This window comes from Salvelinus namaycush, chromosome 8 (assembly GCF_016432855.1).
Source record: "Salvelinus namaycush isolate Seneca chromosome 8, SaNama_1.0, whole genome shotgun sequence".
Classification (NCBI taxonomy): Eukaryota; Metazoa; Chordata; class Actinopteri; order Salmoniformes; family Salmonidae; genus Salvelinus; species Salvelinus namaycush.
In genome coordinates, this window is record NC_052314.1 from 52,119,746 (window position 1) to 52,191,834 (window position 72,089).

The 72,089-nt window shown below is 42.0% G+C and overlaps 1 protein-coding gene across 1 annotated transcript; it reads left to right on the forward strand.

Moving 5' to 3' along the window:
* Positions 1 to 17,136: 17,136 nt before the first annotated feature.
* On the forward strand, positions 17,137 to 48,268 carry LOC120052181. The gene is made up of 6 exons (XM_038999014.1): positions 17,137 to 17,255; positions 17,764 to 17,831; positions 21,888 to 22,220; positions 23,399 to 23,691; positions 36,209 to 36,311; positions 47,904 to 48,268. The coding sequence occupies exons 1-6, from the start codon at positions 17,137 to 17,139 to the stop codon at positions 48,266 to 48,268; spliced, it is 1,281 nt and encodes a 426-aa protein (XP_038854942.1).
* The last annotated feature ends 23,821 nt before the right edge of the window (positions 48,269 to 72,089 follow it).

Genomic DNA, 72,089 nt, shown 5'->3' on the forward strand with positions numbered 1-72,089 from the left:
TGTCAGCAAACTTAATGATGGTGTTGGAGTCGTACTTCGCCATACAGTCATGGGTGAACATAGTACAGGAGGGGACTGAGCACGCACCCCTGAGGGGCTCCAGTGTTGAGGATCAGCATGGCAGATATGTTGTTACCTACCCTTACCACCCGGGGGGTGGCCCATCAGGAAGTCCAGGATCCAGTTGCAGAGGAAGGTGTTTTGTCCCAGGGTCCTTAGCATAGTGATGAGCTTTGAAGGCACTATGGTGTTGAACGCTGCGCTGTAGTGAATGAATAGCATTCTCATGTAGGTGTTCCTTTTGTCCAGGTGTGGAGTGCAATAGAGATTGCATCATCTGTGCATCTGTTGGGAAGATATGCAAATTGGAGTGGGTCAAGGGTTTCTGGGATAATGGTCACACCCCAAGCCGGTTTAGAGGGTACCAAACTAGGAGGCCCACGGCAGTCCAAGCACACACAGGTTCCACCGGCTCCAAAAAGCTGCACAATTAATTGAATTCAGATATCCATATCACAAGAGATCCATATGGCATGCAATATTTTGAAACGCCACCCGGCCGTGTATTGCGTCCTTTTTTCTTACTCCGTTTTTTTCCCCCTCTTCGCGGCTGCTTTTCACACACAACAAGCCCGGCCCCGTCACTCAACCAGCATAATTCCTCCTCGCTGTAAGATTTACTATAAGTTTGCATGCTGTTCTGTTAGGTCAAATTCAGTCAACAGATTGTTCCAAAGAAGAATGATGCTGCTTTCCACTTTGCTTCTTAATATAAATCATCATACTTCTATTATTCCAACAGTTCACCCAAGTGTTTTGATATATATTGAAAGTCAAATTGCAATTGTAAAATTTGATTAAAAAAATCGCAATATGATTTTTTGCCTATATCGTGCAGCCCTAGTTACAGAAGCCACCTTTTCCCCCAAGAAACCTGAACTGTCAGAGCCTCATGAGGCCTGAACTGTCAGAGCCACATGTAGGGAACCAGAACCTGCTGCAACTTGGCTCGGCACACTGACACGCTGTCACTGCAGCCCAATTCCATAGACCACATGGTTTCAAAAACAATACTCACTTGCGAGTCTAAAATGTCAGAATCTCAAGTCCAAAACATTAGAACACCTGTCGTGACTTGGTAAAACGCACACGGGCGCTGCATAGCGTCGACTAGAGTCGATGAACCATGGCAGCCTGAGGCTCAAACACAGGAAATCAGCAATAACCTGAAAACTGTATACTTGCACACTGCCACGGCAGCCAAAGGCTCAAATCCACAGGAAACTGAGGTAACCCTGATAATGTGCACTTTAAGTGCTGCCACACCCCAAGGCAGCACAAGGCTCAAACTCACAAGGAACTGTGGTAACCCGGATAGATGCATAACCTGTACGCTGCCTAACACCCACTCCCGGACCCAGCCATAAGAACACTGAGCAACACTGGGAGCAGTTAAATCCAAGCGATAAAACCTCACAAAGGTATGTGTGGAACCCCAATTCACTGCATCACAGATATTACCAATCACCATCCCCCTGAACAATGGCCAAGAAGCTGCCACACCCATATGGAGGAGATGAGAAAGGGAATAGTTTGAAAGCTGGGACCTGTAAGACATAGGCAAAACAATGGGAGCAAACGCTGCATTAGGATGTAACATCACTTTGGAGTCGCCAGGTGCAAACTACAAACAGGAAGGTTGTACTGAGAGCGTGTGGAGATCCCGAACACGCTTGGCCGACACCAAGGCCATGAGCAGGGCAGTCTTGTAGGAAAGGCTCTTCAGATCCACAGAGTCCAATAAGTGCCATAGGCTTAGACACTGGTCTGAGCTGATGCACGCCTTTCAGGAACTGCACACAAGAGGATAAAACCCCGGGGTAGAGCCATCAATCCCTACATGACACGCCAAGATGGCTGCCATATAAAGCTTCAATGTGGTAAAAGAAAGGCCCTACACAAAAAGTTATTGCAAGAACATCAAAATGTCCACCAAAGAGTTCTGAAAAGGAGAAACTCAACCACAGAGGGGCGCAGTCTCCACTCCGTAGAGATATATGTGAAGATATGTCGCCCTGAGCAACAGGAAATGCACAATGCTCCTTAAGAACAGATAACGTGCCAGGTTTAGGAGAGAGAGGGGTGAGAGAGGGGCGGCAGGTAGCCTAGTGGTTAGAGCGTTGGGCCAGTAACCGAAAGGTTGCTAGATCGAATCCCTGAGCTGACAAGGTACAAATCTGACGTTCTGCCCCTGAACAAGGCAGTTCACTGTTCCTAGGCCGTCATTGAAAATCAGAATTTGTTCTTAACTGACTTGCCAAGTTAAATAAAGGTAAAATAAAAGAGACCCCCCCCCCCTGCCTGTTGATGTACGCCACCACTGTCCTGTTGTCAGACCTTACCAACACATACTGACCCTCCAACATCTGAAGAAAATGCCTCAGTGCTATCAAAACTGTCTGTAGCTCTAGGGAATTAATATGCAGCATTCTTTGCGCTGTTTACCAAATCCCTTTTCTGAGTAGCGCACACACGGCGCTCCCCATCCCAGTATGGATTCTCCCGTCATGATCACCCTGTGGTCACTACCCGGCCCATGAGAAACCCGCCGCCATGTTCTTGTTCAAGTCTTGCAGCAAATCGATATGATACATCTGTAGCATTTTGCCCACAATCAACAACCGGGCCACGACACCCGCAGCCTGGTACACTTATTTTTTTATAAACATTTTTCCCCCACCTTTTTTAACCAGGTAGGCTAGTTGAGAACAAGTACTCATTTACAACTGCGACCTGGCCGAGATAAAGCAAAGCAGTGCGAGACAAACAACAACACAGAGTTACACATGGAATAAACAAGCGTACAGTCATTAACACAATAGAAAAAAGAAAGTCTAAATACAGTGTGTGCAAATGGCGTGAGGTAAGACAATAAATAGGCCATAGTAGCAAGTAATTACAATTTAGCAAAATTAACACTGGAGTGATAGATGTGCAGATGATGATGTGCAAGTAGAAATACTGGTGTGCAAAAGAGCAGAAAGGTACATTAAAACAATATGGGGATGAGGTAGGTAGATTGGATGGGCTATTTACAGATGGGCTATGTACAGCTGCAGCGATCGGTTAGCTGCTCGGATAGCTGATGTTTAAAGTTAGTGAGGGAAATATAAGTCTCCAGCTTCAGCAATTTTTGCAATTCATTCCAGTCATTGGCAGCAGAGAACTAGAAGGAAAGGCGGCCAAAGGACGTGTTGGCTTATGGGGATGACCAGTGAGATATGCCTGCTGGAGCGCGTGCTACGGGTGGGTGTTGTTATCGTGACCAGTGAGCTGAGACAAGGCGGGGCTTTACCTAGCAAAGACTTATAGATGACCTGGAGCCAGTGGGTCTGGCGACGAATATGTAGCGAGGGCCAGCTGATTAGAACATACAGGTCGCAGTGGTGGGTGGTATATTGGGCTTTGGTGACAAAACGGATGGCACTGTGATAGACTGCATCCAGTTTGCTGAGTAGAGTGTTGGAGGCTATTTTGTAAATGACATCGCCGAAGTCGAGGATCGGTAGGATAGTCAGTTTTACTACGGTATGTTTGGCCGCATGAGTGAAGGAGGCTTTGTTGCGTAATAGATAGCTGATTCTAGATTTAATTTTGGATTGGAGATGTTTAATGAGTCTGGAAGGAGAGTTTACAGTCTAGCCAGACACCTAGGTATTTGTAGTTGTCCACATATTCTAAGTCAGAACCATCCAGAGTAGTGATGCTAGTCGGGCGGGCAGGTGCGGGCAGCGAACGGTTGACAATCATGCATTTAGTTTTTCTAGCGTTTATGAGCAGTTGGAGGCCACAGAAGGAGTGTTGTATGGCATTGAAGCTCGTTTGGAGGTTTGTTAGCACAGTGTCCAAAGAAGGGACAGATGTATACAGAATGGTGTCATCTGCGTAGAGGTGGATCAGGGAATCACCCGCAGCAAGAGCGACATCGTTGATATATACAGAGAAAAGAGTCGGCCCGAGAATTGAACCCTGTGGTACACCCATAGAAACTGCCAGAGGTCCGGACAACAGGCCCTCCAATTTGACACACTGAACTCTGTCTGATAAGCAGTTGGTGAACCAGGCGAGGCAGCCATTTGAGAAACCAAGGCTGTTGAGTCTGCCGATAAGAATACAATGATTGACAGAGTCGAAAGCCTTGGTCAGGTCGATGAAGATGGCTGCACAGTACAATCTTTTATCGATGGCGGTTATGATATCGTTTAGTACCTTGAGCGTGGCTGAGGTGCACCCCTGACCAGCTTGGAAACCGGATTGCATAGCGGAGAAGGTATGGTGGGATTCGAAATGGTCAGTGATCTGTTTATTAACTTGGCTTTCGAAGACATTAGAAAGGCAGGGCAGGATGGATATAGGTCTGTAACAGTTTGGGTCTAGAGTGTCACCCCCGTTGATGAGGGGGACGACCGCGCCCGCTATCCAATCTTTAGGGATCTCGGACGATACGAAAGAGAGGTTAAACAGACCGGTAATAGGGGTTGCAACAATGGCGGAGGATCATTTTAGAAATAGAGGGTCCAGATTGTCTAGCCCAGCTGATTTGTACGGATCCAGGTCTTGCAGCTCTTTCTGAACATCTGCTATCTGGATTTGGGTGAAGGAGAAGCTGGAGAGGCTTAGGCAAGTAGCTTCGGGGGGTGCGGAGCTGTTGGCCGGGGTTGGGGTAGCTAGGAGGAAAGCATGGCCGGCCATAGAGAAATGCTTATTGAAATTCTCGATTATCGTGGATTTATCGGTGGTGACAGTGTTACCTAGCCTCAGTGCAGTGGGCAGCTGGGAGGAGGTTCTCTTGTTCTCGATGGACTTTACAGTGTCCCAAAAGTTTTTGGAGTTAGAGCTACAGGATGCAAATTTCTGTTTGAAAAAGCTAGCCTTTGCTTTTCTGACTGACTGCGTGTATTGGTTCCTGACTTACCTGAACAGTTGCATATCGCGTGGACTATTCGATGCTATTGCAGTCCGCCATAGGATGTTTTTGTGCTGGTCGAGGGCAGTCAGGTCTGTAGTGAACCATAGGCTATATCTGTTCTTAGTTCTACATTTTTTGAAAGGGGCATGCTTATTTAAGATGGTGAGGAAATTACTTTAAAAAACGACCAGGCATCCTCGACTGACGGGATGAGGTCAATATCCTTCCAGGATACCAGGGCCAGGTCGATTAGAAATGCCTGCTCGCAGAAGTGTTTTAGGGAGCTTTTGACATTGATGAGGGGTGGTCGTTTGACCGCGGACCCATGGCGGATGCAGGCAATGAGGCAGTGATCGCTGAGATCCTGATTGAAAACAGCAACACTTTGTCCAGCTGATCCTCTGAGAACCGGCATTGTTTATTCGGAAGCATCGCGCTAGGATTAGCCCCCTTGTTAGTAACTTGCCAGCTTTCCATCCATCAGCGGTGTGCAAATGAGCCCAGCCTCCTCTATACCCCCTACAGGGCTCCTGAGTGGCACAGCAGTCTAAGGCACTGCATCTCAGTCCCTGGATTGAATCCAGGCTGTATCACATCTGGCCGTGATTGGGAGTCCCATAGGGCGGCACACAATTTCACCAGCCTGACCAAAAGAGGGGTATCCCAGGTCGCCTTTAGCTCATCGGCAAAATCTTTAAACATTGGTTAGCAACGCTTCACCACTGCAGGGACAGGAGCTAAATACCTTCCCCCAAAGCTGGTGGAACTCTGCTGCGGCGGAGAAGACCAATAGTTCCCTCTCCCCCACAGAATAGAAAGCCAGGGCTTTAGGCTGCCCTGGACTGAGTTAATCCTATTCACACTCTGAAAATCCTCCAGAGCCAACCATGGATAGTTTATCATCCCGGAATCAGTGCTCTAAACACTGCCAGAGAAATCGGCTCTGCTCTCAGACAACCCCATTCCCGAGGTTGCTTCACCGGAAGACCCTTTGCCAGCAGCCCCAATCTCTTTCACAAAGTCAGCCCAACGCTCAATGGAAGTTGATCGCTGCCGGAGGCAATGGTCACACAAACTGGCACGAGCCAAAGCCTCCTGTGTGTGTTTCTACTCCAGGCAAACAGGACAGCACTCCTGAGTATCTTTCATTTGCATTGTGAAACTACATGCCCTAGGGTATGGCCGGAGGTTCAAACTCGGCTGGTTAGCCTTTGTGAACTTACACTTACCACCATCTTACTCAAGCAAGGAAGCACTGGCTACACAAGCAGAGCAGAAAGTAGTGGGTTTTTAGCAAACACAAATCCTTCCCAAGCAAGGAAGCATTAGCTACACAAGCAGAGCAGAAAATAGTTGGCATTTAGCAAACACAAAAATCGATACCAAGACACAAAACTTGCAACATCTAGGGGCACGAGTACTCTCAACCCACTAACATAGACCTAAGTCAGAGCCGAATTTTGTAGTCTTTGTGTGAATGAACATTTTGTAAATTCCTTGACACATTCTTCCTTCGGGTGATCTGAAGAGCAAAGAATTGAAGAAATGAATGCGTGCCCCGGTATTAGCACCAGGAAGACAGGGCTTTCGAGTGCGGGCTCAGCATCCATGAGCTGTTGGGCCTGATTTCTTCAGGTAAATATGATTGGTCGTTAACTCCGCATAGTATGTTATACCGAGTGACCGACTGAAAGAGAACAGATAGAAAATATGTAGAAATGATAATGGACCTATATATTTTAAAATAACTGTCCTTTTTCTGGACCGCAAACAGCTTTTGAAGAACAAATCAGTCAGGAAAAGTATTATCAGCTAGCGTTTTCATTCTGATTCATTCACCTAAAAGAGCCGGCTCCGAACTGCCCTTCGTTCAGCAACCATGATTGTGTTTAAATAGACATGGGCGGGTGCCTCAGACATGGCCTCCAAATCACCAAGTCCGCCCTGCCCTCACACACACCACCACCCTTGCACTCACACAACAACACCCATGCTCTCTCTCAGCCGCCGTCTCTACCTCCTCTGTAAATATTTGTGTAATAAAATGCCATAGACAGGCCTATGCTCAGATAAGATAAACAAGAGGATGTCTCTATAACAGCAGTGGAAAGAGAAATGAATCTGCTGATAGGCAAGCAACCGGTAGCCTACCCCATGATGGCTAGTCTACTCCATTACCGTCCAAGATCTTTATATTTTATGTCCAGAGGTGAATGGGCTCTGGCAGCCAAAACATTCTGCGAGTATTTTCAGTTACAACACTTTTCTGGCTTCCCTCTTCTGTTACACACAGGTGTTCTGAGATGCTGGATAGCTCTTTCTGTTCCATAAACAATCACACACAGAGTTGGTGTAATATGGAAATATGGCCGTGGGATCCTTTTAGCTTTTGAAAATTATTTCTCTGTGATTTGAAAGTAAAGTTTCAAAGGTTTCCAAAACCGTATTGCAACCGAGGATTATTAAAGTTTACACAGAGCGGTGTCGGGACTGCTGTATAATTGTAACACCTGATTCTTGTTAGGCCTATCTGAAAACACATCAATCTTGAATTCTTACATTGACAACACATGCATTGATCTTGAAATATTGATGGCTATTCAGAGAGTAGGCTAAGCTGTCTTCGAATAAGCCATCCCTTCGCTACAAATATATTGCAGTGCAGTAGGAATGTATATATTGCAGTTACTACAAACCTACTGCAAAACAACATCCATCGTGACGTATTTAATTATGCCGTACATCATCTTCATGCAATCTTGTTCCGGTACTGGACAACGAGCTCAGGGAGAGTTTCACAACACACAAGACAAAATATAGCTTAGTCTCATCAGGGGTTTTATTTATTTTTGGAGATTGAAAAATATGACCTTTTCATTCAATACAGTAGAAACATATTGTTTCAGTTGATAATAAAACATGTTTAGTTTAGTTACTTTTTCACCAACTTGTTTATGTAACTTTCTAGCAAGTCAAGCTAGCTTACAGAGCATCTAACTAGCTAGCTAAAAGCTACGCTATACTCTAGCTAGCGACCTGTTTATAATGATCATCAAAAACAAACGTCATTACCTTTACAATAAAGTAAAATGGGAGGTAACAGTCATAAAAATTGTACTCACTTATAGGAATGGGTAATTGTTTACAAGTTGCTAGCTATCCCATAAACCCATTGTCGAAAACTACATATTTTCATCTTCTTCTGTGGTTTGGTAACTTCCTGTTCTTTGATGGACTCTGGCCGGACTGAAGAAGACGCATGGTTTCGATCCTTCAACCACAACGGATCCTTCAACCACAAGGGGGCATTGCATTTCCACTCCGCTGTGAATGTCAAATGAATGACATCCTGTGCAATGTAACGGAGTGCTTATGGTTAATGTGAATGAATCCTAATAATGAAAATGGCCAATTTAGGTGCAATCAATTAGATTCTTTTCTCAGAGATAAAATTATATATATTTTTTTAAATCTAGGAATGCTAATATTATCTGTTTCTAACTACAGAAATGATTTCAGAACAATCTGAGATGGTGGGTGTCATGGCTTGCTGAAATGACAAGGAATGAACCAATAGATAAACAGAATGTAAACTGCCTGAAGGCCCAAAAAACAAGATCAGGCTAGGTATTGTGTACATTTACAATGAAGGTTACTGAATGTTAATGTTTATTGTGAGAGAATGAAAGACAAAACAACGCAGTACAGAAGAAAATGGAATAAATACGTCCAGAACTGCAGTGTGAAAACAATTGAGAAAAAAAATGCCTTTGTAGAAATTTAAATGGAGTAAAGAACAGTATATTTGAAAGTTATCCAGCATTCTGCAGCTACCATCAGAGTTGCATGTCTCTTTCTATGACCGCGGTGTGGTCATTTTATTTACATATGATCAGAAGCATAGCTGATAGGAATGTGTTTTACAGAATATAGGCCTACACAGACGACTTCTGATCTTCTGTATAACACAGTTCTATCTGCAAGGTTCTTTGAATAAGCCCCTGACGTTAGTCTCATAACACCAACAAATGGAGAGAGAGTGTGGGAGACTTGTGGTTACTAAATTAAGACTACAAATATGCATATATCAAAATGAACATGTCAACCCACATGGATTCCATCAACCCCTTCATCATCCCCAGAGTATAGTGTGTGCATGCATATGCATGTGTGCATGTGCGATTGCATTGCATGCTGTGTGGAAATGAGCTTCCTTCTCACCATAGCGTGTGGTTATCACTTCTCTGTCTGTTCTCTCTGTAGTCAGTAGCCTATATGGGTCAGTCACTCTCATTCTCACTTGCTTATAGGAGAGATGTGGTACCTTCCTCAAGCACTGTACAGCTTCTCTTACGCAATACAGCTCACACCACAAACCATGCTCTCAATCTCCATTACCCCCACTCCTCATTTCTTTTTCAGGTCTGCATGTGACTGTCTCAGACTTTAAGAGTAGTAGGTCACAGTGTATTTTCACCTCCATCTTGGTTTTGCTGTGCCTTTATCACACTAGGTTTAACTGTAGCTAACCTCACCTGATAAAACATCCCTCTGTTCTCTGTCAAAGGAGAATATAATAAAACATGCATGCAAAGTCAAATAAGACTGTGTCACTACAGGAATACTGTTTGCACAATAATGTTGATATTTTACTAATACTGTCTTATATGGCATTTATTATCTTGCTGTCTTGGGTTAGCAGAGAGCACACCATATTGGATCAATAAAAAAGCATTAGCCATACAATTCCAAAGTTCTTTATGTGTTGCCTGGCTCCATGTGGTAATGATGGGCAGGGCTTGATCGTAATTTGAAAGTGTGAGTGAGGGGTGTTTGGCATGCACTAACGGGCAGAGAGATGTGTTAAGTTTTCAAACTATCTTCCATTTGCTGTGAAATAGACAACAACAAGCTCAACAACAGCATCTTAAAAAAAATATTGAACCTTTATTTAACTAGGCAAGTCAGTTAAGAACAAATTCTTATTTACAATGATGGCCTACCCCGGCCGAACCCGGACGACGCTGGGCCAATTGTGCATTGTGATACAGCCCAGGTTCAAACCCAGGTCTGTAGTGACGTCTCTAACACCGCGATGCAGCGCCTTTGACCGCTGCGCCACTCTGTCCCCTAATTGAAACATTACCTGCAACAGCCTTATTCTAAAATGTATTCAATCGTTTTTTCCCCCTCATCAATCTCGACACATAATGATAAAACAAAAAAAATGTAATATCATATTTACATAAGTATTCAGACCCTTTACTCAGTACTTTATTGAAGTTCCTTTGTCAGCGATTACAGCCTTGAGTCTTCTTGGGTATGATGCTTCAAGCTTGGCACACTTGTGTTTGGGGAATTTCTCCCATTCTTCTCTGCAGATCCTCTCAAGTTCTGTCAGGTTGGATGGGGAGTGTCGCTGCACAGCTATTTACAGGTCTCTCTAGAGATGTTCAATCTAGTTCAAGTCCAGGCTATGGCTGGGTCACTCAAGGACATTCAGTCCCGAAGCCACTCCTGCGTTGTCTTGGCTGTGTGCTTAGGTTCTTTGTCCTGTAGGAAGGTGAACCTTCGCCCCAGTCTGAGGTCCTGAGCGCTTTAGAGCAGGTTTTCATCAAGGATCTCTCTGTACTTAACTCCGTTCATCTTTCCCTCGATCCTGACTAGTCTCCCAGTCCCTGCCTCTGAAAAACATCCCCACAGCATGATGCTGCCAGGTTTCCTCCAGATGTGATGCTTGGCATTCAGGCCAAAGAGATCAATCTTGGTTTCATCAGACCAGATAATCTTTTTTCTCATGGTCTGCAAGTCCTTTAGGTGCCTTTTGGCAAACTCCAAGTCGGCTGTCATGTGCATTTTACTGATGAGTGGCTTCCGTCTTGCCACTCTACCATAAAGGTCTGATTGGTAGAGTGCTGGGGAGATGGTTGTCCTTCTGGAAGGTTCTGCCAGAGTGACCACCGGGCTCTTGGTCACCTCCCTGACCAATGTCCTTCTCCCCCAATCGCTCAATTTGGCCGGCGGGCAAGCTCTAGGAAGAGTCTTAGCGGTTCCAAACTTCTTCCATTTAAGAATGATGGAGGCCATGGTGTTCTTGGGGACCTTCAATGCTGCATACATTTTTTGGTACCCTTCCCCAGATCTGTGCCTCGACACAATCCTGTCGTCTCTGAGCTCTAAGAAAAAAATATATATTTTTAGACTAAGGCTGTAACATAACAAAATGTGGAAAAAGTCAAGGGATCTGAATACTTTACGATTGCACTGTAAAAACACCCTAATGATTGGTTGACAATAGAGCCTCCCACAATGCAGGAGATGGCTGCAGGATGAAGTTGGTGAAGAGCAACTGCAGAAACTTGCAGTCGACTGCAGTCAAAACTCCATGACATTTGATCACATGATTTTTGTAAAGTTCATGCAGTTGACATGTCGCAAGTCGGACAATTGTTATCCCCAGAATGCAACACACTTTGAAAGGCGCTGACCATCGCTGTTCACCGACTTGACAAAAATGATCAGATCGAAAGCGCCCATTGAGAGACGCACGACGCTACACCTAGCTGTCATACAGAGTATCTGAGCATGTGCACGGGTGCGCTTCACGCTGCTATAAAGTGGTAGCTACGGGACCGAAACAGCAGAGAAATTTAGCCTTGGCTTCATTGCTCCAGGGCCCGGTTTCCCGATAGTGAAGGAACTTCGGCTTACAAGTGTTTTAACAATGCATATTTCCTACAAAACACCACGCAGAGAGAATGTTCACTAAGTGCTTGGTTGATGCAAGTGTAGACACTGATAGGATCGAAAGAAAGGGAACACTGCTCTTGGATCAGATTTCTCCTTTCAAAACTTACCTTAACATTTGAATTATTTCACAATACTGACGACTGATCAGCTCCTAGAAAATATTATCACCTATACCTGCATATATGGAGGTGGCTTATTCTAATGCTTACCGTATAATAATGCACTAAGAGGACATAACGAATCGCCACACTTGGGTTGTAAATGTCTGAATTTAATTGATACACTGTAAGCTGATCATTTTAGCAGGTGATACTGTAGCACTTACAGTAACAAGTCACATAGAAAAGTTGATATTGTGCAATGATGTTACGGCTCTCGTTTGTGGTAGGAAGAGTGGACCAAGACACAGCGTGGAAAGTGTTCATGATTATTTATTCAAAAACACGAAAGTCAAAAAATGAAAGCGAACAGTTCTGTCAGGCAAAAAAAACACTAGAAAGAAAACAAGATCCCACAAAACCCAAAAGGAAAATGACAACTTATGTATGATCCCCAATCAGAGACAACGATAGACAGCTGCCTCTGATTGGGAAACACACACGGCAAAAAAAAATGAAATAGATAACATAGAATGCCCACCCAAATCACACCCAGACCTAACCAAATAGAGAAATAAAAAGGCTCTAAGGTCAGGGCATGACAGTATCCCCCCCAAAGGTGCGGACTCCGGCCGCAAAACCTAACTCTATAGGGGAGGGTCCGGGTGGGCATCTATCCTCGGTGGCGGCTCTGGTTCGGGACATAGCCCCCGCTCTGCACGCTGATCCCTCTGCTTCCTTGGAACCGGACCGTGGATCGTCGCCGGAGGCTCCGGACCGCCGATTGCCGCCGGAGACTCCGGACCGCGGACCGCCGCCGGAGACTCCGGACCGCCGCTGCAGACTCAGGACCGGGGACCGCCGCTGCAGACTCAGGACCGGGGACCGCCGCTGCAGACTCAGGACCGGGGACCGTCGCTGCAGACTCAGGACCGGGGACCGTCGCTGATGGCTCCGGACCGGGGACCATCGCTGATGGCTCCGGACCGGGGACCGTCGCTGATGGCTCCGGACCGGGGACCGTCGCTGATGGCTCCGGACCGGGGACCGTCGCTGATGGCTCCGGACCGGGGACCGTCACTGGAGGCTTCGTGCCATGGATTATCACTGCAGGCTCCGGGCTATGGATCATCACTGGAGGCTTCGTGCCATGGATCATTACTGGAGGCTCCGGGCCATGGATCAACACTGGAGGCTTCGTGCCATGGATTATCACTGGAGGCTTCGTGCCATGGATCATCACTGGAGGCTCCGGGCCATGGATCATCACTGGAGGCTTCGTACGTGGAGCCGGAACAGGTCTCACCGGACTGAGGAGACGTACTGGAAGCCTGGTACGTGGAGCTGCCACAACGCGTCCTGGCTGGATACCCACTTTAGCTCGGTGAGTGTGGAGAGCTGGCACAGGACGCACTGGGCTAAGAAGGCGCACTGGAGGCATGGTGCGTATAGCCGGCGCAGGATATACTGGGCCGTGGAGGCACACTGGAGGTCTGGAGCGTAGAGCTGGCACAACGCGTCCTGGCTGAATACCCCGTAGCACGGCAAGTGCGGGGAGCTGGCACAGGCCGCACTGGGTTGTGCTGGCGAACTGGGGATACCGTGCGTAGAGCTGCCGCAGGATATCCTGGGCCGAAGAGACGCACCGGAGACCAGGAGCGCTGAGCCGGCACAATCCGTCCTGGCTGAATGCCCATTCTAGCACGGCAACTGCGGGGAGCTTGCACAGAGCGCACCGGGCTTTGGATGCGCACTGAAGGCACGGTGCGCAGAACCGGAAAACGTGGCACCTGAACCGTGACCAACTCCTCATTGTATTTACAGGGAGTTGGTTCTCGTTCAACCCTTAGTTCCATTCGTTCCGCTCGCTCCGCTCGCCAACCCATGTGCCCCTCCCCCCAAGAAAATTCAGGCTGCCTCTCTTGCTTCCGTCCTTGCCGTGACTCCTGGTATCGTCGCCGTTCCTCCCTCGCTGTCAGACACTAATGTAGTTTTCCAACCACAAACCTCAACTCAACGTGGCAGGTTGCCATTGTTTATAAATACCTTTTTTTGTGGGGGGGCGGACTGGCACCGCGGTCTAAGGCGTCACTACAGACCCGGGTTCGATCCCGACTGATCGGGATTCCCTTAAGGCGGCGTACAATTGTCCCAGTGTTATCCGTTTAGGGGAGGGTTTGGCTGGAGTAGGTCGACATTGTAAATAAGAATTTGTTCTTAACTGACTTGCCTAGTTAAATAAAGGTTAAATAATAAAATAAAAGGTTTTCTTTAAAATCTAACCCATATCACACACCCACAAGCTAAAAGCATAATATAACATGTGTTCATTACTTATTGAGATAGAGCCTCAAATATCACATGTACTGTATCCACTGTACACAAATTGGCAATTGGTTCCTGTTTCAGTCATGTCTTTGGCCACATTCACATGGGTGAAATACAGTGCAAATAAAGTATTTAGAACCATTTACTTTTTCCACATTTTGTTACATTACAGCCTAATTCTAAAATGGATTAAATCATTTTTCCCCTCATCAATATACACACATACCCCATAATGACAAAGCAAAAACAGGTTCAGACATTTTTGCAAGTGTATTATAAATTTTAAAAAGTAAATATCACATGTACATAAGTATTCAGACCCTTTACTCAGTACTTTGTTGAAGCACCTTTGGTAGCGATTACAGCCTTGAGTCTTCTTGGGTATGATGCTACAAGCTTGGCACACCTGTATTTGGAGGGTTTCTCCCATTCTTCTCTGCAGATTCTCTCAAGTTCTGTCAGGTTTGATGGGGAGCCACTGCACAGCTATTTTAAGATCTCTTCAGAGATGTTAAATCAGGTTCAAGTCCGGCTCTGGCTGGGCCACTCAAGGACACTTTATTGGAACCATAGTAGGAGCGTCGTTAGACATGGTGCGCCTCGCTACACCTAGTTCTCAGGGGAGAACTGCAAGCGAAACATACAGTCTCCTGTTCTTGCGGTGTAGGCACGGTCTCCGAAACCGAAAGCAAGTCACAAGGACAACAAATCCTCAGCGCCACAATACTGGTAGCACCCAGGTTGGTACACTGTCACAAGTAATAAAAACAAGGGCACAACCCAAACGATGGCACAAGCGACACCTAGCGGGGGGACAGCAGAGCACCCTGATGGAGGCTAGCTTGCTTGCTGCTCCAAGCTATTGAATAGATGCCGTAATCCTATACTTCTGCGCTTATACACTCTAACATTGAGCTCTTACCAAGCGAGAGCCCTTCATGGAACGCGCCGAGAAAAGGAAGGGGAAGTAGTGCAGCGGCTGCTATTGAAACGGGTCATCCACAGCACAACAGTACATAACTCAGCCCGCCTAAAAGATTATTGGAAATACAGCGGCTGTGAAGAGACCTCTAAAGTCCCAGCAATAGAGAACTAGAAAATGACAACGCTTCAATATTTGGGAATATCAGTACGTTTCATCATCGGTAAGTAGGCTATTCCTGTAGAAGTTGTACTTTGTGTTGGTTACTGTTGTAATATATAGGCATGCCTTCTCATAATGTATAGGCTAGTTACTACTGTTATTCATTTATACATTTAATTCGTTGTCAATCTATTGTTTAGCCTATAGTCCTTGTCCTTTTTAAACACCATTCCCCACGAATAAAGTCGCACAAAAAGTATACAGCTCTGGTATCAAAAACTGCCATTTCCTCGGAAAGAGGTTGTGGGTGAGAACATTGCTGTTAGTCTGGTTCAGTCTCTCATCTCTACCGTACCACGACAGAGTCACATCTCTCACACAACACACCACCGAACAGCTCTCACTGCCAGGGGGAAATCGACAGTTATGATACCAGATGACACCGAGGACAAGGAGTGGAATGTAATACCTGAACAGGCTAACCAAACATGGGCTATCAGCAAATTGTAAAATGCATTCCAAAAATAATTGGTGTCAAATTTCAATGTAGACTAAATTATTCATATAGCCTATGCCTATGACTTATCATCGGATAAGATCAAAATGTGTATATTTGTATTATGCATTATGGACTTTTTTTTAAATTTAGAAGCAACCGCGACACATGGAGATGAACATGTAGACTATCTTGTGCTGACTGACTACCTCAAATGATAATAATTTAACAGAGAGCGCTTTTGCCCCATGTACTCTATAGCCATCTCTTTTCTTTCGTTTTGTATGCACTATTTAGCCTACTAACTTAGGACCAAGGTAAAAACAGTTTCAGGTTGGATATTCGCCAGATATTCGGCTTTCAAACCTCAATAGCTTTCAAACCACTTAGGACACAGACTCCAAATAACTGTCATGATGTTGGAAAATTTGTGCACAACATTGCACAGGTCTTATTTTCACGATTTTGACATTAATTCACTTTCCAAAGCTAATAAACATGTGGAAATGTGAGCAGCATTCCGTATTCTGAGTTGAATTAGTTAGGGAGCGCAAACAAAGTACAAACTTTTTTTACATTCTAATTTCAATAGCTCCTTGGTCATGTGACCTACTGACCTCAAACACAGTTCAGAATGTACATTCAGTGGACCTACACATTGCACACCCTTTAGTTTGTCCATTTTCATCTCACACTTTGTTACATGAATTTTGTACATTTTCTAATTTCAATACCTCCTTGGTCATGTGACCTACTGGACTCAACCAAGATTTGGAATGTCCATTGACTATCCTATATTGCACACCCTTTAGTTTGTACATTTTCATCTCACACGATTTTACATTAATTTGCCTGTTCTGCCCCGCTGAAAGACAGTGTCACTCACACACCTATTCACTTGGGCCTTCTCCCTGGAGCCTTCCTGACCTCCGTCTATGAGTGGTTTAGCACCAGAATCCTCACAAACATGCTGTGCGCATCAGGAGAGGGGCGGCAACTCATCCGGCCGCACCCCAACCCTGTCACGAATGGCTCTACTCAACTGCCAAAAGAGGCAGGCTATCCCGGGCCAACCAAAGATCCATGGCGCTACGATATTGTTACATTTGGGGGGGATTCTGACTTAGAGGCGTTCAGTCATAGTTCCACAGATGGTAGCTTCGCACTATTGGATCCTCAGCCAAGCACATATGTACTTGGGTGATTTGAGTGTGAACGCGACAGGTGGATACGCTCCTTTGAATTTCATCAAAGTTGACATTCAGTGATCTGTGCCCGGTGGGAACCTAGGCTTCTTCCGTCCGTTTTATGGGTCCACAGCAAATCAATTGGCATGGATGGTACTACCCACATCAGATGTAGGCCTCCCTCCCCAGACAAGCTGGAGATGCCTCTCCCCAATTCATAGGGCATGAGCCAGATCCATGCAATGCCCTATCACTGCGGGGCCAATGGGTTTAGTCTCCGCCTCGAGTCTAGTGAGCGTAGAGGAGACCTCGCCACCTACAATGTGTGGTGTCCCACACTCAGGTAAGCCTAAGGCCTGGTAGTGTCAGCAAATGGTAAGGCACATGCCATCTCCACTACATGCTCCAATGAGCGTAGAGGAGAGCTCCCACATAGAATGTATAGAGTCCCGCAGGCGGACCTGAGGCGGACCTGAGACCTGGCAGTGTCCATAACCACTAAGCACATTCCATCTCTATTTAGTGCTCCACTGTTAGCGGGTCCTGCCGAAGCCAGCGTTCGATTCAAACTTTCGAAATTTAAGTAAGCTAAGTATACGGGGGACGCGTGTTTAAACGTTTCACCACATCTGCTCTGTGATCAGACTGATGCCAGTAGTACACTTTCATCAGCATCTCCCAGGTCTTAACTCCCCCCTCCTAGCTAAAGCCAGGGATGTGTTCAAGCCATCATTCTTTGATTGGCTTCCTGTCAAGGTCAGGATTCACTTACAAGAGCACCACAGCAAATCATTGAGTCTGGTGGAACCGCCCTCACATATTCATGCTTGACCGAAATCCCCATATTCCAGGACCGACTGCCGACTGCCGCCTTCCGTTAACGATCAACAGCCGTCACCATCTGCAGGACTCTCTTTGCGTACGGACTAGTACCGAGGTAACTCCCGTTTGGTTTACATCGTTAGTGACACCTGAAAACAGGTGACATACAGGGAGGGATTGGAAGAGCCCTGCTAGAAGGTTACCTCGTTATCTCCCTTACCCCACCTGTACTAACATGCTAGAGACAGTTTGTCTCCTAGCCATTGGCCAGACTCCCTCAAAACAGGTGACACACAGAGTAGAGAATGGAAGAGCCCTCCATGGGCTATGGTACTATATATCCGGAAGTTATGGATCTGACTTTGCCATCTTCCCTTAACTACATTGTTCTAACATGCCAGAGGCTGTTCACCTTGGAGACCTGCTGTGGATATGGGTACGGCCCGGCACGAGATTTACACACTCTCCCCCGGATTTTCAAAGGCCAGCGAGAGCTCACCGGACGCTGCCGAAACCGCAACGCTTTCCAAGGCTTGGGCCCCTTTCTCGGGACGAACCCATTCTAGGGCTCCCTGCCCTTCACAAAGAAAAGAGAACTCTCCCCGGGGCTCCCGCCAGCTTCTCCTGGATCAGTCATGTTACCGCACCGGATGCCTCGCGGCGCCCATCTCTGCCAGTCCGTGGACATTCTGAACCTTGGTTGAGTCCAGTAGGTCACATGACCAAGGAGCGCTGATAATTAAAAACAGAAATAAATGAATGTAAAACCGCGTGAGATGAAAATGGACAAACTAAAGGGTGTGCAATATAGAAGGATAGTCAGTGGACATTCTGAACCTTGGTTGAGTCCAGTAGGTCACATGACCAAGGAGCTACTGAAATTCAAATGTTTGAAAAACATTAAATTCATGTAAAATTGTGTGAGATGAAAATGGACAAACAAAAGGGTGTGCAATATATAAGGCTAGTCAGTGGATATTCTGAAAGTAGTTTGAGGGTTGTACAGTCGTGGCCAAAGTTTTGAGAATGACACAAATAGTAATTTTCACAAAGTCTGCTGCCTCAGTTTGTATGATGGCAATTCGCATAAACTCCAGAATGTTATGAAGAGTGATCAGATGAATTGCAATTAATTGCAAAGTCCCTCTTTGCCATGCAAATGAACTGAATCCCCAAAAAACATTTCCACTGCATTTCAGCCCTGCCACAAAAGGACCAGCTGACATCATGTCAGTGATTCTCTCGTTAACACAGGTGTGAGTGTTGACGAGGAAAAGGCTGGAGATCACTCTGTCATGCTGATTGAGTTCGAATAACAGACTAGAAGCTTCAAAAGGAATTGGAATCATTGTTCTTCCTCTGTCAACAATGGTTACCTGCAAGGAAACACGTGCCGTCATCATTGTTTGGCACAAAAAGGGCTTCACAGGCAAGGATATTGCTGCCAGTAAGATTGCACCTAAATCAACCATTTATCGGATCGTCAAGAACTTCAAGGAGAGCGGTTAAATTGTTGTGAAGAAGGCTTCAGGGCGCCCAAAAAGTCCACCAAGCACCAGGACCATCTCCTAAAGTTGATTCAGCTGCGGGATCGGGGCACCACCAGTACAGAGCTTGCTCAGGAATGGCAGCAGGCAAGTGTGAGTGCATCTGCACACACAGTGAGGCAAAGACTTTTGGAGGATGGCCTGGTGTCAAGAAGGGCAGCAAAGAAGCCACTTCTCTCCAGGAAAATCATCAGGGACAGACTGATATTCTCAAATCAAAGTTTATTTGTCACGTGCGCTGAAAACAACAGGTATAGATAGACCTTTCAGTGAAATGCTTACTTACAGGCTCTAACCAATAGTGCAAAAAAAGTATTACGTGAACAATAGGTAGGTAAAGAGATAAAACAACAGTAAAAAGACAGGCTATATACAGTAGCGAGGCTATAAAAGTAGCGAGGCTACATACAGACACCGGTTAGTCAGGCTGATTGAGGTAGTATGTACATGTAGATATGGTTAAAGTGACTATGCATATATGATTAACAGAGAGTAGCAGTAGCGTAAAAGAGGGGTTGGCGGGTGGTGGGTGGGACACAATGCAGATAGCCCGGTTAGCCAATGTGGGGGAGCACTATTTGGTCGGCCCAATTGAGGTAGTATGTACATGAATGTATAGTTAAAGTGACTATGCATATATGATAAACAGAGAGTAGCAGCAGCGTAAAAAGAGGGGTTTGAAGGGGGGCACACAATGCAAATAGTCCGGGTAGCCATTTGATTACCTGTTCAGGAGTCTTATGGCTTGGGGGTAAAAACTGTTGAGAAGCCTTTTTGTCCTAGACTTGGCAGTCCGGTACCGCTTTCCATGCGGTAGTGGAGAGAACAGTCTATGACTGGGGTGGCTGGGGTCTTTGACAATTGTGATGTAGTGGGCCGTACGCACTACCCTCTGTAGTGCCTTGCGGTCAGAGGCCGAGCAATTGCTACAACAGGCAGTGATGCAACCAGTCAGGATGGTCTCGAGGTTGCAGCTGTAGAACCTTTTGAGGATCTCAGGACCCATGCCAAATCTTTTTAGTTTCCTGAGGGGTAATAGGCTTGGTCGTGCCCTCTTCACAACTGTCTTGGTGTGTTTGGACCATTCTAGTTTGTTGTTGATGTGGACACCAAGGAACTTGAAGCTCTCAACCTGCTCCACTACAGCCCCATCGATGAGAATGGGGGCGTGCTCGGTCCTCCTTTTCCTGTAGTCCACAATAATCTCCTTTGTCTTGCTTACGTTGAGGGATAGGTTGTTGTTCTGGCACCACCCGGCCAGATCCCTGACTTCCTCCCTATAGGCTGTCTCGTCAATGCCGATGATCAGGCCTACCACTGTTGTGTCGTCTGCAAACTTAATGATGGTGTTGTAGTCATGCCTGGCCATGCAGTCGTGGGTGAACAGGGAGTACAGGAGGGGACTGAGCACGCACCCCTGGGGAGCTCCAGTGTTGAGGATCAGCGTGGCAGATGTGTTTCTACCTACCCTCACCACCTGGGGGCGGCCCGTCAGGAAGTCCAGGCTTAAGAGTGTTTTTATTGATGCTCCTAGAAAGATATTATCACTTATGGCTACAAATATTGAGGCGGCTTATTCTAATGCACATCATCTAATATTTTGAGACAAATTACAGACAACCTACAAGTATCAAAATATAACTCAATTGATTGAACATGAAATGCATTTGAATATTATTCTCCCACTATATTTATATTTTAATGCAGTCATCTCGGTTTTAATTTGAAGCATATTTTTATACATCGCTGGTTTGCAAAGACAGTGGCTTTATTTGTAGTCGACTTTGAAGTTATCAGCGTTAGATTACGAGCGTTTTCAAGTGCAATATTAATAAAGATTGCTTTGGGAAACAGCTCGGAGATTTAAAGATGTTCTTATGAAGGTTCTATAAATGAAATGTTTTGGGCTTTTGGGAAACCGGGACCAGGTTGTGGCAATTGACCCACAACTACAGTTTACTTTGTGCATCTACGTCATCTCGCTGAGTCTACCATTGAACCTAACCATCACCTTATTATGCATTATGCCGATTTCAAAACTACAGGGAACTCGGAACTCAGTGCGTTTAACACAACTAGGAACTCGGAAGAACACAAGCTCCTACAGGGAAAAATCGTTTTGATTTGTTCCAACTCGGAATTCCAACTCGGGCCTCTTTCTAGACCTCCGACTTTCCTACCTGAAGTTCATGATTTTTTTTCATTTATATTTAAAACATACAAAATACTTGCAGTGAAGCCGCTCAACAACTACATCACATGTCATGATTTTCCCAGTTGTCTTGAACGCACCATTACCGCCCCACAGCTGCATGAAGTGACGTTCCCCAAAACACTAAAACATAAATGGCTCCTAGCCTCCCACAAAGAGGGAACTTTCTGTCCCTAACACTAAAACAAATAACAATAAAAATGAAAATACATGTTTTTATAAAACTTAAACTAAATAAAAACAAATAAAGTGGATCTGAAAACAAACTTAAGCTGAACTGAATTTCAAATTGAAAATTCAAACAAAACAATAATAACCTTGACACACACACAGAAACAGTATGATTTGTGCCCTTTGTCTTTGTTACTGAACAACTCATATTCATTGATTCCAGATCTGTCAGGGGCTGTGAAGGCTGAAGTGAATATATTGACACGGAGAGAGAGGCAGTCTGTCACTCTACACACTGGACTAACTGGACTACAGGCTGATAAGATATTTTGGTTCTTTGGTCCAGTCATTCCAAACACCTCAATAGTTGAGAGTCAGGTCATCAGAGGAGAGAACATCACAGAATTCAAAGGAAGATTCCCAGACAGACTGCAGCTGGACAGACAAACTGGATCTCTCACCATCAGAAATCTCACCCTCAGCAACTCTGGAGTTTATCAGATAGACATTTTTAATACACACAAAACCTCTCAGAGATTCTATCGAACTGTCTATGGTGAGTGTTGGTTTTATATATAACAGTGTTTCAAGTGGGACACAATGCCCAAGAGTATTGTAAAACAGAAGCCTACAGTAAAAGGTATTGATGTAGTATACTGTATACCATTTCTGCCCCAAGCAACATTACACAATATCAACTGTTCTATGTGACTTGTTACTGTAACTGCTACATTATCATCAGCTTACAGTGTATCAATTATGATATTTACAACCCAATTGTAGCGATTGTTATGAATAGGCCTAACCGATATTGAGAATTGAAACCGTTTATGATAATCACATGTATGTTATTGTAATAGTGGGGTTAGTCATGTTATCTGATGTCTTGTCTATTGATCACCTGTCAAATAAAATAAACCATGTTCAGAGTTTGTGGTCGAACGCAGACAATTGGATTGTGCGCGCAAAACCTCTTGTTGCTCGGTAGCCTAAAATGCTCTGTATAATCATGTATTTAGCCTAGGCCTACTTATCGAAATTTACAACTGCAATGTGATCATATATAACAATTAAAACGTGAAAGTATATCAAAACGAATATTTAACGATTATCCTGGTTTATTGTGCATTTACTGGTACGAGTTTTCACTGTCAAACAGTGGGTGCGTTCAAGCTCATAGTTTATTCAGTGTAGCCTACGGGTATAATGGAAGTAGCTTATGCCAGAGGAGGCAGGAGCTATATGATATTTCTTTTGGGGGGGGGGGGGGGGGGGTCATCCTGTTTGTTATTTTTGTTTGTATGTAGTGTTCAGTCGCCGGCATAATTCTTCACTTTCTAAATTAAAAGTCTCACTCTGGTAAGAAAAAACAGATCCACATTGTTGCCTCCTCACTGTAAAATCCTACCACTGTGTTAACGTCACACCAAGTATTGCATTGTGACGTGCAAATACTTTGAATTTGAATGCAAATTGAAAGGGTGATTTGGTGCAGTGAACAAGTGACTGTTTGTTGCACTCAGTCAATTGAGAATGTGCTCAGTTTTGAAATGAGCAGTTTTGATCTGTTTAGATTTGTGCTTAGAGTTGTGAAAATTTACCACATACTTGTGAAAATTGCACCAAAGTGCTCACCACACTTTTGTTACTAGTGAGAGTTGTCCTCCTACCCAGAAGACCAATATTAATGACATGAATCTGTGTTAAATCATTGTTTTAATTTTAAAATCCCAGCTCTAGTACCACTTCCTCAAGTCAGAAAAATCCCTGGTGATTTTCTGGACAGTTCATCAGGCAAGGGGAGCTGTTCAGTGGTGTGTTCTGTGGAGAACCGGAGAGACATGACCCTGTCCTGGTACAGAGGAGAGAAGAGACTCAACCAGACCAGCAGCCCTGACCTCTCCACCAACCTGGCTCTCCCTCTGGAGATAAAGCTACAGGACAAAGATATCTACAGCTGTGTGGCTGCCAACCCAGTCAGCAACCAGACAACCAAACTCAACATTGAAACGCTCTGCCTTCAATTTGTAGGTATGTCATTAATGGTAATGTGCAACATTTTCTTTGTTATTGGACTGGTTCATTTGTTTACTTGGAACCCCATTCACTGCTATTCTTCCAGCACTGAGGGTTAGACACCATATAAAACAATAATATTATATTATACTAATACCGTAATAAATATTAGTATTTACTACGGTATTAGAAGCCTCCAACTGGACTCGCCACATCATTTCAATGTGGACATTTGGGTAATATTTGGTTGAGACATTGTTCAATGAGATTTCCACCTTTAGTCACCCACTCAAAAAGACAGAAGTTGGATGAATTCCGAATATGTTCTATGCTTTCAACTATCTAAAAGCACAACCAAATTCCAATGGAAAAACAATGTCAGATTTTTGGTTAAGTTGTCATCTAAATGTGTTCTCATCGCGCTTTCAACCTTAAAACTGCAACCAAGTCAAAATCGGAATACAATGTCAGATATGTTATATTTATACAACAACTAAATGTATTATCACTGTGCTTCATCTAATAGCACAACCAATTGACCTAGAATGCAGTTTAGATTACATGATTACTATTACTATGATCTGTGGTTTAAAAATGCTTCTGTGAAAACACCGTGCTCCTCACTTCACTGCGATTCCAACACAATCTCCTGTTGCGAGATTGTGTTGCATTTTGCAACACAATCTCACGTTCAATGCTCACATTCAATTCGTGGATATATGTACATAAGCAAATTTCGTGCGTTTTTGTGTGGCTTAATTCGTGAGAAAAGACACGAATTTATGTGATACTTAATTCGTGCGAAAAGACACAAATTTAACCAGTAGGCTACTACACACAAGCCTTTGCAACAACCATAGACGCGATAGACTATTGTTCTTCTGTATGCCTAATTCAACGTTAAGAATATACATAAATGGTGTCTTTGTTTAACCCTGTTTTAAAAGGTGTAGTTGTATGCTTATATGTAGTGTTTTAAACTTGCTGAACCGAATTTGTGAGAAAAGACACATTTACATGTGAATTAGTGTGTGGGGAAAATTGCTTAATTAATGCCAATGCTGTTTTCTATGCATGATTTCGCTTAATACTTTGGGATACTGGTGCACTTGTAATCAGAAAGGCTTTTTGTCATGTAGGCAACCATACACGATTTTCTTCATAACACATTTCATATTTTGTGGAGCCTAAATTACACAATTTTCTTCATAATGCATGTATTACATGTTAAACAGGTTAATGTAAAATAATGAATTATGCTGGCTTACACTTATGGCACTTCCAAGGCCTTTCCATTGTGATTATTACGGACATGTCAATCATGTTATATACTTAGGCAGCTGTAACGCGTTCAACCAGTTAGCAAGTCAGAAATATCAGTTTCCTAGTACCGACTAGCACTTGAATGCTGTATTGTGCTGGCTTCACATTTTCATGGGAAAATGGAAATGTGTAACTCCGACATGATTGTGTTCAAGTGCTTTTGAAGTCGGAATAATTCTTAAACCAATAAGATTGACAACATCATTTTCTCATTTCCCACTTGTAATTCCTATTTGGGGGTTCATTCAAGTGAAACTTCCCAGTCGAAACCAGGAATTTCCGAGAACTCCGATAGCACCTGAACGAGGCATTGGTGTGTGTAATAGACAACAGTAGGGTCCTGGTCGCGGCGTGTCCAGCTCTCATACCCATTCACGACCACCGCGGAGTGAGTCAGTAGCCCACTATGTGTCCATGCAGTCGACTAGTATAATTATTGTTTGTGAAGTAAGTACGGTGATTATTATTAAGGTTCTGGTCGTCTGAGATACCAACAGGCTATACAACAAACAATATAACTATAGAATTAAGAAACCAAGGGAAATAAAGTAATAATTAAATACATGCAAAAATAACAAACAATTGTTTGGTTGCTTTAAACTAAGTCATGTCTACACAATAATATTTTTCAAGGAGCGGTTCCAATGTTTAGTCTACATCCAATGTGTAGCCTACATGCATAGCCTACATTTGTCTTTAGATTTATTTTATGGGTGACTTTTCCATTAAATACGTTTCTTTCAATCTACCACTCCACTCTTCCGTAGTATGAATTTCCTCATTTAGCCAATGGTTTTTGAAACATTTATTTCTTGTAGACAAGAGGATATTCAACAGGTAGGCATTTTGAAACCGTTCAGAGATTACTCCAAGTAATGGCACTCTTTTGGGTTCTTTGCCAGGGAACATTTAAATACATTATCAATGGTAAATACTGTTTTCTATGCTTAATTTCACTTAATATTTGTGGGTGATGTTGGGCTCATTGCAGTCAGAAAACATATGTTGGCCGATCAAAACCCTTGCGGGTGATGTTGCTTCCTCTCCCCAAGTCGTACGAGAAAAGAACGGAAAACTGACCCAAGATCAGTCCTCTACAGGCAACTTCAACCCAATGTAATGCGGAGCACGTTCCAGCTCGTCAACACAATCGGCTGCAGGGGAGTTTACTTTCTGCGTTGTTCGGTTTATTTATGAATAGAAAATTAAATGAATCTAACAAACGCATTTCCAGGCAGTTAGAATGTATATTCTTATTCTGTGCAGAATCTGTGTATGTTGACCTACAACACAAATGCGCATCATGACTTCAACAAAGAAGGCAACTTGGAACGTACCCGATCCTCCCATGCGATCACCCTCTTTCCTGGTAAGTGAAGTATGCAATAAAACAATGTAATTGTAATCGCTAGTATGTAATGTTTTGGAGATTGATTTATAGCTTTTTAGACATTTCTCAAACCAGTATGCATTTTCACTGATCTGTCAAGGTTTTCAATTAAAATCTCAGCTATAGGCCTACTCAACAGTTTCAGCTAGCTAGAGCTACGCTACAGTCTATGGAGTTTCATGGTGGGCGCAGGGTTTTGTCCTGGGCAACATCTACACACCTGATTAAACTAGCTTTACTGGTTAATTACTTTAATCCACATGTGTCCAACTCCTACCATGGGAGGTCCGAGTGTCTGCAGGTTTTTGCTCCACCCTTGGTTGGTAAATGAAGGTCACAAATTACTAAGGAACTCCCCTCACCTGGTTAGGTTTTAATTGAAATCAAAAACCAAAAACCCGCAGACACTCGGCACTGTGGAATGAGTTTGACGCCCCTGCCTAATAGAGCTAGTGTCACGAATCCCACCGAAGATGGTCCCTGATTAGTATCACCTGTTTATTGTTTGGGTTTTGTTTTGGGCTATTTAAATGAATTTAATAAATTCATAAAAAATCCTACAATGTGATTTTCTGGATTTTTTTTCTCATTTTGTCTGTCATAGTTGTAGTGTACATATGATGAAAATTACAGGCCTCTCATCTTTTTAAGTGAGAGAACTTGCACAATTGGTGGCTGACTAAATACTTTTTTGCCCCACTGTATATATGTGTCTTAAAATAAATAAGTATTATTTTGAAAGAATATCTGTCAAAGAATTAGCATACAAGGTGGGACCAGTAAATCTGTTCACAGTGCACAGATAAGACTGTGTAGACTAATTTCTAAAAAATAATGTATGTATGTTTGATGTATAATTATTGTCATTATTAATGTAGAGGAGTTAGTTCAGGCAAGCAACATTTCAACACGTTCTTTTCACATATTCTGTGTAGAAGTTCATTTATAAACTGGGTTGTTCCAGCCCTGAACGCGGATTGTCTGAAAGCCTTGGTTTATCAGACCGTATACCATGGGTATGACAAAACATGTATTTTTACTGCTTTAATTACATTGGTAACCAGTTTATAATAGCAATAAGGCACCTCTGGGGTTTGTGATATATGGCCAATATACCACGGCTAAGGGCTGTGTCCAGTCACTCCGCATTGCGCCATGCAGAGAACAGCCCTTAGCAAAGTGGTGAGGATAGGAGAGCCATATATTTTATAGTACACTAGATCACAGCTAACAAGGACCAGAGCAATATAGCTGAGGGAAATAAATCATTATGTCCACTAGATGACAGCAAAGGGACCTCTCACAACTCTACAGGAATGGTGAAATATGTATATCTTCATTTAAACCAGGATACTTAACTTAGTGGCCTGTAGTATGTAAATCCCCAAACTTTCACTTCGGTTTAGCTGTTTTAAACCTCTACAGGATCGGTGGGTCCCCCGTGGGACGGTTGAGCTAACATAGGCTAATGTGATTAGCATGAGGTTGTAAGTAACAAGAACATTTCCCAGGACAGACATATCTGATATTGGCAGAAAGCTTAAATTCTTGTTAATCTAACTGCACTGTCCAATTTACAGGAGCTATTACAGTGAAAGAATGCCATGCTATTGTATGTTTCAAGTTATGAACTTGAAATTGTATTAATAAACCAATTAGGCACATTTGGGCAGTCTTGATACAACATTTTGAACAGAAATGCAATGGTTCATTGGATCATTCTAAAACTTTGCACATACACTGCTGCCATCTACTAGCCAAAATCTAAATTGTGTCTTGGCTGGAATAATACATTATGGCCTTTCTCTTGCATTTCAAAGATGATGGTACCGTCCCCTTTTCTAATTGAGGACGGAACATGATCAGTACGTATAGCTTGTTTGAAGGCTGGGTTGCAATGGTGTAAGGACTTGTAGTGCCTTGCCATGGGGTAGTCTTCGTTGCCTACCCATATGGCGTACTTGTGTTCCGCTAAGCAGTCTTGAAGGCGTCTCTATGTCTGTATAGAATACCTTGCACTGTGGACATTCCAATCTGTCGATGAGTGGTTTTACAGTTAATTAAATGCTTGTCTTGATACTCCGTTTTGTGTCAACAAAATACTTTTTCTGTGCAATATTTCTGCAATGGTTGCATTTAAAAGAGCCCTTGGGTTTGTGGTCTAGCCGAGTCTTTTTAGAGCCACCAGGAAGGTAGCTGTGGACTAATATGTCATTTAGGGTAGGACATCTCTTAAAGCTTATGACTGGTGGCTCTGGGAAGACTTTGCATAGTAGTGTATCACTTTGGATGATGCATACATTGTGTGAAAGAATAATAAAGTCAGTATTTTTGTATTACCCACAATCCTCTAAAACAAGATAAGAAATGCAAGGTGATTAAAACCAAATACTTCTAATGAGTTCAATCACTACATTTTCTCTCTCTTTGGTTATTTTTCTGAAATAGTCTTACATTTTGAGCAACACATTAATTTGGATTTATTCTTACATTTTTTTAAAGAAAATTAAATGAACAAATTATTTAAATGACTTGCATACATTTGTATATATGTATATACATATATTTCTTTGATGCTGCCTTTTATATATACTAAAACCCCCAAAAGTTTCAGTATAAAAACACCAATATTGAGGTTGAGTGTTTCAGAGCACTTAATTTCTATGTATTAAAACACTTTAAAGCACTTTACATTCAAACATTCAGACACCCTCCAAACACCAGATATCAGCTTACTGCCTGCCCTCAAGGATATTTACAGCACCTGGTATCACAGGAGCAACAAGAAGATTATCAAGGATCTCCTCCCCCTGAGACGCCCTCATCGAGTGGGGTTACGGCCAGGGTTCAGCCAATATTGACGGCGACTCTGGAGCAAATATGGTTAATTGCCTTGCTATATTTTTACTTTTCGCTTACTGGCCCAATGCTCCAAACCACCTGACGCCCCAATATTACAGTATAGCTCTGTTGGAACTGGAAACGTTTCACTGCACCTGTAATAACATCTGCAAAATATGTGTGTGCTACCAATAATATTTGATTAGATTAGATTTTTGACTAGGTGCACTACTTTCTATGGTTTCATTACACAACCATGCTGTTTTGGGACTTTCTACTTTTACAGATTAGTTTCACACAGCAGCCGTCCCTAATCTTTGCTAAGACTCCCCCGTGGGGAGGAGACAAATAAAACACTTACCATGTTCTCAAAAGGTCAAATTCTATACAATTAACACTACTTTATTTGGCATTAGCCCTACTCTGAATCACACATTTAATACTTTCAATTAATTTAGTTTGAACAGGTTTTTGGTGCTTGTCACCTTGGCCGTGTGGTTGATGATATCAGTCAGAGATGGTGTATTTCTCCCTGCCCCCGTTTTCTATCATCTGTGTTTCTCTGCAGCCCCACCACATCCTGTCTAGCTTAGAGACAGAGACCTTAACTACATGTCTCCATAAAGACAAATAAACATCATTGATCATACCCCTTCTTTCTTAAAATGATCTTATGAGCATTTACTCCAATTAAGATGCTATTGATGAGCTTGTGGTGTTGTACTTCATGAACACATCTCAAACACTAAGACCCCATCTCTCTTACCCTCCTGCCCATGCATGGCAACCACACTTTCCAGTTCTGGCTAATCCTGGCAAATCATAATTACCACACCATTCAGGCACTTTAAAATGTTTTCCAATGGCTAATACATTATTTAATATCTGACTCTCTCTCGTTCTTGTGTCTAGTGTCTCCATCTCAAGTGTATTTCTCTCTCTCAATGTATGTCTGTCTCTCTTTCTCTATCTCTCTCTCCTCTGAAAGTGAGAGGGGCCATATAATGTTAAAATGTCAGCATGCAGCTAGAAATTCTATTCAGTATACATGGTAAAATCATTGCGTCATTTAACAGAAACTTTTATCCAAAGTCATGTGTTCATACATTTTACGTACGGGTGGTCTCGGGAATCAAACCCACTACCCTGGGGTTGCAAGCGCCACACTGTACCAATGAGCTATGGAAGACTATGCTCCCCCGAGTACTAACAGAGGGACACTTTGATAACAGGTCAGAGTTGGAAGCCGTCCTATTGCCTCTGACCACAGAACAACAGGCGTCATTATCTGTTCTGTTCATTTCCCTTTCTGTTCAGTTTAAACTGTTGAGGTTAAAGGTTAGGCACAGGAGTGCTTAATTTGACTAGCTACCTAGCACAGATCTGACTTGCACAGAATTATTGGCCGATATAAGTTTTTGGGAATTATTGTGAAACTGAATGTGGTTATCTTACCTATTTTAGTTAAATACACATATTGTAAGTCACTTGATAAAAGTCTCCTGCTAAATGTGGGTGCAGGAGACTGAGAGCATGGTTTGTGGTGACAGCTTTCTTACTTGAGAAAAGCTGTGCGGAGATAGAGGAAGGTACCACATCTCCCCTATAAGGAGAATGAAAGCGAATGACCCATATAGGCTACTGACAACAGAGAGAACAAATAAGCGATAACCACACGCTAACATAGATGGCAATAGAAAAGCGTACATGCACACACACGCACGCTAACACACGTTTACAGACAATATGGGGGTGTTGTGGGGGTTGATGGAATCCATGTAAGTTGACACGTTCATTTTGATACATGTATTTGTGTAGTTTTACTTGAGCTAAAGCAACCACAAGGCTCCCACTCTCTCTCCGTTTGTGGGTGTTGTTTTGAGACTAACATCAGGGCCTTATTCAAAGAACCGTGCAGAGTGATGTACAGAAGAGGTGTCTGTACAGTAAGTTCTATACAACACATTTCTATCAGGACCACACCATGCTCATAGAAAGAGACATGCTACTCTGATCTGATAGAGGCAACAAGTGTAATAACTTTCTAATACAGTATTGAAAAGATGTAGCAGCTGCACCTTTTATAGCATTTTCTTTTGAACTGCATTTATTAGTCTTGACACATGAACTACCATTTACCATTCTCTCTAACGGACATTAACACTCAGTAACATCCATTGTAAATGTACCTAATACTCCTTCAGTAACCTTCATTGTATGTACATAATACCCCGGCCTGATACCCTGGTCTTCAGGCAGTTTCCTTTCTATCTAATGCATCACATTTCATAGGCTGATTGAAAATATGATGCAGTAGATAAGCAGCAGGTGATGGCGTTATCAATCTGTCATCTAGAGCAGGTTTACCAACCTCGGGTGCACGTTTAGTTTTTTGCCCTAGCACTACACAGCTGATTCAAGTCACCATCTCATCATCAAGCTCTGTTGAAGTTTTCCGGGGGGAGCCCCAGGACTGAGCTTGCGAAACCCTGATCTAGAGATACACCCGAAAATCCTGTTCAAGTGTCAAAACACCTTGATATTCTATTCAATGTAAACACATGAGATCAACTAACAATCAACCACAACAAGTATGACAATTGGATACTTTTTCCATCACTGCTTTATGAAAGCAAATATCTTTACATTTTATTACACATTTTGGGATTTACTTTTCTTTTCATCAGTTAATCCTACTGTATGGCAAGTCATGCTACAATGCTACTTTTACTGTACTGCAACACACACCAGGTTAACTTATGAAGGGAATGAGAGAGTCAGACACCGGTACAGTTATATGCAAATATGATGTTGATGATACATTCAGCACTGTATGTCTGATTGTGCCAGAGTAAATTTTTAGTTTAAATGTTAAAGCAGTTATCTGTAAGGTCCCTCAGTCGAGCAGTGAATTTTAAACACAGATTCAAACACAAAGACCAGGGAGGTTTTACAATGCCTCACAAAGAAGACCACCTATTGGTAGATGGGTAAAAATATAAAAGACAAACATTGAATACATCCCTTTGAGCATGGTGAAGTTATTAATTGCACTTTTGATGGGGTATCAATACACCCAGTCACTACAAAGATATAGACGTCCTTCCTAACTCAGTTGCTGGAGAGGAAGGAAACTGCTCAGGGTTTTCACCATGAGGCCAATAGTGACTTTAAAACAGTTACAGAGTTTAATGGCTGTGATAGGAGAAAATGGAGGATGGATCAACAACATTGCAGTTGTCCACAATACTAACCTAAATGACAGAGTGAAAAGAAGGAAGCCAGTAGAGAATACAAATATTCCAAAACATGAATCCTGTTTGCAATAAGGCACTAAAGTAAATCTGCAAAAAATGTGACGAAAAAATTTACTTTATTTCCTGAATACAAAGCATTATTTTTGGTGCAAATCCAACACAACACATCACTGTGTACCACTATTCATATTTTCAAGAATGTTTGTGGCTACATCGGCAAGGACTTGGGAGTTTATTAGGATACAAATTAACGGAATAGAGCTAAGAACAGGCAAAATCCAAGAGGAAAATCTGGTTCAGTCTGATTTCCAAAACACTGGGAGACAAATTCACCTTTTAGCAAGACAATAACCTAAAACAAAAGGACAAATTTACACGGGTGTTGCTTACCAAGAAGACATTGAATGTTCCTGAGTGGCCTAGCTACAATTTGGACTTAAAATCTATGGCAAGACTTGAAAAAGGCTGTCTAGCAATGATCAACAACTAACTTGACAAAGCTTAGAGAATAAGAATGTGCAAATATTGTACAATCCAGGTGTGCAAAGCTCTTATAGACTTACCTAGAAAGACACAGCTGTAATCACTGCCAAAGATGCATCTACAAACTATTGACTCGGGGTATGAATACTTGTGTAAATGAGATATTTCTGTATTTAATTTCAATAAATGTGAAAACATTTCTAAAAACATATCTTTACTTTGTCATTATGGGGTATTGTGTGTAGATGGGTGAGGAAAAAACATCTATTTAATCCATTTTTAATTTCATTCGTAACACAACAAAATGTCAAATAAGTCAATTGTTATGAATACTTTCTGAAGGTACTAAGTGTACAAAATATTAGGAACATCTTCCTAATATTAAGTTGCACCCACTTTTGCACTCAGAACAGCCTCAATTCGCCAGGGCATGGACTCTACAAGTTGTCGAAAGTGTTCCACAGGGATGCTGACCCACGTTGACTCCAATGCTTCCCACAGTTGTGTCAAGTGGACTGGATGTCTTTTCGGCGGTATTCCATTCTGGATACACACTGGGAAACTGTTGAGAGTGAAAAACCTAGCTACATAGCAGTTCTTGTCAAACTCAAACCGGTGCATCTGGAACCTACTGCCATACACTGTTCAAGGGACACTTAAAAATGTTGTCATATCCATTCACCCTGTGAATGCACAGTCTCAATTGTCTCAAGGCTTAAAAATATTTCTTTAACCTGTCTCCTCCCCTTCATTTACACTGATTGAAGTGAATTTAACAGGTGGCTGAGACATCAATAAGGGATTGTAGCTTTCACCTGGATTTACATGGTCAGTCTATGTCATGGAAAGAGCAGGTTTTCCTAATGTTTTGTACACTCAGTGTATATACCTCACATAATAGAACATAGAAGGCTACCTTACAAGATAATGCAAACGGCAAACCATTCACAGTGGAATTCTCAATTTTCTACACTAGAAGGTGCTCTTTAATCTACAAGAATGTGCTCTACTACACCTGCTCCGATGCTTGTCGGATGTAGCAAGGCTTGCAAACTTTTACGGACTACAAAGGGAAACCCAGCCACGAGCTGCCCAGTGACACAAGCCTATCAGATGAGCTTAATGACTTATACGGCACACTTCGAGGCAAGCAACACTGAAGCAGCCATGAGAGCACCATCTGTTCTGGACGAGTGTGTGATCACACTTGCTGTAGCCGATTTGAGCAAGACTTTTAAACAGGTCAACATTCACAAGCCCGCAGTGCCAGATGGATTACCAGGACGTGTACTGCCAGCATACACTGACCAACTGGCAAATGTCTTCACTGACATTTTCAACCTGTCCTTGGCCAAGTCTGTATTACCTACATGTTTCTAGCAGACCACCATAGTCCCTGTGCCCAAGAAAACCAAGGGATCCTGCCAAAATGACCAACCTGTAGCATTCACGTCTGTAGCCATGAACTGATTTGAAAGGCTGGTCATGGCTCACGTCAACAACATCATCCCAGAAACCATAGACCCACTCCAATTTGCATACCCCCCAACAGATCCACAGATGACGCAATCTCTATTGCACTCAACACTGCCCTTTCCCACCTGGACAAAACTAACCCCTACGTGAGAATGCTGTTCATTGACTACAACTTAGCGTTCAACGCCATAGTGCCCTCAAAGCTCATCACTAACCTAAGGACCCTGGGACTAAACACCTCCCTCTGCAACTGGATCCTGGACTTCCTGACAGGCCGCCCCCAGGTGGTAAGGGTAGGCAACAACACATATGCCACGCTGATCCTCAACACGGGGGCTCCTCAGGGGTGCGTGCTTAGTCCCCTCCCGTACTCCCTGTTCACCCTTGAGTGCGTGGCCAAGCACCGCACCACTCCAACACCATCATTAAGTTTGCCGATGACACAACAGTGATAAGCCTGATCACCGACAACAATGAGACAGCCTATATGGAGGAGGTCAGAGACCTGGAAGTGTGGTGCCAGGTCAACAACCTCTCCCTCAACATGACCAAGACAAAGGAGATGATCGTGGACTACAGGAAAAGGAGGGCCTGACCACTCCTCCATTCTCATCGACGGGGCTGTAGTTGAGCAGGTTGAGACCTTCAAGTTCTTTGGTGTCCACATCACCAACAAACTATCATGGTCCAAACACACCAAGAGAGTCATGACAATGCCTTTTCCCCCTCAGGAGACTGAAAAGATTTGGCATGGGACCTCAGATCCTCAAAATGTTCTACAGCTGCACCGTCGAGAGCATCCTGACTGGTTGCATCATCGCCTGGAATGGCAACTGCTCAGCCTCAGATCGCAAGGTGCTACAGAGGGTAGTGCGTACGGCCCAGTACATCACTGGGGCCAAGCTTCCTGCCATCCAGGACCTCTAACACAGGCGGTGTCAGGGGAAGGAAAAATAATAATAATTGCTAAAAAAAAAAAACTGAAAATTGCCAAAGACTCCACCCACCCTGTTCTCTCTGTTACCACACAGCAAGCGGTACCGGAGAACCAAGACTAGATCCAACAGCCTTCTTAACAATTTCTACCTCCAAGCCATAAGACTGCTGAACATGTACATATGACCTTAATTACCTCAACTAACCTGTACCACCGCACATATACCGATGCCCCCTGTATATAGCCTCGTGATTGATATTTTATTGTGCTCTTTTATTTTTTTATTTCGTTTATTTAGTAAATATTTTTCTTAACTCTTATTTTTCTTAAACCTGCATTGTTGGTTAAGGGCTTGTAAGTAAGAATTTCACGGTAAGGTGACAAATAAGATTTGATTTGATTTAACAACCTACACCCTGGTTCATCACTACACAACAAGTCTATTAACTGCTCCCCCTATCTCAGGAGGGATGGGTTCTATAATGTAATGAGCTCAGAGTTGATGGCCTCCATCTCCTCGGGGTGTTGTGACGTTGAAGTGTGAATACCGACAGTGTTTGCAACTACACCACTGTAGATGGGAGAGACAGGCTGGTGATGAGATCAGGGGTGTAATCATTAGTCCAAACAGTTGCAACTAAAACAACAGGTTCTATTGGACAAATTCAGGTACGTCCCTCCCTGTTACCTTTGCTTCCGTTTAAGAAAGGTTTTTACAACAGAATCAGCGTAATGAATACACACCAGAGGGCTGCTGGTCTGGTTGAGTCTATTCTCTCCTCTGTACCAAGACAAGGTCACATCTGTCCGGTTATTCACAGATCACACAACTGAACAGCTGGAGCTTTAGAGAAATGAACCATTTGTTGAGATGGAGAAGTCTTGCCAGACTGATGTTCATTCTGCTATATTTTGTCATTGAAGGTATGTTTCTTTTGTTGTTACTGATTTGCTGCACTAACTAAAAGTGTATGTGGGAGATGATAGATAAGTAGCCTAATTATTGTTATATTTGTTGTTCAATGTTTTAATTAATAACTTTGGAAATTTAAAACATTTAGGTCTATTTTTGTACGATTGTTGACTTTCCTGACAAGGAAGCCCAGACTAGTGCTTAGAGCACAGACCGAATGTGAATTTCCCTAATGGCATTCCCAACTTAACCAACTATTATTGGTTCAGGGGCCTCTTCTATCCGATCCACAGCAATAACTTTTGTATGTATTTTTACTTTGTCTATTTTGTTGATTCATTTCATGTAAAAAATGCTTCCTTAAACTTAAAGAACAACTCCACCACTTTTCAATCTCATTTTCATAATCTCCAGCACAATATCAGTGTCAACATATGTGAAAATGGCACATTCCTATGTTTTGTCAAAAAAATATGAAGTATTTGCGGTGACGCGGGGAGCAAAAAAAACCTCCCTTTGCCTAGAAACTCGTTGCAGGTTTTGAAAATCACTGTTTATGATTTTTTATCCTACCCTGTGATGGAACTTTCTTCTTATCTTTTAAACCCCAGATCATAGAAATGCGATGTTTTCACATATGTAGACACTGGTTTGGTGTTGAAGATGATGAATATGATGTTGAAAAGTGGCGGAATTGCCCTTTAAATAGCTTCCACCCAATATGACTTTCATGAATACAACCACTGTCACTGGGCAACTGTTATTGGTTCAGGGACCTCACCTCTAGCCTGAGTACCAGTCTCTTAGCTAACATTCCACTCGTTACCACTCCTTGTCATTGCCAAAAGGACTTGCCTTTTGGCAATCTTCAAATATGAACATTCTTTCATTAATGAGCTTGAGGAAATCTGAGGATTTGATCCTGATTCTATAACAACTCACAGCTATCCTCCAATCACAATGTTTATGCAAAAAAGTTAATTCATAGGCTGGGCTATTAATCCACCATTCGTAGGCTAGACTATATTAGGCCTAGTCTACTACAGTGGATGTAGGTGACCACCACCTGTGCATTGCAAGCCAGAGACCAATTTTTTTTTAGGTCTGACGCACGCTGTGGGACAATGAATTTAAGTTGAACTTGAACATCGTCAAATGCGTCATGTTTATTTAAATGTGTAATAAAACAAATATAGTGCCTTGGCCGATTTAATGAAACCCTTGCTGTTGAGGTAGACAACAGATCGTTAAACAGGGAATCTCCGACTCCCCACCGAGCTCCTTTTTGGAAATGGCAAGTTCACTTTCTCATCCATAAACGCAGATCAATTGCAAGTGTGGTGCTATCCTGCAGCTTACGTCAGCAGGATGGGGACCTTTTCATTAGGAGGGACGTCGAGCATGGATCGCTAAAATAATGATTATGATCACATTTCCTCAATTTAAATATTAGGCCTATGGGGACACCAACACATTTTTCAGCCTGGCACGCGTGATCAGTGTAGCCTTTTATGGTCTAGACTTTTAGAGTGTGTGTGAGTTCGCTAATTCTCTCTATGTCCATTCGGAAAGTTTCCTAAAGTAGCCTGTCTAGACAGATAATATAACTAATGACCATACAAACATTTTTTTTTTTTATGTAAGAAAGTCATGATTATCAGCAGGTAGTTCCAGTCGGTATTAGAAAGAACGTTGCGACCCCGCCCGCCTGTGAGGAAAACATCCTGTGGTTACGTAGGTCATTGGCTCACAGCCTTTTTCAAAAGGCAATTTTCTTGTTGTCTGCTTGTTTTAGTCAATTTACAAAACTACATTTAACAAAAGTACAACACGTCTTAAGATGACTTTTCAACATTGCCTGCTCCCGAGTGTTATCACTACTTAGATTCATGACGTTTTCATGACGTGCTAGCAGCCACGTGAGTGAGTGCAAGCTAGCTGCTGAGCGGAACATTATGCTAGCTAAGACCAACAACACAAACGAACTATACAGATACAAGTAGAGAGTGGAGTTACAAACGGACTACACTCAACACAAGTTCATTGTCTTACTTGTGATTAAATGTTTTCTGCATACGTAGCTTCGTGTAAATACTTGGACAACGGGGCCCCACATTTCCCACTCTCCTATGCGGAATAGCCTGAAGCCACAGAGCTTTTCTTGCAGGGTTTATTTCCATACATGGGCGCACCGCAAACCATAGGTCGGGATTTCTTACCTGGTTACATATACATTGAACAACACAGCAGCCTTTCGAAATGTTTTGTTATTTCTATGTAAGTAAAAATCTTCTATGAAGTTGGCTCTTTTACAATGGGAAAGAATGTTTGTTATTCCCAATTTGTGGGCGTGGTAAAGGGAATTCCTTTTTATGACATGAATATCAACTCAGAATATGTGCGAGGAATGACGACAGATGCCAGTTATTCAGTTTATTTTCTCTCATTATCATTAATGGGATGCAACTGAAGCAAACGTTGTTCGATTTAATATGTAGGTAAATATTTTCCGTATCATATCATTAAGAAGCCCTCTCTAGCCACTTTGAACAACATGAACGTGCATTGACACTGCCATCTCACAAGGGAATGACCGCAGCAGGTCATATTGGTATTTAAGCGATAATACATGAGAGGACATGTGTTATGACATTTTTATCATGGCTGTGGTCATAGCCACGATGCAAAGCCCAGTGGTGTAGACCATCACAGCCATTATAAAAATGTCATAACACATGGACTTACGTGTATTATTGCTTTTATACAATGGGTTACCAGCATTTAAAATCAAGATTATTTCCCGAACCATCCATTTTTCAACAAAACGTGATGCTACATTCACTAACACTGATTGTCAAGTGACATGTTAGGCGTTCTCTGGCCATTAGTTCTATTCATATTGGCTGCCATGTAGAGCAAAACTGCTCAAGCGCTGGTTGATAGTTCTAGAACTTTGTTTTCTAGGGACTCTGTCCATGGTTCTGAAAACAGCGCACATCTGGTCTATGCATAGTAAAATTGAATGCCAGATCGAAACAGTGTATAGGGGGTGCTATCCATGGATCTGAAAACAGCAGTGAAACATTGTAGCAAAGACCTGGATACAGTATATCAGAATAGAAACCACAGTGACATTTTTGGGGGGATGGTCACAACATCGACAGCTATTTATTTATGATTCACATTGAATTGCACATTTCCATGGGCAGAGCTCATTCCCTAGTTTCTCATACATGCAGTTGTGACAATTCCCTCTTTCTCTGAACAATTTTTGTCTACATCCATAACAATGAGCTAATGAGGTGCAATTTCGCCTGGCATAGGAAATGTGCTCACTCACACGGTTGGGTAGGTTACTTTCTAAATGTAATGCGTTACAGTTACTAGTTACCTGTCCAAAATTGTAATCGGTAATGTAACTTTTGGATTACCCAAACTTATTACATTCAGTTACTTTTAAATTACTTTCCCCTTAAGAGGCATTAAAAGTAGACAAAAATGTATGTTACCAATTGAACAACATCTATTGCAGGATAAATGTAAAATGTTACTTTATGGGTTGGTTATGTAGGCTTCTTCTAAACCATCACTTTCTACTACATATAACAATACGATAAAATGACATCTTTACATTAAGGATGTAGCCACTACAGATTGCACCTTTATGTCTATCAAAAAAGTGTGCGAGTTTGAGCATGTGTCCATTAGGCCTATGGATGTATTTTTTTATAGGCATGAATTAGATTGAGTAATAAAAGCCCCACTTTTATTCCATAGACTGGGATCCGCATTATGCAGCAGTTGCAAGAGCGCCCCTTTCACTGGCTGTCCACTGGTTTCAAAAACAATGATTGATAGGCAGCTTAAACTTCTTGAATCCAACCATTATTAGGTTCAAATATACATCCGCAACAACCATGATCCGGAAGGTGCAAATAGCTAAATGAGAGAGCAGCTGTGGGATTCACATCAATGTAGATATCATTAATAAGTGATATCCGTATCACCGTGGACTACACCACTGCTGTCATCCTTGTAACCTTTATTTAACTAGGCAAGTCAGTTGAGAACAAATTCTTATTTACAATGATGGCCAACCCCGGCCAAACCCAGACGACGCTGGGCCAATTGTGCACGGCTCTATGGGACTCCCAATCACAGCCGGATGTGATACAGCCTGGATTCAAACCAGGGACTGTAGTGATGCCTCTTGCACTGAGATGCCACTGCGCCACTCGGGAGCCCTAAATCCAAGCGTTTATCCTTACCTCCAAGCTTTTATTCAAGTTGGATAATCTTTGAATATAGACAGCAGTCCCACCATTGGAACACTGTAGTCTACGAAAGACAATTCCTTCTCTTTTCCCGCCATCATAGTGTTCTCTGACTTGAGAAAACACGAGAAGTGTCAAAGGTTTTTGTCGCAAACATCATTTTTGAATTTAAAAGTAATCCTCAAAGTAATCATCTAGTTTTTCAAAAGTATCTGTAATCTGATTAAAATATTTTTGCTTGTTACGTAATGGATTACCGTTTTTTGTAATCCTTACATTTAACTGATTACATGTAATCCTTTGCTCCCCAACCCTGTTCACTGGTTAGGACACTGTTGTTCAGAGGAGCTAGCCAACAACACACCTAACATAATCACTTCAAACTGAAGCTGGAAAGACTGCAAACTATCTTCATGTTGTTTAGTTTTAAGCTTTTTCAATTGACATTTCTTTGTAGAAATCCCAAAAAATTATGCCAGCTGATTGATGATTTCAACTGGTAGAGAAACGCTGCCTGCCTGTCTCTCGTCCGGACTCCCGAGCCCTACACGTTCATTACTATGGGACAGCTGGAGATCGAATTTAAATATTGAAACAATGTTGCAAATGTCGGAGAGACAGACAGCAAGGTTTATACAAATCTCCGCTGTTGAAAACTAAATGTTAGTCTAAAAGAAATGCAAGATAATGTCTAGATGCTTTTTATAGTGGAGATCAAGTTTGTAAATTGCTTGGCTGGGCTGATGAGGGAGGGGATTGCACAGTCAGATGCAATAGAGTAAATCGGCATTTTAATGTCATAAATTTAGCCGGTGGTAACTTGTGGAATAAACACCGGCTGGAATGCGGTTTTAACCAATCAGCATTCAGGATTAGACCCACCTTTTGTATAATGTTTATATCGTTCTTAAAATGATATATTGTGCCAAATTTGCACTCACCCCATGTTCCATAACGTTGTCATGGAAAATATGAATGTTGTTTCCAACTACCAATCAGCAACTGCTCCGTAAATCCGAATGTATATTGAATGTTGAGATTGCCGAAAGGCAGTCTGTTGGGAAATGACAGGAGTGGCAAGGAGGGAAATGTTAGCTAAAGAGACTGGTGCCCAGTTTACCTCGCCTCTACAATCCACGGCAATTACTTTTGTGCTTTTTGACATTGTTAAAAAATATATAATATTTGTTTTTGAATTTACATTAAAATACTTCCTTAAAAGCTACCACCCCATATGACTTGCATGAATATAACAAACTGTTGTTGGTTTAGAGATCTCACCCGTCCAATCCACGGCAGTAACTTTTGTATTTTTTGACATATCAACAAACAAAAAACATTTTAGTTAACTTTACATTACAACCAACTGTTATTGGTTCAGGGACGTCATCTATACATTCCAGAGTACTTTGAGGTGGGGGAAATAAAGGTTTTATCACCTAAAAAAAGAGGGGGGGGACTAATATTGGCTAACGTCAGAGAAATAGCAAACAAGCTAAGAAAAACATGTGGAACATGAACATTTTATGAACATCTATTAAAGTTGTGATAAAAGAGTAGATTTGGTTCTGTGGCTGGTCGAACTTTGGGTTTCCATGTAGAGCCCTCTGTGGAAAGGGTTCTATTGTATATGGAACCCAAAAGGGTTCTATCTGGAACCAAAAGGGGTTCTTCAAAGGGTTCTCCTATGGGGATAACCGAAGTAACCCTTTTTGGTTCTAGATAGCACCTTTCTTTCAAAGAGTGTACTGACTATGTATTTTTTTATTTTTTATTTAACCTTTTTTTATCATGTAGTCATACTGAGACCAAGGTCTCTTTCACAGATGAGCCCTGAATCACATTATTACAGAAAATACACACATCAAAATATAAATACAAAATGCAAGCAGAAAAAAAGAAAGACAAACATGGTCATAAAAAAAACAAAGACATTCATCAGTTAAAAGGTCCTCAATCAGCATTCTGAATTGGCCTAGAGGCACCAAAACATAACATTTCAGAACGTTTGGAAGATTGTTCAACAAATAAGGTGCAACAAAGCTAAAAGCTGATTTACCTAACTCAGTAGAGACCAAATGAATTTCCAGGGTTAGCCATCCCTGGTAACTCGTATGTCTAAAGTTTAGTAAAGATATTAGGTACAGTGGGACTTTTTGTAAAAGGCTTTATAAATGAAAACATAGCAATATGGCAACCTACGTGACATCATAGAGGGCCAACAAACTTTCTGAAAAACCAAAGTTCCAAAGGATGGGCCTAATATAGTGTATAAGAGGTCACACAATAAGTTTTGTATTGATTCATATGTTGATGATGTAAAGAATATTTGCTGGTCTGTGGTGTGTAATGAGGAGCAACCAGACGCCGCACTTGACACATTTCTGAAATTGCTTATTCCAGTTACTAATAAGCACGCACCCATGAAAATGACTGTAAAAACTGTTAAATCGACATGGATTGATGAGAAATTTAAACATTGTATGGTCGAGAGGGATGAGGCAAAAGGTATGGCAAATAAGTCTGGCAGCCCAACTGATTGGCAAACGTACTGCAAATTAAGAAATCAAATGACTAAGCTAAATAAAAATAAACTATACTATGAAACAAAGAGTAAAGTGGATGACCCAACACTATATATGTCAGCTACTACAGCGACTGAAATGACTGCAACAGCCAACAAAGAGCTGCAGTTAGTTTTGGAATGGGTAGCAAAGAATAAGTTAGTCCTAAATATTTCCAAACTAAAAGTATTGTATTTGGGACAAATCATTCACTTAACCAAAAAGGTGAATAAACTGCTTGGAGTAACCCTGGATTGTAAACTGTCATGGTCAAAACATATTGATACAACAGTAGCTAAGATGGAGAGAAGTCTGTCCATAATAAAGCGCTGCTCTGCCTTCTTAACAACAATATCAACAAGGCAGGTCCTACAGGCCTTGGTTCTGTCGCACATGTACTACTGTTCAATTGTGTGGTCAGGTGACACAAAGACGGACTTGGGAAAATTGCAGTTGTCTCAAACAGGGCAGCACGGCTGGCCCTTAAAAATTTACGGAGAGCTAACATTAATGGCATGCATGTCAATCTCTCGTGGCTCAAAGTGGAAGAGAGTAAGACTTCCTCATTACTTGTTTTTGTAAGAGCTGTTGACAAGCTGAAGGTACCGAGCTGTCTGTTTAAAATACTAGTACACAGCTCGGACACCCATGCATACCCCACAAGACATGCCACCAGATGTCTCTTCACAGTCCCCAAGTCCATAACAGACTATGGGAGGCGCACAGTACTACATAAAGCCATCATGGAACTCCATTCCACGTCAGGTAACTGATGCAAGTAGTAGAATCAGATTTAAAAAGCATGTAAAATACAACTTATGGAACAGCGGGGACTGTGAGGTAACACAAACAGGGCACTGAGGGCACACACTTAGTGTGTTGTGAATTCTGTAATGAATGAGTGTATTGTCATGTTTTTTAAATTGTTTAACTGCCTTAATTTTGAAGGACCCCAGGAAGAGTAGCTCCTGCCTTGGCAGCAGCTAATGGGGATCCATAATAAATACAAATACAAATGCAATGATGAGTGCTACAACTGTTGCCCGTAATAAAGCACAGTGGGCTACGATAAACTGCATCTAACGGCTTTAATGAAGTAGCAGCTGCATTTCGCTACACCCGCAATAACATCTGCTAATCACGTGTATGTGACCAATACAATTTGATTTGATGTCGCCATAGTCTAGGACCGATAGGAACGTTGACTGAATAGCGAATTTTGGCTTCTTAATGAACTTATCAATATGCTTTTTAAAAGAAGGTTTTTCATCTATCCAGATGCGCAAATACTTGCAAGCAGGGACACACTCAATATGGACACCATCCAAAGTACATATGCTTAAATCATCAGAGTTATTTTTATGCGCTCTAGAGAACAACATATACTTTGTACCTGCATTCAGTACTCATTTCAGGTCAATAAAGTGTTTCTGTAATACAATGAAGGCAGATTGTAGTTCAGATAGAGCTTGTCAACCATGGGGGCAATAACATACTCAACAGTATCATCGGCATACAAGTGCAGGTTACAATTATTTACAGACAAGTCGATTTTGTTAATGTAAACAGTAAAAAGTACAGGACCCAAAATCGACCCCATGCGGGACACCTTTCGTAATATCGAGGAAACCTGATTTAACACCATCAGTAGATGCACATTGATCTGTCAATGAATTGTATAAATAGTTACAGTTACTGGTCTAAGCCAATTGAGGAAAGCCTCTGAATTATCAGTGAGTGATCAACAGTATCAAAAGCCTTTGACAGGTCATTGAAGAGGGCATCTCAACCTTGCCTTTTATCCACACAATTAACCACATCATTTATAACTAGGGATGCAGCAGATGAACTCTTAGCAGCTCCCTAGCAACGTGTAAACAACTGTTACTGTGGCTTGTTAGCTATCCAGTTGAGTTATCAGGATAAAAGTTGTCTTCTGATGTATTCTTTTCTTCTGATGTTATATTCTTAGTCCTTCTTCCTATATCTTAATAAGGATAAGGACCCTTTTCTTCTATTTTAGCCTAAAATGACACACAAATCTAACTGCCTGTGGCTCAGGACCTGAAGCAAGGATATGCATATTCTTGATACCATTTGAAAGGAAACACTTTGAAGTTTGTGGAAATGTGAAATGAATGTAGGAGAATATAACACATTAGATCTTGTAAAAGATGATACAAAGAAAACAGGCATTTAAAAAAAGTGTTTATTTTTATGCTCTTTGAAATGCAAGAGAACAGTCACAATGTACTATTCTTGGTCTGATTTTGGCCACCAGATGGCAGCAGTGTATGTGCAAAGTTTTAGACTGATTCAATTAACCATTGCCTTTCTGTTGAAAATGTTGTATCAAGACTGCCCAAATGTGCCTAATTGGTTAATTAATACATTTTCAAGTTCATAACTGTGCACGCTCCCCAAACAATAGCAAGGTATTCTTTCACTGTAATAGCTACTGTAAATTGGACAGTGCAGTTAGATTAACAGGAATTTAAGCTTTCTGCCCATATCAGATATGTCTTTGTCCTGGGAAATTTTCTTTTTACTTACAACCTCATCACATTAGCCTACATTAGCTCAACCGTCCCGCGGGTTGGAATGTTACATTCCTCAAAATCATTTGAAATATGATATCTAATACTAGATATTAGGAGCTCATCATTTTACCAGCTGCTCATGGAACTTGGAACAATAACTCAATAACTCATAACTGTTATTTTGAAAATCTCTGTCATTTTCAATTGATTAACATACAGTTGAAGTCGGAAGTTTACATACACTTACAGTTGAAGTCGGAAGTTTACATACACTTAGGTTGAAGTCATTAAAACTCGTTTTTCAACCACTCCACAAATTTCTTGTTAACAAACTATAGTTTTGGCAAGTCGGTTAGGACATCTACTTTGTGCATGACACAGGTAATTTTTCCAACAATTGTTTACAGACAGATTATTTCACTGCATCACAATTCCAGTGAGTCAGAAGTTTACAAAGTTGACTGTGCATTTAAACAGCTTGGAAAATTCCATAAAATGATGTCATGGCTTTAGAAGCTTCTCATAGGCTAATTGACATCATTTGAGTCAATTGGAGGTGTACCTGTGGATGTATTTCAAGGCCTACCTTCAAACTCAGCGCCTCTATGCTTGACATCATGGGAAAATCAAAAGAAATCAGCCAAGACCTCAGAAATAAATGGTAGACCTCGACAGATCTGGTTCATCCTTTGAAGCAATTTCCAAATGCCTGAAGGTACCACGTTTATCTGTACAAACAATAGTACGCAAGTATAAACACCATGGGACCTCTCAGCCATCATACCACTCAGGATGGAGACGCATTCTGTCTCCAAGAGATTAACCTACTTTGGTGCGAAAAGTGCAAATCAATTACAGAACAGCAACAATGGACCTTGTGAAGATGCTGGAGGAAACATGTACAAACATATCTATATCCACAGTAAAACAAGTCCTATATCAACATAACCTAAATGACCCCAAGCATACTTCCAAAGTTGTGGCAAAATGGCTTAAGGGCAACAAAGTCCAGGTATTGGAATGACCATCACAAAGCCCTGACCTCATCCTATAGAAAATGTGTGGGCATAACTGAAAAAGCGTGTGCGAGTAAGGAGGCCTACAAACCTGACTCAATTACACCAGCCCTGTCAGGAGGAATGGGCCAAAAATCACCTAATTTATTGTGGGAAGCTTGTGGAAGGCTACCTGAAACGTTTGACCCAAGTTAAACAATTTAAAGGCAATGCTACCAAATACGAAATGAGTGCATGTAAACTTCTGACCCACTGGGAATGTGATGAAATAAATAAAAGCTGAAATAAATCATTCTCTCTACTATTATTCTGACATTTCAGATTATTAAAATGAAGTGGTGATCCTAACTGACTTGAGACAGGGAATTTTTTACTAGGATTAAATGTCAGGAAACTTGAAACTGAGTTTAAATGTATTTGGCTAAATTGTACGTTAACTTCCGACTTCAACTGTACGTTACTTCAGTCTAGATAATTACATTTGCACACACTTTTCTACAGGCTACAGATGCTTATAATCATACTATTTTTGCAGTGTCCATATGTACAGAATTCCAGCCTCTTCCCTACTGCTAGTAGGACAACCATCATGCTCCTTGTCTCTGTTTCTGTGTTCTCAACACAACCTTATTTCAACAAATAACACATAGTCTAACGCCTACATTAGTACTCTGTCATGTTGCAATGTTCCTCTGACCCTGAAATTCAAAAGATACAATCTAGGCTGTTTAAGAGGCTGTAGTGGAAAGTTATATTACTTGGTAGTGAAATATCTCTGTAAAGTCATGTGCTTTTTCAGTGATATCCTTGACTCTAATTTTGGGGAAAAAACAACAGTCAATTGGGGAAGAACTTCCCTCACTCAGAGAATGCATTTCCATGTGAACTTAATTTCTGACAAAATATTCAACTACTAGTCCTAACAATTATTTCCTGCCCCCAACCATCACATTAGGCCTGTAAATAACTAAGAAGGACTGTGATACTAAAGTCAGCAGTGTCATTCCAGACGACTACATTATAGACATGCAGAAAAAATGAAAAAATGAACTAATGATTGAATGTCATTGTCATCTTCAGTGCAGTCTGACATCAGATCACAATATCATATGGATGCAGTTACTGACATGTTAAACACTTATCCTTGTATTGTGAGATGTAGTGTGTGACTGCAGTCATTGTGTTGATATTTAGTCTCTCTTTCCTCAGTACTCTGTGCTTCTCAGCAAACAGTCCAGTCTGAGATTCAGCAGGTGAAAGGCATCGTGGGACAGTCTTTCTCTTTTCCAGAGAGGGTGATCAAGTCTGGCAATTTACTTTATGGAGAACTTGGCAGTATTGCAAATGTGTTCCCTGGTAAAGAAGGCAATATCACCCTTGTGAAGAGATTTGAAAACCGCCTCCACTTGAACAATGTTACAAGATACTTCACTCTGTCAGACATTCAGATAGACGATGCTGGGCTTTACACTCTGGAGATAACAGATGAAGGAAAAAATGTTACAACATTTGAGCTCACTGTGTACAGTAAGTGTGTGTTTGTGTGTTGTATATTACAAAAACATTTAATATAGGTTGCAATTTCAATTTATTCATCATTTTTCTTCCAGATGTTATTTCCAAACCTCAGGTGACGGAGTGTGACAGCAGCTCCTGTAGTGTGGTGTGTTCTGTGGACAATGAAAAAGAGGTGACCTTGACCTTGTACAGGGGAGAGGAAATACTAAACCAGACCAGCAGTCCTGATCTCACCACCGATCTCTCTCTCCGTTTGGAGGTAGAGGGAAAGGACTACAACTCCACCTACAGCTGTGTGGCTGCTAACCCTGTCAGCAATGAGACAGTTCATGTCCCAAAATGTTGCAGTGAAGATGGTCGTCCTAATGATGCAGGTAAGACACATTTTGAATTAAATCCATCCAGGAAATAACAATTACCAAGTGAAAGTGAAGTGTAGTTGAGCTCATTCAAAACATATTTTACAAAAATAATGTCCTTGTGTTTTATTTCAGACAGTGATGGGATGACTCTGGGTTTACTTATTATTGCTGTAATCTGCGTTTTGGTTGCCTCGGGGCTGGTTGGACTTGCAATCTATCTAAAGAAGAGGGGATATGAACACTCACAAGGCAGGTATTTATCTTTGAGAGGTGTGAGGTCACTCCCCAAAGTCAAAACATGCTTAGCCTTTTTTTTACAATCAAGGGTAGTGTTTTGGAAAAGGTAGCAAATGTTTGCTTGAACACAGGATGCAGGTAATATATATTCTACACTTCCTCTGCTTGGTCAGAAAGTGCCATAAATCCAGACAACTTCGCTAAATGTTGAAAATGCAGAAGGCACACACACTCTTGACAATGACTACTTGAATAGCATGGCTTATCTGACACCAAAAAGACTGCAAGCGCAGAGACACATAGTAACAAATGAGTCCTGAGTGTTTACAGCACCTGTCCTGGGGGGGTGAGCGTTTGTATGTCTCTGTCAGTTAGTCACACCTCCCCTTAGGCCTATATTTACTTTCCTTTATTTGGCTCCTCAGATTCACCCGAAAGAGTGCAAGTTGACATTGATTATGCATCGATAACTCCTAAAAAACGAACAGATAATCAGGTTAGTAAAAATGTTACAGGTTGATTGACAATACAGCAGCTTTAGCAGCCCTCGTGGCTACAACTGTAGGCTTTAGCTCTGTGTCAGTGGGTTAATGTGGTCTTGAGTTGCACAGACCACCTGAGTTTGATACCCGGCCTGATGTCAATGCAACCAGTTTTGCCCATATGATATGGTTGGGTTGGGTTGCACAATGAGAAGCCACACAGCACATATAGTATATAACAATGCATTTGATCAGTTTCCTGTTCTGTTTCCTTCCTCTGGCACAAAGTTTCTAATAAAGAGCCCTAAGATATTTTTTTTATTTTTGTTGCTTTACTACCCCTTTTATCTCCCCTCTCAATTCAATTCAATTTAAGGGCTTTATTTGCATGGGAAATATACGTTAACATTGCCAAATCAAGTGAAGTAGATAATAAACAAAAGTGAAATAAACAATAAAATTAACAGTAAACATTACACTCATTTCAAATGTCATATTATGTATATATACAGTGTTGTAACGATTTCCCTGTCGCTCTCCGTCCGTCCTTCCCTCCCCTACCTCCCTACCTCTTCTTGCCTAGGAGGAGAGAACAGGTATACAAGAACTGAAATGGGTTAGAGACAACCCTGAACTGACATCAGTTTACTATACACTCCAGTTACATCGCAGCGTTGCCAGCGGGGATGTTGACACAGTGACTTTCCATTTTGCTCCTTCATGCTGAGAGGCCGACATGATAACTCATATCCTGGAGAGGACGGTATATCATAAAGAGGACGTTGAAACAAAATGAAAGTTAAAAAATATTCACCCAGAAAACCTTTTAGAGACACAATTGTTATGGGAGAACATTCCCCTGGAACTTTTGCACTGTTATAATTTCAGGCTTTCTTTGTAGGTCATTCTTATTCTGTCAAATAGGGGCCTCGATGACATCCACTGATACGGACCAATTCAATAGCTATGTATTGAGTAAATAGCAGGATCAGGATAATCCTTCTTTTCAAGTGCCTTTTTTCCCATATCCCAATGTATAAGTTAAAACAAATGGAACATATATTTTAATCCAATTCACTAGCGTGTTTGCTATGCTATTGCTGTGCCAAAGCTTCTTTTCAGTACTGTCTGTTCTGTTGTTTCAATGTAGGCTCCTCCCCTGTATATTTTTATAGCTGGACATTGTTAACCTTGCCAGTGGATTGCAGCTGTGTACATAATATAAAAAGAGCAGGCGTTTGAGATAAAGCCACCTACTCCATAGAACCAATCGCTGTTAGGCTCCTTTAGACACAAAAGGTCCATAGATACATTTTTTCATGTATGTTGTATTGAAACATTTGTGAGGGATTGATCTTGATTTGTTGTTTGATCTTGAGTGACATTTGATCGCTTTTCGCAATATTTAAGGCTGGGCTAAATTGTAGCTGTTAATTTAGCTCATTTCGTCAATTATGATGGACCATTTAATGATTACCCCTATCTATGTATCACATCAACCCTTCATTAGATATTTGATGGTGTAGCTACTTTATTTATGGCCTGTATTTGTCCCATATAAATATGATTCCATAGCTACACTGGTGTCGGCACATTTAAAACTGTAAACTGTCATTCTCTTTTTGCTGTCTGTATACCAATTGTGTAAATGTGAATATACAAACACAGTTCATAAATAGTAATATCAGCTTTGCACCTGAGATGTTAATGAATTAAAGTATATCAATAACATTTGTGTGTTAACTGCGGAGGCATTGCCTTTGCTTTTGAACAATGTAACGCAGTCCTCACAATAAAGAAAATCAACCCATCCACAATAATTACCAAATAACATCTGTCATGTGTGAATCTACTATATACAGTTGAAGTCGGAAGTTTACATACACCTTAGCCAAATACATTTAAACTCAGTTTTTCACAATTCCTGACATTTAATCCTAGTAAAAATTATTAGGTCAGTTAGGATCACCACTTTATTTTAAGAATGTGAAATGTCATAATACTAGTAGAGAGAATGATTTATTTCAGCTTTTATTTCTTTCATCACGTTCCCAGTGGGTCAGAAGTTTACATACACTCAATTGGTATTTGGTAGCATGGCCTTTAAATTGTTTAACTTGGGTCAAACGTTTTGGGTAGCCTTCCACAAGCTTTGCACAATAAGTTGGGTGAATTTTGGCCCATTCCCCTTGACAGAGCTGGTGTAACTGAGTCAGGTTTGTAGGTCTTCTTGCTCACACACGCTTTTTCAGTTCTGCCCACACATTTTCTATGGGATTGAGGTCAGGGTTTTGTGATGGCCACTCCAATACCTTGACTTTGTTGTCCTTAAGCCATTTTGCCACAACTTTGGAAGTATGCTTGGGGTCATTGTCCATTTGGAAGACCCATTTGCAACGAAGCTTTAACTTCCTGACTGATGTCTTGAGATGTTGTTTCAATATATCATCACAATTTTCCTGCCTCATGATGCCATTTATTTTGTGAAGTGCACCAGTCCCTCCTGCAGCAAAGCACCCTCACAACATGATGCTGCCACCCCCGTGCTTCATGGTTGGGATGGTGTTCTTCGGTTTGCAACCCTCCCCCTTTTCCCTCCAAACATAACAATGGGCATTATGGCCAAATAGTTCTATTTTTGTTTCATCAGACCAGAGGCCATTTAACCAAAAAGTACGATCTTTGTCCCCATGTGCAGTTGCAAACCGTAGTCTGGCTTTTTTATGGCGGTTTTGGAGCAGTGGCTTCTTCCTTGCTGAACGGCCTTTCAGGTTATCTCGATATAGGACTCGTTTTACTGTGGATATAGATACTTTTGTAACTGTCAAGCAAAGAGCCACTGAGTTTGAAGGTAGGCCTTGAAATACATCCACAGGTACACATCCAATTGACTCAAATTATGTCAATTAGCCTACCAGAAGCTTCTAAAGTCATGACATCATTATCTGGAATTTTCCAAGCTGTTTAAAGGCACAGTCAACTTAGTGTATGCAAACTTCTGACTCACTGGAAATGTGATACAGTGAATTATATGTGAAACAATCTGTCTGTAAACAATTGTTGGAAAAATTACTTTTGTCATGCCTAAACTATTGTTTGTTAACTAGAAATGTGTGGAGTGGTTTAAAAGCTATTTTTAATGACTCCAATCTAAGTGTATGTAAACTTCCGACTTCAACTGTATCCCAGTCCACGAGATCAAAACAATCCTGAAGCATGGATTCCAATTGGTCAGACCAGTGTTGAATAGTACGAAGCACAGGCACTTCCTGTTTGAGTTTCTGCCTATGGGATGGGAGGAGCAAGATGGCATCATTGTCACATTTGCCGAAGGAGGGCGGGGGAGGGCATTGTAAGCATCCCGAAAGTTTGAATAGCAATGGTCTAGAGTCTTAGTAGCACAAGTAGGACAATCAATATGTTGATAGTATTTTGGCAGCCTAGTCCTCAGATTTTCTTTGTTAAAATCCTCAGCTACATGCAGCCTCAGGATATGTGGTTTCCAGTTTGCATAAAGTCCAGTGAAGTTCTTTCACAAGGTTTCGGCTTAAGGTGGGATGTAAAATGGCCGTGGCGATGACTGAGGAGAATTCTTTTAGGAGATAATATGGTCGGCATTTCATTGTGAGGTATTCTAGGCCGTGTGAACAAAATGACTTGAGTTCCTGTATGTTCCTAGAATTACACATGAGTTGTTAATCATGAAACACCCCCCCTCCACCCTTCTGCTTCCTGGAGAGATATTTATGGGGTATGGGGAGAATCACTCCCCATACCCTATAATAAACCAGGTCTTCAGTGGGGAAAGGGGTGAAGCATCTAAGCCGTGTGCATGACTGCTGTCTTCTAGACCACAGGCTCTGCATTACTTGATATGACTGCAAATTCTTAATTAATTTATACTTGGGACTTGTGTGTATTGTTATAATTAGGGGCTACTTATATAGTCATGTTACACTGTATGTACAAGTGGGTAACCTGTACAAGTGTGAGGTGTGAAATGGAAATCTGTTTTGTTGCATATCCCATTCCCCAGGAGACACTTTCAGAGAGGGGGGTCACAGCCAGGGATCAGCCAATATTGACAGCGACCCTGGAGCAATTAGGGTTAATTCCTTTGCTCAAGGACAGAACGACAGATTTGTACCTTTTGGTTACTGGCCCAACGCTCCAAACCGCCAGGCTACCTACACTACTGCTCTGTTGGGGCTAGAAACATAAGCATTTCACTGCACGTGCGTTAACATCTGCAACATATGTGTATGCTATCAATAGTATTTGATTTGATTTTTGATTAGGAACACTACTTTTCATGGTTTCATTACACAACCATGCTGTTTTGAGACTTTCTACTTTTACAGTGTAGTTTCTCACAGCAGCCGTCCCTAATCTTTGCTAAGACTCCCCCGTGGGGAAGAGACAAATAAAGCTCTTACCATTTCCTCAAAAGGTCAAATTCTATACAATTAACACTACTTTATTTGGCATTAGCCCTACTCTGAATCCCACATTTTAACACCTTCAATTAATCTAGTTTGAACAGGTTTTTGGTGCTTGTCACCTTGGCCGTGTGGTTGAGGATGTCAGTCAGAGATGGTGCCCCCGCTTTCTATAATCTCTGTTTCCTTGCAGCCCCACCACATTCTGTATAGCTTAGAGATCGAGACCCTAACTACACATCTCTATAAACAGAAATTAACACAAGTTATCATCTTCATATCCCTTGTATCTTCAATCAATCAAATTGATTTATAAAGCCCATTGTTAGGATTTGGCCAGGATTGTTCAGGTTTTGGTCACTAGATGCCCCCATTGTGCTTTTTTGACCCTTTTGTTTTTTCCCTTGTTCCAGTTATTATTTGCACCTGTGCCTCATTTCCCTTGAAAGTAATTAAACCCTTAGTGTTCCTCAGTTCTTTGCTCTGTGTTTGTATGTTAGCACCCAGCCCCAGCCATGCTGTGAACATTTGTTTCTCTAGTTGGATTTTCTTGAGGTACTCTGGTTTTGTTCTTGTTTATTTTTGATTATTCTTTTGAGGTTTGTTTTTTCCCTGCTGTTCTTACCACTTTGTGGATTTTTCCTTGTGTCTTGGAGGTTATACATTTTCTCTCTTGGAATTACTTTTGACATTGTGTATTTATATTTTTTGCCTGAAGATCTTTTCCTTTTTCCTTTATTAAACCACCGTCTCTAGTACTGCTGTGTCTGCCTCATCTTCTTGGTTCTGCCAACTATTAGTGGCTCAGTTTACTAAGTGACTGTTTCTCACACCGGAGACCCGAGTTCGTAACCGGGTCCTGACACCCATTTTACATCAGCAGATGTCACAAAGTGTTTATACAGAAACCTAAAAATGATCTTATGAGCATTTAATCTTTGTGGAGCTTGTGGTTGTGAACTTCACAGCAAGAGGAAGATAATTTTAAACCTGAACACATCTCAAACACTAAGACCCCATCTCTCTTGCCCTCCTGTTGGGGCATGGCAACCACACTTTCCAGTTCCGGCTAAGCCTGGCCAACCATTATCACCTCACGACTCAAGCACTTTAAAATGTTTTCCAATAGGTAATGCATTCTTTATGATCGTGATTGTGTCTCCACATAGCAACGTCTCTCTCTACCCCCCTCTGAGAGGGGCCATATAATGTAAAAATGTCAGCATGCAGCTAGAATGTCTATTGAGTATACATTGTAAAATCATTGTGTAATTTAAGACTTTCTTTCCAAAGTGACTTACAGTCATGTGTGCATACATTTTATGTGGGGGTGTTGCCGGGAATCAAATCCACTGTCCTGGGGTTGTAAGGGCCACGCTCTACCAATGAGCTATGGAGGACTATGCTCCCCTGAGAACTTGGCTAATAGAGATTATTTTTGGAATGATTGTGATATTGTGTAGGTGCAGGGGACAGACATGGTTTGTGGTGTCAGCGCTCTTGCTTGAGAGAAGCTGTGCAGAGATAGAGTGAGGTACCACATCTCCCATATAAGCAAGTGAAAATGACAGCAACTGACCCATAGATACACTTGTTCCAATTTCAAAACACCTTGATATCCTATTCAATGTTAACACATTAGATCAACCACCACAACTTTCTGAATAGCACTTGGAAAATAACACGTTTTTTTCAGTGTCTTTAGGATTTACAACAGTTGATTCTACTGTATGTCAAGTCATATTACAGCTAAACGATAATACACAATGCTACTTTTAGTGTATTGCAACACACACCAGGTTAACTTATGAAGGGAATGAGAGAGTCAGAGACCGGTACAGTTATATGCAAATATGATACTGGCGATACATTCAGCGCTGTATGTCTGATTGTGGACAGGGTAAATTATTAATTTAAACGTTAAAGCAGTTGATGAGCTCTTTGCCAAGGCACATTTTAACCCCCCACACAGCTTGTTTATCCCACCCACCGTTAGCAAGTACAATCTTCTAGTAAAGGTTTCACCTGGGTGAGTTAGACAACGCCTCCACTGATAGATCTCTGGTTACAGGCCCCCCACCCCTCCAACAATCTGGCTGCTCCTCCCAAAGGAATATTCCTAAGGCAGATGTTTCCTTTGTTCAGTCACCTGCAGCCCAGCCTTAAATCATTCCAAAGACTGTTCCTAGCAGTGTTGTGTTACTATCCCACTGGTCTTCAATTTCAACCCCCCTACTTTCTCTCGCTAACTTTGCTCTCAAATATTCTCTGGAGAATATGAAGTGAGAAAATTAATGCACACAGAATGGGTTAGACAAAAACAGCTATTTTTGAGGGACACGTACAAGATAAATGAAATGTGTTACAGTAAATACAGTATATCTTACCTTTGTTGGACTCTCCCTATGGTGAATAACACTGCAAAGATTCCTGGGAAACAGGACACTATCATCCTCCATGCCTCTCGTCTTTGTTGTGTAGTGTGGAGTTGTGTGTGGGAAACAGGTACAGTACATAACATACAGTGCCTTCAGATCCAAAGCATGAATGAAACCCTAGGCCTACAGGATATAAAGTACCAGTCAAACGTTTGGACACATCTACTCATTCAAGGGTTTTTCTGTATTTTTACTATTTTCTACATTGTAGAATAATAGCGAAGACATCAAAACTATGAAATAACATGTATGTAATCATCAAAAAAGTGATAAACAAATCAAAATATATTTTATATTTGAGATTCTTTAAAGTAGCCACCCTATGCCTTGATGAAAGCTTTGCACACTCTTGGCATTCTCTCAACCAGCTTCAGGAGGTCGTCACCTGGAATACTTTTCAATTAACAGGTGTGCCTTGTTAAAAGTTAATTTGGGTAATTTCTTAATGCATTGGATCCAATCAGTTGTGTTGTGACAAGGTAAGGGTGGTATACAGAAGATAGCCCTAATTGGTAAAAGACCATGTCCATATTATGGCATGAACAACGCAAATAAGCAAAGTGAAACGACATTCCATCATTACTTTAAGACATGAAGGTCATTCAATATGGAAAATGTCGAGAACTTTTAACGTTTCTTAAAGTGCAGTCATAAAAACCATCAAGCGCTATGATGAAACTGCTTGTCTGGTGACACAGTCAGTGATTTATTTAGACTTCAAACCACACTTAACCAGAATGCAGCAGAATGCTGTGGTAGCCAATATGCCTTCAGACTTCTCTCCACCATGTTGTCCCTCGACACACAAATGTTGAAGGTCTTTGTATGTTGCACTTGTGATGCCACCCACTGCAAAACATCTTCTTCCCTGTTAAAAACATGACATAATTAAAATAGATGGCGCGGGGCCTCCCGGGTGGCGCAGTGGTCTAAGGCACTGCATCGCAGCGCTAGCTGCGCCACCAGAGACTCTGGGTTCGCGCCCTGGCTCTGTCGCAGCCGGCCGTGACCGGGTTAGGGAGGGTTTGGCCGGTAGGGATATCCTTGTCTCATCGCGCACCAGCGACTCCTGTGGCGGGCCGGGCGCAGTGCGAGCTAACCAAGGGAGCCAGGTGCACGGTGTTTCCTCCGACACATAGGTGCGGCTGGCTTCCGGGTTGGAGGCGCGCTGTGTTAAGAAGCAGTGCGGCTTGGTTGGGCTGTGTTTCGGAGGACGCATGGCTTTCGACCTTCGTCTCTCCCGAGCCCGTACGGGAGTTGTAGCGATGAGACAACATAGTAATTACTATCAATTGGATACCACGAAATTGGGGAGAAAAGGGGGTAAAATAAATAAAAAATAAAATAGATGGCACAAGGTATTCTGAGAACTAAATACTATTGTCAACAGCCTGATTTGGTTACCATGAGATTGTATCTGCTTGATTTTGCGTGACTTCTGGATCAGGAGGACTTGAAGGGCCAATTTCTAAACTCAGTGCAGGACTATGGATAAGAATATTAGCATGTTATTACTAAACATATAGTATTATTGAGGTTGAGATTAATATGACCTTTCAAACTGTTCATATAATATTGAAGTTCCATAAACAGAAAACATAGACAACTGTAATATTATCCTAATAACATACACCATTACCTTTCTCCACAGAAACTGGCACACAACTCTATGTCACATGAACAACATTACCAAAAGCTTTATAAAGACAGTTACAGCAAAGTATCCACACCCCTACACACAACCACACCTTGTTGGATGACATTGGGAATGATACAGATGTTGGCTCCACAGACTCAACAAGCTCCACATCTGCTTCCCGTAAAAACAGCAAATAAGAACGCTAGAATGTGATGCTCTTTTACCGCTATGTTGTGACAACTTGAAATAGCATGATGTGTCAATGTGAAAAGGCAACTGTCTTACCTCCAACTCTAAACCAGATATCTGGTCACAGCGGCCTTTCACATGTAGGGCAAGCATCTGCAGTGGCATTACCATCTTGCATTGTGTGCATGTGGCTTTCGGCATTAGATAGAACTCCGGAGCATTTACTGGTTGTGGTGTAAGATCCAACTCCTCTTGTAGAGGAGCAATACATAAAGCATACATCTCCCTCCTGCTGCGGCACTTCTAATATCGCAGCTGGTGTATCCCTCTGACTCTAATAGGACTGCGGGTCATTCTCCTCAATTTCCACCCACAAAAAACAAATGTTTCATGATGATAAATACTGAATGTAAGTGTAAAGTCCAGACTGACTACTGTGTACTACCACTAGATCCATTGAATTTGATACATTGAATGAAATTTAATAAAACATGTAATGCAGTGACCAGGTGAACATTGCTGGAACTGATTGCATTAGATTTACATCTGTCAGTGTGCTGGAAAATTTTCACATTTAAGGAAAAGACTCGTATTGAGTATGAAATTGATGATAAAAATATAATGGTACTTATACCATACCTGCTGCTTTGTGAAGAAGCCACCCGCCTTGTAGATGTTCTATCTTTGGGAATGTCATCTCTAGTAAACTGGATAATATGGTAATTACAAAAACAAAACATCTCAGGAAAGTACATGTATACAATATATCTGGCAAGGCAATTGGATGGGGGGGGCGTCACCTGCACATGAGTTAGGTCCTCTGTTATAGAGAGTTTTCTTCCCTAGTCCGGCAGGGATTATCTCCAGCTCTTCAGTTGTGGATGGGGTCATTTCAGAGATTCAACTCATTTAAAAAAAATGATATATCAAAAGGCTTCCACAACTTTAGCTGGTCAGTAATTTGTGTCTTGACATTTCCGTTTTGAACAGCCCAGGGAATGATCTGCAAGATTTTAAACAATATTAGTAGTGTAAAGACACAAAAATGGGCTGGAGGGAAAAAGAAAGGCTGGTCATTGGGAGTGTTTCCTGATTTCTGGTATACCACTATGAATTGTCTCACAATTCCACTAACCATGCATTGTTGAACATGGAAAAATGGTTGTGTACTAACATTACTTTTTAAGCTGCTGACTACACGACCTGGCAATCTCGTTTGGAACGGTTGGGTTCGTAGCCATTCCCTGACTCTGTCCCTGTCTGGGTTCTTCAAATGTCTGGGAAAGCATTGAGAAAAAAAAGTCTGCGCTACTGCAGCTACAGCATGCTGCCCATGCTGGGATGAGGATGAAGTTAGTCATTGTTACCAACAATCAATTCAGATCAAGCAGGTATAGCCTAGTTTAATCTAGACAATACATGTGTTTATAATTTTGAAAAATAAGAAAACTAGGTGTACCAAATTGCTTGACCAGTGCAAGAGGTCTACCAGTACAAACCAAAAAATATTAATCTACAAATGCGTAGCTAGCTGGCTTTACTTTTGTAAGTGGTGTGAGTGAGTAACGTTACACACATAAGAATGTGAGGATGATCTTGGTTGATGTGCCATGCTGTGTGGGGGAGGGGTGGTAGAGGCTCATTATGGATTTGATAAGGCTAACGTTGTCCCACTATAGGATATACAAGATAAAACAAAGCAGTGTGAGAAAAACAACACAGAGTTACACATGGGATAAACAAACGTACAGTCAATAACACAATAGAAAATCTGTATACAGTGTGTGCAAATGAAGTAAGGAGGTAAGGCAATGAATAGGCCATAGTGGCGAAGTAATTACAATTTAGCAATTAACACTGGAGTGATAGATGTGCAGATGAGGATGTGCAAGTAGAAATACTGGTGTGCAGAAAGAGCAGAAAAAAACTAAAAACAAATATGGGGATGAGGTAGGTAGTTGGTTGGATGGGCTATTTACAGATGGGCTGAGTACAGCTGCAGCGATCGGTAAGCTGCTCTGACAGCCGATGCTTGAAGTTAGTGAGGAGAATAAAGTCTACAACTTTAGTGATTTTTGCAATTTGTTCCAGTCATTGGCAGCAGAGAACTGGAAGGAAAGTCGGCCAAAGGAGATGTTGGCTTTGGGAATGACCAGTGAAATATACTTGCAGGAGCGTGTGCTAAGGTTGAGCTGAGATAAGGCGGAGCTTTACCTAGAAAAGACTTAAAGATGACCTGGAGCCAGTGGGTTTGGCGACGAATATGTAGCGAGGACCAGACGACTAGAGCATACAGGTCGCAGTGGTGGGTGGTATAAGGTTTTTTAGTAACAAAACGGATGGCACTATGATAAACTGCATCTAGTTTGCTGAGTAGAGTATTGGAAGCTATTTTGTAGATGACATCGCCGAAGTCGAGGATCGGTAGGATAGTCAGTTTTACTAGGGTAAGTTGTGCGGCGTGAGTGAAGGAAGCTTTGTTGCTAAATAGAAAGCCGATTCTAGATTTGATTTTGGATTGGAGATGTTTAATATGAGTCTGGAAGGAGAGTTTACAGTCTAGCCAGACACCTAGGTATTTATAGATGTCCACATATTCTAGGTCGGAACCGTCCAGGGTGGTGATGCTAGTCGGGCGGGCGGGTGCAGGCAGCGAATGGTTGAAAAGCATGCATTTGGTTTTATTATCTTTTATGAGCAGTTGGAGGCCACGGAAGGAGTGTTGTATAGCATTGAAGCTCGTTTGGAGGTTAGATAGCACAGTGTCCAAGGAAGGGCCAGAAGTATACAGAATGGTGTCGTCTGCGTAGAGGTTGATCAGGGAATCGCCCGCAGCAAGAGCAACATCATTGATATATACCGAGAAAAGAGTCGGCCCGAGAATTGAACCCTGTGGTACCCCCAGGGTTCCTACCCCCAGACTTCCTTTGTGTCAGAAAGAAAGGCTGAACAGTATTGGTTGTAGCCAAACTGACACTCAAAAAATGGCTGACCAATGGAGAAGCATCATCTACACCACCCACTAAAGCCCACCCACAGCTGTGGGGTCAAAGGTGCAAATGAAGAACTAGTGTTTCAAACAAAAAATTAAGCAAAGTGGGCAGTCTAGCCAAAATGGAGGGTGGTTGATAGCGAAATTAAATTGGAGTTTTGTTTCCAAATACATTTTTTGCTCTCAAAATATTTTGGGGGAATAAAATGCATAATGTTTTGCGCTCTATTACAGAATATTTGATTCCAAAACTTATTTTTTCAGAACAATTATTTTTGATTGAAAATAAAACAGTTTTGCTCTCGGCAAAAGACACAAATGTACCTCCATAGCAGCTCTATAGAGATGAGATGATGACTTGCAATGAAATCACAATGTCATCAAATATACATATTTTTTATATACGTAACTGAAATATAAATATAAACCATAATAAACATGTTTAGAAGGGGATACATTGTTGTTTTCTCTCATGCTAGTCACATGGGGTGAAAAATAGTATTTTAATTAAGTGTTAGTCAATTAAATTCTAGTGGAAAAGGCTAGTGAATAGGATCCTAAACCATTTTAGATTAACAGGAATTTGGTACGTGAGTTTGTGTGGGTGATACATAAACACAGAAAGATATTAGGCTTATACCATATGCATACTATATTATCAAGTGCCTGGAGTATGTACGCTGGAGTCTCCCTTGTGTTGAAGAACAGGCAGAACACATTTTCTAGGCAAATTAGGTATGCAAATCATTGATTTGCATATATCATTCAGTTAGAAAATGTTACACTCCCAGGCCTACCCACCCATGCAGAATAGCCCTACTTTTTCCAGTGTTACACTTTATCTTTTAGAAATCCAAAGACACCTATAGGCCTACATGGATCTGACAATTGTAAAATTCTGAGTAGACGTTTAGTATTATTGAGAACTATTTTGTTTGCTGCAGTGGAATGTATTCATAGCAGTGGTATTTCACCACAAAGGCCTGCTTCTCAGACGGGGCTCCTGTACACAGAGAAGACTGTGTGGGGCTGCTTCTCAGTGGGGTCAAACCACCAGTAACATGTGACGGAAAAGCACTGACCACACAATGTGACAGACTGATGGGAAAGGAAAGGAGTCTGTGGTCACAAGCAGAGACACAGTCACATGTGTACAGTGGAGTCCGGAAATATTGGATTCCTTGATAAAGACGAGCAAAAAAGACTGTATAAAATAAATAATACACATCATTGGTGTGAGTGGCCAAAGACCTCTATTTTCATGACATCTGACCAAAGCACTGCCTGGAATTTGCTAAATGGCATTGGCAATTGGAATGGAACCTGTACTATGTTCATATGACCTGAAAATAGAGCTCTTTGGCCACACAAACCCGTGGTTTGAATTGAAGCGGGAAGTCCATAAGCACAGACGAAGGATATCAAGAATCTTGAAATATTCTGTATGGGGGAATGGTCTAAGATCCCTCCCAATGTGGCATTTCAGAAAAAGGCTCAGTGTCGTAGTCCTTGCAAGGGGAGAGTGCTTGAGTATTGAAAACAGGGTATCCAATTATCGTGAACCCCATATTTTTTTGTTTTACTTGCTAAACAAAATATATTTCACAGAACAATTGTATTAGTATAAAACACTATATATATTTTTTATTTTTGGAGCATACAATATAACTCAGTATTTGTATTATATATTTTATACAGTATTTTTTGCTCGTCTTTACAAATGAATCCAAAAATTCTGGATTCTAAACAATGTATACAGGTCACTATAGGAGGACAAATACATTATGCACATTGAGCTAATAAAATGGGTAACCTAATGTCTAAATGACTTCTCCTGCCACATACAATAAACCGATGTCTATTCAGAGGATGTGCAACAAAACATTTGCTCTTCCTTAATCATGGCCTAAAACCTTCATGTTTTTTTACAGTTAGCACTTTTTTTATTTGAGAAAATAATGACTATATGTATATATATGATATACTTCTCCCTAGATAATTACATTTAAATGATTTATCAGACACTTATCTACAGGTGACATCTGGTTATAATCAGAACCGTTGGGCGTGTGTGTGTGTGTGTGTGTGTGTGTGTGTGTGTGTGTGTGTGTGTGTGTGTGTGTGTGTGTGTGTGTGTGTGTGTGTGTGTGTGTGTGTGTGTGTGTGTGTGTGTGTGTGTGTGTGTGTAGCCTGTGTGCGTATGATGTTCATTGTGTAAGGGTGGGGAGCTATCAGTGTGTGGATGTGTGGATAGAGTCTATGAGTGTGTATATAATCAGTGCATAACGAGTCAATGCAGATGGATATTTTTCTTAGAGGTAAAGCTGTCTTGGAGCCTGTTGGTTCGCAACCTGGTGCTCCGACACTTCTTGCCAGTTGGTAGCGGAGTGAACAGTCCATGACTGGGGTGGCTGCAGTCTTTGATGATTTTTAGGGCCTTCTTCAGACATCTTTGAACATAGGATGCAGGTCAAATAAAGTGTCACCTTCTCTGCTTTGTCAGACAGTTGATTTATTTTAACCTGTCTGATATACTTCTCTAAATATTAAAAAAGCAGAAGGCACACACGCACACACCCTAACAATGATTACTGAATAGCTTGACTTCTCTGGCGCCAAAAAGCACAGACACAGTTAGTACGCATACTGTGTTAACAAATGACTCCTGTGTGGTTGAGCATCTGTGTATCTCTGTCAGTTAGTCACATCCTCCCTAGCCATATATTTACCTTCCTTTATTTGTACTTCATCTAAAGAGTGCAAGTTGACATTCACTATGCAGCCCTCATGTCTACAACTGTAGGCTTTAGCTCTGTGCCAGTGGGTTAATGAGGTCTTGAGTTGCACAGACCACCTGAGTTTGATACCCGGCCTGATGTCATTGCAACCAGTTTTGCGCATATGATATGGTTGGGTTGCACAATGAGAAGCAACACAGCACATATGGTATATCGTGATACCTTTGATCTTCACATCGTCTTTTAAAATAAAGGTTTGTGGACTTTCAAAGCTTGACTTCATGGTTCCTCCCACTAGCTTTAGGAATAGTTCTAGATGTGTGTTCACAATCAAATCAAATCAATTCAAACTTGATTTGTTAAATGCGCCGAATACAACAAGTGTAGACCTTACTGTGAAATGCTTACTTACAGCCCTAAACCAACAGTGCAGTTCAAGAAGAGTTAAGAAAATATTTACCAAATAAACGAAAGTAAAAAATAATAAGGAGTAACGAGGCTATATACAGGGGGTAAAGGTACTGAGTCAGTGTGCGGGGGTACAGGTTAGTTGAAGTAATTTGCACATGTAGGTAGGAGAGAAGTGACTATGCATAGATAAACAGCGAGTAGCAGCAGTGTACAAAACAAATTGGGAGGGGGGGGTCAATGTAAATAGTCCAGTGGCCATTTGATTATTGTTCAGCAGTCTTATGGCTTGGGTGTAGAAGCTGTTAAAGAGCCTTTTGGTCCTAGAATTGGCGCTCCGGTACCGTTTGCCGTGCGGTAGCAGAGAAAACTGTCTATGACTTGGGTGACTGGAGTCTCTGACAATTTTATGGTGTTTCCTCTGACACCGCCTATTATATCGGTCCTGGATGGCAGGAAGTGGGCCCCAGTGATGTACTGGGCCGTTCGCACTACCCTCTGTAGCGCCTTAAGGTCAGATGCCGAGCAGTTGCCATACTAGGAGGTGATGCAACCGGTCAGGAAGCTCTCAATGGTGCAGCTGTAGAACTTTTTGAGGATCTGTGGACCCATGCCAAATCTTTTCAGTCTCCTGATGGGGTAAAGGTTTTGTTGTGCCCTCTTCACGACTGTCTTAGTGTGTTTGGACCATGATAGTTTGTTGGTGATGTGGACACCAAGGAACTTGAAACACTCGACCCGCTCCAATACAGCACCTTAATGGGGGCCAGTTTGGCCCTCCTTTTCCTGTAGTCCACTATCAGCTCCTTTGTCTTGCTCACATTGAGGGAGAGGTTGTTGTTCTCTGACCTCCTCCCTATAGGCTGTCTCATCTCTGTCTATGATCAGGCCTATCACTGTTGTGTCGCCCGGGCAAACTTAATGATGGTGTTGGAGTCGTGTTTGGCTACGCAGTCGTGGGTGAACAGGGAGTACAGGAGGAGACTAAGTACACACCACTGAGGGGCCCCGGTGTTGAGGATCAGTGTGGCAGACGTGTTGTTGCCTGCTCTTACCCCTTGGGGGTGGCCCGTTGTGAAATCCAGGATTCAGTTGCAGAGGGAGGTGTTTAGTCCCAGGGTTCTTAGCTTAGTGATGAGCTTTGTGGGCACTATGGTGTTGAACGCTGAGCTGCAGTCAATGAACAGCATTCTCTCATAGGTGTTCATTTTGTCCAGGTGGGAAAGGGCAGTGTGGAGTGTGTTTGAGATCGCGTCATCTGTGGATCTGTTTGGGCAGTATGAGAATTGTTTTTCCTTTTTTGTTGCTTTCCTACCCCTTTTCTCTCCCCTCTCTCTGCCCCTCTTTCCTGTACACACATCATACAAGTGTTTACTGAGTGATAACTTGTTTAAAGATAATATTTACCATGATTAATGTGCAGGTGAGTTCATATTTTATTTAAATAATTAAAATAAGACCACTAGACTTAGCTTTTAAGTGTTATTTACTAAATAATTTCTAAATTAAACTGATGGGGGCAGTTATTAACGGTATTTAAAAAGGCCACTTTTCTAAAAACAACATTTCATGAAATACCAAAAGAATTGTAAACTGTAGCCATTTATTTCCATTTATAATTTATTTTCCTAAGCAGGACCTTCATCCACATACCAATTCACATACCAATATTTTCCCAAATTTAGCTTTTTTTGGTCAGCAGTTAGACATTGTTCTTATGAGGGGGGGGGGGGCTGGTTACCCCATAGCACCCTACTTCTGGCGTACCAAAATGCAATGAGCCTGTCGGTGTGATCGAGGCGTTACTTAATTTTGCAACGCTGGTCGAATGACGGATTCGTAAAGGGAATAGCCTCCATTATAAAGATAACTTGAAAACAAAATATGATGAAAAGTATTACGGTGGAATGGCCGTTGCTTTGGTGTCATGTTTCAGGTAAGACACTCATTCAATCATAAGACATTGTCTGTGTTTTGGTGTATTTTTCGGAGGAGGCACCGAAAATTTGCGTAAAAAACAAGGTGTAATGGGAAACATGATGACTGTTGTCTATTTAATAGCCTATCTAAAAAAAAAAACATATACATATTGTATCTGTCCCTAACTATATAAACTATTTAAAATCATGCAGCAGTAAAACATATATTGCGGCCAGTTCTGAAGTTATAGGTGCACTGACCTATAACTTCAGAACTGGCCGCAATATATGTTTTACTGCTGCATGATTTTAAATAGTTTATATAGTCACGCATGCAAAGAGCTTTTGCAGAAAGTCACGCATGCAAAGAGCTTTTGTCCTATTCTTTTGCTGGTAAATTTTGACTACGATGAATGTGTTTCTCTATTTTCATACAAGCTAGGGCTACTGTAGTTTCTGAAAGTTATAATGCGTTAACATATATTTTTGTGATGATGTTTATTATTAAGCATAGTCCTTTAGCCTAATTTAACAGTTTGATGTGTTTTCAGACACTTGCAAAAATAGTGGCAGCTAGATGAGTTTATAAAATAGAATGTGTTTCAACACTTTATTAAACTGTGTAAAAAGCTATATCTTTTCGAATATTAGTTTTTTTTATGCCGGTATTTGCATACCCTGTATAAGCAGGAAAACAAATAGACAGAGAGATAAGTGTTCATGCTTTTTATTGAAACTGAACACTAAGAACAAAATAACAAAGAGAATAACCGAAACAGTCCTGTCAGGTGCAAAACACTAAACAGAAAATAAATACCCACAAAAACCGTGTCGGAAAAAGCTTCCTAAGTATGGGCGTCGCCGGAGGCACCTGACTGGAGGGCGACTCCGGAGGCACCGGACTGGAGGGCGACTCCGGAGGCACCTGACTGGAGGGCAACTCCGGAGGCACCTGACTGGAGGGCGACTCCGGAGGCACCGGACTGGAGGGCGTCGCCGGAAGCTCCGGACTGGAGAGCGTCGCCGGAAGCTCCGGACTGGAGGGCATTGCTGCAGGCTCCGGACTGGAGGGCGACTCCGGAGGCTCCGGACTGGAGGGCGTCGCCGGAGGGTTCGGACTGGAGGAAGACTTTGGAAGGAGGAGACGCAGAGGCAGCCTGGTGCGTGGGGCTGCCACAGGGCCCACCAGGCTGGGGAGACCTACAGGAGGCCTGGTGCGTAGAGGAGGCACCGGATGAACCGGGCTGTGGGGGAGCACTGGAGCCCTGGTGCGCAGCCTTGGCACCACTCCTCCAGGCTGAATGCCCACTTTAGCCCGGCCCCTCCAAAGTGCAGGCACAGGTCGAACCGGGCTGTGGGGGAGCACTGGAGATCTGGTGCATACCACTCGTATCTCTCTATTTGGCTCAATGCTCACTTTAGCCCGGCACGGACGGAGCGCAGGCATAGGACGAACTAATCCGTCCCAGCTCCCCGGAGACACAGTACGCAGAGCCGGTGCAGGATACCCTGGGCCGAAACGGCACACCGGAGACCAAGCGCGCTGAGCTTGCACAATCCACCCTGGCTGGATGCCCACTCTCGCATGGCACTTGCGGGCTATGAGCGCGCACTGGAGACACCGTGCGCTTTACCGCATAACACTGTGCCTGACCAGTACCACGCTCCCTACGGTAAGCACGGGGGGGGGGGGGGGGGGGGGGTTGGCTCAGGTCTATCGCCTGACTCCGCCAATCTCCCCGTGTGCCCCCCCAAATATCTTTCGGGCGGCGATATTCCCAAGCCTGTCTCCAGGGTCCCTGTCCGTCCAATATCTACTCCCATGTCCAGGAGTCCTGAACCCTCTGCTCCTCCATACCACGCTGCTTGGTCCGCTTGTGGTTTGTAGTTCTGTAACGGTCGTCTGTTGAAGAAGGTGTGGAACAAAGCGTAGCGTGGTAAGTGTTCAAGCTTTTTATTGATACTGAACACTAAGAACAAAATAACAAAGAGAATAACCGAAACAGTCCTGTCAGGTGCAAAACATTAAGCAGAAAATGACTACCCACAAAAACCATGTGGGAAAAAGCTACCAAAGTATGGTTCTCAATCAGATTTGACTATGTCCATCGTCGCTCGCTCATTAATGTCTTTATTGAAATGTATCCGCTCATCGTTCCCTTATGCCATAGTTTGTACATCTCAATTGTCAGTAATTTTATTTAACCTTTATTTAACTAGGCAAGTCAGTTAAGAACAAATTCTTAGTTACAATGATGGCCTACCGGGGAACAGTGGGTTAACTGCCTTGTTCAGTGGCAGAATGACAGATCTTTACCTTGTCAGCTCGGGGATTAGATCCAGCAACCTTTTGGTTACCGGCCCAACTCTAACCACTAGGCTACCTGCCGTATCAGCTATGTTTTTAAAAAAGGCAGTAAACGAGACTGAATTCATTGTTTTGCTGCAAGACAAGGCTCCACTGATAGCGAGTTGTAGCGATGGTAAGGATTCACTCCATTGTGCTGGAAAGAAAGCTATGCTGTTGGGACAGCTTTATGTAGGCCCTAACTGTCTGTGGGCACCGCTTGTTGCCTTTATAGTGAAATTAATGTATTGTTTAGTGTTGTGTAGTGTCTTTGCTGGCATGCATCTAAAAAAATATATTATTTGCCGCACCAAGATTTCTTAAAACCGCCACTGGTCTTATTGCATTATTGCAAATTACATTTTGGCTAAGGTTGTCACGTCTACTCCTGCTCCACCCTTCCGGCACTCGACATCGCCGGAATACTAACCACCGGTCCTGGCAACTCATTACGCACACCTGCGCCTCATTAGGCACACCTGGACTTCATCACCTCCCTGATTACTTCCCCTGTATATAGCCCTCCATTGTCATCACTCACCAGTAGAGGTCGACCGATTAATCAGAATGGCTGATTATTTAGGGCCGATTTCAAGTTTTCATAACAATTGGAAATAGGTAATTTTGGACGCCGATTTTGCCGATTTATTTAATCTTTATTTAACTAGGCAAGTCAGTTAAGAACACATTCTTATTTTCAATGACTGCCTAGGAACGGTGGGTTAACTGTCTTGTTCAGGGGCAGAACGACAGATTTTACCTTGTCAGCTCAGGGATTCCAATCTTGCAACCTTACGGTTAACTAGTCCACGAGGATCCCGCCTGTTACGCGAATGCAGAAAGAAGCCAAGGTAAGTTGCTAGCTAGCATTAAACTTAATCAATAATAATCACTAGTTCTAACTACACATGGTTGATGATATTACTAGTTTATCTAGCGTGTCCTGCGTTGCATATAATCGATGCAGTGCGCAGTCGCGAAAAAGGACTGTCTTTGCTCCAACGTGTACCTAACCATAAACATCAATGCCTTTCTTAAAATCAATAAACAGAAGTATATATTTTTAAACCTGCATATTTAGCTAAAAGAAATCCAGGTTAGCAGGCAATATTAATCAGGTGAAATTGTGTCACTTCTCTTGCGTTCATTGCACGCAGAGTCAGGGTATATGCAACAGTTTGGGCCGCCTGGCTCATTGCGAACTAATTTGCCAGAATTTTACGTAATTATGACATAACATTGAAGGTTGTGCAATGTAACAGGAATATTTAGACTGATGGATGCCACCCGTTAGATAAAATACATAACGGTTCCGTATTTCACTGAAAGAATAAATGTGTTTTTTTCTTGAGATGACAGTTTCCGGATTCGACCATATTAATGACCTAAGGCTCGTATTTCTGTGTGTTATTATGTTATAACTAAGTCTATGATTTGATAGAGCAGTCTGACTGAGCGATGGTGGGCACCAGCAGGCTCATAAGCATTCATTCAAACAGCACTTTCGTGCGTTTTGCCAGCAGCTCTGCTGTTTATGACTTCAAGCCTATCAACTCCAGAGATTAGGCTCGTGTAACCGATGTGAAATGGCTAGCTAGTTAGTGGGGTGCGCGCTAATAGCGTTTCAAACGTCACTCGCTCTGAGACTTGGAGTGGTTGTTTCCCTTGCTCTGCATGGGTAATGCTGCTTCGAGGGTGGCTGTTGTCGTTGTGTTCCTGGTTCGAGCCCAGGGAGGAGCGAGGAGAGGGACGGAAGCTATACTGTTACACTGGCAATACTAAAGTGCCTATAAGAACATCCAATAGTCAGTCAAAGGTATATGAAATACAAATGGTATAGAGAGAAATAGTCCTATAATTCCTATAATAACTACAACCTAAAACTTCTTACCTGGGAATATTGGAGACTCATGTTAAAAGGAACCACCAGCTTTCATATGTTCTGAGCAAGCGACTTAAATGTTAGCTTTCTTACATGGCACATATTGCACTTTTACTTTCTTCTCCAACACTTTGTTTTTGCATTATTTAAACCAAATTGAAAATGTTTCATTATTTATTTGAGGCTAAATTGATTTTATTGAAGTATTATATTAAGTTAAAATAAGTGTTCATTCAGTATTGTTGTAATTGTCATTATTACAAGTTTTAGCTTGGGGCTGCATGTTAATTGTTTAGAAAAAGTGAATTCTGTTTGGACACATTCTCAAGCAATTGAGAAACTGTAATTTGCTACATTGCTATGTTTTTAGAGAAGAACTATGATATTTAAGTCAATGCGTTGATATTGAGTCTCTCTTTCTCTCCACAGTACTCTGCTCAGCCCAGCATTCAGCCCAGCCTGAGACAGGGCAGGTGAAAGGCATCGTGGGAACGTTTCTCTCTTTTCCAGAGAAGGTGTTGAATTCTGGCAGTTTACTTTATGGAGACCTTGGCAGTATTGCACACGTGTACCCTGGTAAACAAAGTAATACCAACCTTGTGAAGAGATTTGAAAACCGCCTTCACTGGAACAATGTTACTGGATTCTTCACTTTGACAGACCTACAAATAGACGATTCTGGGGTTTATACTGTGGAGAATGCAGATGGAGATGAAGAGAAGACGACACATATATTTCAGCTGACTGTGTACTGTAAGTGTGTGTGTGTGCTGTAAATTACAAAATCATTAAAGCGGCAATCAGCAGTAGAAACAATACTAAAGCGGTCGCTTTATTGGTTCGGTAAAAAGCTGAGGGGCTGGAGAAATGTAACCACTCCCAAACTCATAGAGCTATGGATGCAAGGCCCGATCAGCCGTTATATAAAAAGTATAGTTTTAACCATGTTTTGAGATAATATAGATTTTGTTTACAGACGCTATAGTAAAACAAGCTTATGGGTTTCTCTGACGGGGACTAAGCTCATTAGGCATTTATAAGTTATATTCTTGAATCCATATAATTCCAGAATCATGAATTTATATGTCCAAAAAATAACTGCTCATTTTTGAGCAACTGCTCTTTGCCACTTTAAAAGATAAGTTCCATTTCACCAATTCCCATTTATTCATTATTTGTCTTCCAGCTGTTCTGTCCAAACCTCAGGTGACGGTCCATGATAACATCTGTAGCGTGGTGTGTTCTGTGGAGAACGGGAGAGAGGTGACCCTGTCCTGGTACAGAGGAGGGGAGATACTCAACCAGACCAGCAGCCCTGACTTCAACATCACCCTCTCTCTACCGCTCAAGGTGGATGTACAGACCAGAGACTCTTACAGATGTGAGGCTGCCAACCCAGTCAGCAAGGAGACAGCTGTTCTTCAAAATTCATGTATAGAGAGTGATCCATCTAAGGTGATAGGTAAAAAACAACATGTATAGTAGCAATGTTGAATTGCTGATAACCAGTCAATACCAAATTCAATATGAAACAATAAGTATAGTAGAGCTCATTTAATTAAAATATTGTTTTCTCTCTTTTTACTTTAGATGGTGATGAGAGGACTCGGGGTATGCTTATTATTGCTGTAATCTGCGTTCTGGTTGCTTCAGGACTTGTTGGACTTGCAATCTATCTTAAGAAGAGGAGAAACGGACACTCACATGCAGGTATTTCGATTTTAACAGGGTGAGGTCATTCTCCTTGTCAAAGTCAGTTTGTTGTGCACAACCTTTTTTAATTATCAAGGATGGTGTTTTGGAAA

Coding starts and splice junctions, on each gene's coding strand:
- LOC120052181 (XM_038999014.1), top strand. CDS start 17,137: ATGAGCCAGATCCATGCAATGCCCTATCACTGCGGGGCCAATGGGTTT. Junction 23,692..36,208: donor AAACGCTCTGCCTTCAATTT/GTAGGTATGTCA, acceptor GGTTATTCACAG/ATCACACAACTGAACAGCTG. Junction 36,312..47,903: donor GCTATATTTTGTCATTGAAG/GTATGTTTCTTT, acceptor CTCTTTCCTCAG/TACTCTGTGCTTCTCAGCAA.